The sequence below is a fragment of the Chrysochloris asiatica genome, unplaced genomic scaffold, assembly GCF_000296735.1.
Source record: "Chrysochloris asiatica unplaced genomic scaffold, ChrAsi1.0 scaffold00108, whole genome shotgun sequence".
Classification (NCBI taxonomy): domain Eukaryota; kingdom Metazoa; phylum Chordata; class Mammalia; order Afrosoricida; family Chrysochloridae; genus Chrysochloris; species Chrysochloris asiatica.
In genome coordinates this window covers 1736645-1808733 of record NW_006408626.1, presented here as the reverse complement: position 1 = coordinate 1808733, position 72089 = coordinate 1736645, and the positions used below count along the sequence as shown (strand labels likewise).

Genomic DNA, 72089 nt, shown 5'->3' with positions numbered 1-72089 from the left:
TTGTGGCAAACTGCCACAGACCAGACAGCACTCATGCTGGAGTTTTATCCCATAGTCAGCACTACCTCGCAATCCAGTAAGACACACCTTCCCTGGGGAACATTTTCGGTCACTCTGCTCCCCCTTGCAGTTAGCACTGAGGACTGTTGACTAAGGCTGCTGTGTGCTAGCAAGCAAACATTGAATGGAAACCACCCACAGCCAAGATACTACAGGGTGGGCTCTGATAGCAACAAGGTCAACCTCCCTATAGATCTGGAGTATGACTGACTACTTCTCCCCCAACCAGTAACTGTTGGCTGCTGAACTGATTATGAAGGTTCCCTATAGTGGAGTCAAGGAAGTTCACCTAAGTAGAGACTGCTTCCCCAATCCTCAGGGTCAGCGGGCTCTGAAACCAACAAGAGATCTTTCATAGACCCTTCTGAGGAATGCCAGCCCTTCTTCCTATTGAAATGGTGGAAAGTTTGCCTATGCCTCCCCTATATTCCAGCTCGGATATAAGCAGCGCCCTCACAGAGTAGGGAAGGAAGCCTTGGGCAAAACCCTCCATCCCCAAAGGGAGCTTTTTAACTTTCCAACTAAAAACGTGATTTAAAAAACAAGAGCAGGAAGTAATAACCAGAGGTGGGGGACTGCGGCTCCTGTCAGACTGCGCCCTCTGGTGGACTGATTGATTAATACACTATCTCACCTGAATGTCAGTGCCCACTGATGGACAAACTGACCACGGCATGTTCTCTGGTGTGCTTGGAAGAGACTGAAAGAAAAGTTAAAAACATTGACCTAAAACTCTAATCCTAATTAAACCAGGGAAAGAGAAGCAGTTATCACAGGAAGAGGAAATAGCAAGCAAAGGCTGAAGGCTCTGGCCATCTAAGAATTTATTACAGAAAGTAATGTAGGCAAACACCCCCAGTACTGAGTGTCTTAGTTATTTAGTGGTGCTATAAAAGAAAGTGGATGACTTTAACAAATTGATCTTTCCACAGTTTAGGTTAGAAGTCCAAATTCAGGGTCCTGGCTCTAGGGGAAGGCTTTCTCTCTCTGCTGTCTCTGAAGAAAGGTCGGAGCTTCTGCTCTTGGGCAGTAGTCACATGCTGGGTATCTCCTCCACTGTCTCTACTTGCATAATCTGATTTTTTTAATTTGTTATGAAATTAACTCAAAAAATGTTGTTGTCAAGTGCTGTCGAGTCGGTTGCAACTCAGAGTGACCCTATAAGGTTTCCGAGGAGCAGCTGCTGAATTTGAACCACCAACCTTGCAGTTCAAATAGACTTTGCAGTGGAGTGTTTGTCCTACCAGGACTCCAGAATACCTGCACTAATCCTGCCATAACAGAAAGCTCATTCCCAAAAGGGAGTACCACCACAGGCATGAAAATCAGGGTTTATAGCACAGATTTGGGGAGACAATTCAATCCATAACATTGAGAAATTAACACTCTCTAGAATTCCAGCACCTCAACAACAACAAAAATCATAAGGTACACAAAGAACAGAGAAGCAATAGTCTATCGGAAAGAATGGCAGAAAGTGAAAGTATATCTAGAGATGACCAGATAATTTAGAAAACCGAATAGAATACAAACAATATCAAACATAATTAAAGAATTGAGGGAAAACATAGAGAGGTAAAAGGAATAATTCAAGAACAAAATGAGAATTCAAAAAAAGTGATATTGTAACTGAAAGGAATAATAAGTGAGAAATGCAGAAGGATTTACCAACAAATTTTATCAGAAGCAAGAATTAGTGAGTTTGAAGATGTTATTGTTAAGTGTCATCAAGTCTATTCCAACTCACAGCAAACCTGTATAGGGTTTCCAAGGAGCAGCTGGTGAATTTGAACTGCCCACCTTGTGGTTTGTACTCCAGTGTTGATCCTACAATGACACAGTGTGAGGATAAGATAGTTAAAATTACATGTGCCGAAGAGCAACAAGAAAGCTGAGCACATTTTAATGAAATTAAAGGACAAAAAGAGATATACTATACACATAGTAATTCCAGAAGGAGATGAGAGAAAATGGCAGAAAGAATATTTGAAGAAATAATGACAGAAAATTCCCCAAATCAAATGGAGGACATGAACCTACAAATCCAAAAAGCTCAAAGAACCCCAAGAAAAATAAACCCAAATAGATCTATACCAAGATACATTACAGGTTGTTGTTGTGTTGTTGTGAAGTGTCATCGAGTCAGTTGCGACCCATAGTGAAACTGTATAGGGTTTCCGAGGAGCAGCTGGTGAGCTTGAACCACCAACTTTGCAGTTCAAATGACTTTGTAGTCTGGTGCATTAACCCACAGCGCCACACTAGGACTCCATATTACAGGTAGGCTCTCAAAAAGTAAAAATAAAGAGAAAATCCTGAAAGTTGTGAGAGAGAAGGAAACAGTTATGCACAAAAGATTCCCAATATGATTAAATGCTGATTTATCCTTAGAAACATTAAAGATCAAAAAGCAATGGAATTATGTATTTAAAGTGCTAGACATTAAGTCTGTCAACCAAGAACATAAGAATAATAAACCCAGCCAAACTATTCATCAAGAATGAAGGTGAAGTTAAAGCTTTTCCAGAAAAACAAAAACAGAGAGTTCATATCCACCTAACAAGCCATACAAAAAAGGCTAATGGGAGTTCAGCAAATGGAAGAAAAAGACTTAGAAAGTAATTTGGAGCCATATGTAAAAGAAAAATAATCAATAAAGGAAGATGTGTGGACAAGTATAAGAGCTAGCAATAAGATCATTTTAAATGTTTGGTCCTTCATGTTTTTAATAAATATATAAAAAGCAAGGATAAAATTTTTTACAGGACACATGAAATATAGATGTAATCAGTGATAACAAAAGGGGAGATAACTGACACAGATGTAAAATTTCTTGTATGTTAATGATGTTAAGTTGGTACCAACTTACCCAAGAATGCTGTAAATACAGGCTGTTAAATGCAATATTCATGGTAACCATTTGTATGTTAAATTTTTTAAAAAGTATGCAAAAAAGGAAAAAAGAAGAGATCCAAAAAGTTCACTACAATAAGCCTTGTTGTTAAGTGCCTTTGAGTTGTTTCCAACTCATAGTGGCCCTGTATGAGCTTTCCAAGGAGCAGCTGGTGGGTTTGAAACACTTACCGTGTGGTTAACAATTCAGTGCTTATCTTACAGCACAACACCAGGTCCTGCAAAACACAAAAGCAAACAGTAGTAAAGAACAAAGTAAAAGGCTTAAGAGAGACACACACCAAAAGAACAAAATGGCAACAGTCAGTCATTTATCAAAAATCATAGTAAATGTAAAGGGACTAAATGTTCTAATCAGAAGGAAGAGAGTGGCAGAATGGATTTTTAAAAAGCAAGAACATGATCCAGCTATATGCTGTTTACAAGAGATACATTTTTAACACAGACACACAGATAAGTAGAAAGTGAAAGGATGAAAACAAATGTTCCATGCAAATAGTAACCAAAAGAGAGCTGGAATGACAATCTTAATATCAGACAAAATAGACTTCAAGATAAAATTTGTTAAGAGACAAAGATGGACATTATATAGTAATAAAAGAGTTAATTGATCAAGACGATATAATCATTATAAACACTCATATGTATGCACCCAGTGTCAGTGCACCTAAACATATAGAGCAAACATGGATAGAATTGAAGGGAGAAAAATATACTACTACAATAATGAGACTTCAATATACCACTGTCAGTACTGGATAGAACATGCACCAGAAGATCAACAAGGACACAGAAGACTTGAATGACACTATAAACCAACCAGACTAAACAGACATGCATGAGACACTCCACCAAAAAACAGGACACAGTATACATTCTGCTCAATGTATATTGACCCAATGACATGATGACATGGGTCATTCTCCAAGATAGACCACCTGTTAGATGACAAAACAAGTCTTGATAAATCTGAAAAGGCTGAAATCATACATACATTTTCTGTGATCATAATGGAGTAAAGCTAGAAATCATTAAAAAAAAAACCAACAACCTAGAAAGGGTACAAATATAGGGGAATTAAATAACATACTATTAAAACTACCCATGGATCAAGGGTAGAAATCACAAATCTCCTAGAGTCAAATGAAAATGAAAGCACAACATACAAAAACTTATGGAAAGCAGCAAAGGCAGTGCATTAAGAAAGATCTCAGATCAACAGCCTAGTTTGACAACTCCCGGAACTAGAAAAAGAAAAGCAAATTAAGCTTAAATATACCAGAAAAAAGAAAATAACGTAGAGAGAAAATAATGAAATTAAAAAAAAAAAAAATAGAATCAATAAAACCAGAAGTTGGTTCTTAGAAAAGATCAATAAAATTGACAAGCACTTACCTAGACTGACAATGAAGAGAAAAAAATGCAAATAACCAAAATTAAAAAAAATAAAAAATTAAAGAGGGAACATTACAACTGATATAATCGAAATTAAATTATGACAGAATATTATGAATAACTATTCAGCAACAAACTGAAATGGACAGATTCTTAGATGTACAAAATCTACCCAAACTGACTCAAGAGAAAAATGTCCCAACAGAGCCATAACAAATAAAGATCTAATAAGTGATCAGAAACCTTCCAACAAAAATAAGTCTTGGACCAGATGACTTCACTGACGGATCTACCTAACATTTAAAGAATTGGCACAATACTGTTTAAACTTTTCCAAATGATGGAGAAGGAAAGAATCTTGCCTACCTGATTTTAGGAAGCAAGCATAACAGTGATACCCAAATAAGACAAAGACACTACAAGAAAAAAAATTACAAGACATAATCTTTTGTAAATATTAATGCAAAAATCTTAATAAAATAATAGTGAACAGAAGCCAACAGCACATTAAAAAAGTCAGACATGACCAAGTGGGATTTACTCCAGGAATGCAAGAATTATTCAACACTAGAAAATCAATCAATGTAAATCACTACATAGATATAACAAAGGAAAAGAACCACATGAACATTTCTATGGAAGCAGAAATCCAACACTCTTTCCTGACCAAAACCCTAAAGAAGTTTGGAACAGAGGGAAAATTCCTCAATAGGACTCAGGGCATATATGAAAAGCCAACAGCCAATACTATTCCTACTGGGAGAAAGACTGAAAGCTTTCCTCTTGATAGGGAAAAAAAGGACACTTGCTCTCAACACTTCTATTCAATATTATACTAGAAGCCCTAGTCAAAGCAGTAAGATACAAAAAAAGAAATAAAATGTACCCAAATTGGAAAAGGAGTAAAATTATCTCCGTTTGTTGCTAAGCGCCTTCGGGTTGGTTCCTATTCATTGTGTCCCTGTATAGGGTTTCCAAGAGTAGCTGGTGAGTTTGAACTGCTGACCTTGCAGTTTAAACTGACCTTGCATTCCACTGCTTAACCTACAGCACCACACTGGGACTCCTATATGATCCTCTATATGGAAAATCCCAAAAGGCCCACAAGAAAACTTCTAGAGCTCATTAATAGAGGAATTTAGAAAAATTGCATAGCACAAGGTCAACAAACAAAAATCAGATTTTTATTTACCAGCATTAAGAAATCTGAAAGGGAAATTAGGGGGGGAAATCCATTTACAATAGCATCTAAAAAAATAAAATACACAGGAATAAATGCAGAGATGTGAAGGATTATTTTTTTTTCTGGTTAGTTTCCTGAGAGTAAACAGCAATGTGGAATGGAGACATCCTTAATCACTGACCAAGAAAAAGTTAAAAAGTCAACAAGTCAACCATCAGCTGGAAAACTGATACTTACAGTTTTTGGGGATTCTTAAGGGCTGGTATTGGAACAGTATCAGAAAAAACGTTCTACAATATACAGTGCTTGTTACAGTATGAGGGAGCTGGAGAGCTGAAGCCTTAACTTTAGATAAAATGCAGAGGACTGCTATTCAAGGGTATTATGATCTTGCATGACAATGCGCACCAACCACCTCTGCCCATACTGTTGACATTCTGCAACAACTTCCTTTTAAGGTACTAAAGCATCCTCCCTATAGTCCTGATCTTGCCCCATCGGGCGGGCTTTCACCTATTTGGTCCCCTGAAAGCAGCCCTTCGAGACCGCAGATTCATCTCTAATGAAGAGTGAAGACAGCGGTGCATTCATGGCTCGCAGCTCAGCCTAAAACTTTTTTTAATGAGGGAATATGAAAGCTTGTTGACAGATGGACAAAGTGTATTGAAAAGCAAGGAGATTGCGTCAAAAAAAATGATGTGTTTGTCTTTTCTAAAAGTTCGATTAAAATAAATTCTACAGGCAGAGTGTGGATACTTTTTACTCACCCTCGTACATTCATTCACATATCTGTATGCAACTTATTTTTGACAAGAGTCCTAGTTCCATTTGATGGGGAAAGAAGAGTCTATTCAATAAACGGTTCTGGGAAAATTGGATTTCTACATACAGAAAAACGAAAAAGGATTCATGCCTCATACCATACACAAAAACAAATTCAAAATGGAGTATGAACCTAAATGTGGAAACGAAAACCATAAAGTTCTTCAAAAAACAGAAGTAATGCTGTCAGGACAAGATTTTAACAATATGCAGCACTAGCCATTCCTCCCACAACCTTCTCTATTCCTCAGTTGGGTTCAATAATCCATTGTAATGGCCACAGAGGACTCAGAGACAGTACTCAGATTTATGGGGTTTATTAGGGAAGTAAAAGTTTACAACTCAGATTCAGAAATGTCAAGGCACAGTTGTTCCAGTCAGCTGCAGATAAATGCCCACAGGACACACCATTGTACTATAAGCCTCAGTCTGAAGGCTCTTGGCTCTAGCTCTGTGGGTCAGCAAATCTAGCTGCTCTACTTATGGGCCTGAAGGCATTCCACTCTACAAGCAAGCTTCCTGCCCAAAGTTACTCAGCTTTACTTTCTCCAAGGGCTGGGAAATCAATTGCTCTGTTTCATGCTCTGTCTCAAGGTCCTGCTGCTGGTGCTGCTCTGCCACTTCTCTGGTGTCACAGCTTTCTGTCCGTGGGTCAAGGAGGTTCCCTGTGCAGGGATCTCAGGGTCCAAAGGACACGCTCCATTCCTGGATCTTCTTTGATGGTAGTGAGATCCCCCCTCCTCTTTCTGAGATAGTTCATATTAAACCCATGCTAGAGTTTCAAGTTTTGATGGTTACAATTAACTGTACTAACATCCATAGCTGAATCATGTCATCCTGTCAGTATCTTCTCCTACCTTCTCTTACCCAGACCCAACAGGGCAGAAACACTTTTTGATGGGAGTTTGAAAGGAGCTCTGGTAGCGTAGTGGTTATGAATCGGGCTGCGAACCTTAAGGTCAGGGGTTCGAAACTACCAGCCGCTCCGCGGGAGAAAGATGAGGCTTTCTACTCCCGTAAAGATTTACACCCTCGGAAACCCTGTACAGGGTCGCTATGGGTCAGAACCAACTCGACGGCACTTAACAACAACAACAACAAACTATGGTTAGATGAGACAGTAGATAGTTCAGTACACCACTGTTATCTAACAAAAGCACAAAAAATTGTACCTCATAGCAATGTTTGCTCATCACATAATTTACAAAAGAAGTGAAAAGACATGTTATCAACAGGGAGAACGTCTTCATAAACCATATACTCAACAAGAATCTAATCACTAATATATATGTAAAAGTTAACAGCAAAAAATGACAAATATCCCAATCTTAAAATCGTCAAAAGACTTGAATAGACATTTCACCAAAGACGATATTTGAATGGTCACCAAACATATGAAAAGACACTCAGCATCATTAAGCATCAGAAAGATGCAAATCACAACCGCCACGATCCATTTTAATTCTCACTATGACGAATAAGGACAGTGAATAAGGAAGCTCATAGAAGAATTGATGCCTTTGAGTTGTGGTGTTGGAGGAGAATACTAAAAGTGCCATGGACTGCCAAAAGAACCAATAGATCTGTTTTGGAAGAAGTGCAGCCAGAGTGCTCCTTAGAAGCCAAGATGGCTAAACTTCATCTCTCATATTTTGGACATACTGTCAGGAGGGAACAGTTTCTGGAGAAGGATGTCATGCTGGGTAAGATGGAGGGTCAGAGAAAGAGAGGAAGACCTCCAACAAGATGGATCAGCCAGGTGGCATCATTGAGGGCATCAAGTGTGGCAGCGGTAGTGAGGTTGGCCCAGGATCAGACATTGTTTTGTTCTGCGTGCATGGGATCGCTATGAGTCGGTTCCAACTCGATGGCACCTGACAACAACAACATGATGATTAAGATTAAAATAATAATAATGACAGAAAATAACAAATGTTGCTGAGAATGTGGGAGCAATTTGACCTCTAACATGTTACTGGTGGGAATTCAAAATGGTGATAAAACATTGTGGCAATTTCTCAAAAAATTGAAAATAGAACTACTATGTGACCTTGCAACTCTACCCCTAAGTGTATACCTCAAAATACTTGAAAGCAGAGAATTGTACACCAACATACATTGCAGCACTACTATTCACATTATCCAAAAGGTGGAAACAGCCTAAATGCCCATTGACAGAGGAACGGATAAATAAAATGTGGTACATATTTACAATGTTATAGTACTCAGCCAGTAGGAGATGGGAAGTTTTGCAACCTGCTATGACCTGCTATAATATGGCTGCAGCGCCTAGTGTGGCACTGTGGGTTAATGCGCTGGACTGCAAAGTTGTTTGAGCTGCAAGATCGGCCATTCAATCTCACCAGCCACTCCTTACAAACTCTATACAGGATTGCTATGGGTCAGAACCAACTCAACAGCATTTAACAACAACAGCACGATATGGATGGAGCTGTAGGACATTATGTTGGGTGAAACAAGTCAAGCACAGGGGGCAGATATTGTATAACCTCACTTAGAGGAAAAGGCAGGAATGGGCAAATGTACAGAAAACAATGTTTCTATCAGTTCCCTGTCAATATACTGCTGCAACCGTTTTAAAATTATCTTCAGCAAAATTTTGCTTGTGTGTGATAATAATGATGTTCAAAATTTCTGCTTTCTGTTGAATCACCTTTCTTTGGAATGGGCACAAATGTGGCTACCCTCCAGTCAATTGGCCAGATAGCTCTCTTCCAAATTTCTTGGCATAGTCAAATGTGCACTTCCAATATTACATATATTTGTTGAAACTTCTCAATTGATATCCTGTCCATTTCTGGAAACTTAAAGTCTTCATGCAACTTGGATTTTGTTCTTCAGTACTAATAGTTTGTTTGTTTTAACTTTTTATGTGAACTGAGTGAAAGTTTACAGAACAGATCATCAATTTTACATTCGACAAGCCATAACTTTCATTTTATTTCAATGATTGCAGTCCCCTCCATATAACATCAGCTATCCCACTTCCTCCATATGATTCTTGTCTTCATTCAATCTTCATTCCCAACCCTTCTGAATTTTGTCTTTAGGTAAATGCTGCCCTCCTCACCCTGACTGTTTGACCATTCCCTGGTGTTCATACGTCATCAGTGTTGTTGGCTCCCCCAACCCAACCCCATTCCATATACTCACCTACCTCTTGGCTGGAAACTGAACCCTGATGGTGAGTTCAGTTCCAGATCTGAAGAGTGACCAAGGGCTATGGTCTCAGGTTCTTCCAGTCTCTTACTGATCAGTAAACTTGATGTTCTTTCTAAGTTTGAGCTTTCTTCTACCTTTTGTTCCACTCTATCCAGGTCTTTCTAATGTGATCCCGATCAGAAAAGTTGGTAGTTGTAGCTGGGCACCATCAAATTCTTCTGATCTCAGGGCTGTGTTCACGTGTTCCATTAGTCCAATGGACTAATGAATTCGAAGCATATTCAATATTCATCACTCTTCTTTCCTCCATGCTGGGAGAGACCAATAGTTGCTTCTTAAATGGCCTGTGAGCCTTTAAGATCCCAGTCTCTACACACAAAACTAGGCTGTAGAACATTGTCTCTGTGGACTATGCTATGCTAATTGACTATGGTGTCCTCCAAGCCTGTGTTTCTGAGCCCCCAGGCCCAGCAACTTGTTTCCTCAAGGTGTTTGGTAATGCAAATCTGTTTGAATGGCAAGGCTGCAAGGTAGGTAGTTCAAGGTCACCAGTCACTCCTTGGAAACCCTGTATAGGGTCGCTATGGGTCAGAACTGACTCAATGGCACTTGACAACAACAAGAAGGTTTTTGAGGTTTTTAAAAAAACTTTTTATTGTGAATTTAGTGAAGGTTTATAGACAAGATCACCAGTTTTACATAAAGCAAATCATACACTTTGCTTCATCTGAATGATTGCAATCCCCTCCCCTTCATGCTACAACAGTTGTCCTGCTTCCTCCTTGTGGCTACCCATGTACAAATATCCTCTTTCTGACTCTTATATTTGTGGGATATAGATATATATAGTTTTTGTTGTTAGGTGCTGTTGAGTCAAATCTGACTCATAGTGACTCTGTATAGTGTTTCTGAGGAGCGGCTGGTGAGCTTGAACCGCCGACCTTGCAATTCAAACTGACTTTGCAGTCCAGCATATTAAACTACAGAACCACACCAGGAATCGCACAGAACCACACCAGACCCATACCCATTCAGTCTGTGTCTATATCCATGTAGCTACAAACAGAGTACTGTTGTTCCAAGGTTGTATATATATCACTATTTACCTCTATTCCTTTTAGCCCTTGCATACCTCCCTGTATCTTCACCTATCTTCATTATTTTTCTGCCAACCTCCTTCTTTTTGTGTATTGTTCTTCCCTTTCTTGTATATTGCTGTTCCAGTCACCCAAGGTAACATGTGTCAGTTCATTACTTTCCCTTCCTTCCCACCCCTGGTAGCCATCAAATAATGAATGTTTCTTTCAGTAAGAAAACCTTTTCTTGAGTTTTTACAATAGTGGTCTTATGCAATCTTTGTCCTTTTGTTACTGACTTATTTCACTCAGCATAATGTCCTTCAGGTTCATAAATGTTATGAGGTGTTTGGCAGATTCACCGTTGTTCTTCAGTGCTGCATAGTATTCTATTGTGTGTATGTACCAAAGTTTGTTTATCCATCCTTCCACTGATGGGCATCTTTTTGCTACTGTGAATAGTGTGCTATGACGAACATCACTATGCATGTATCTACTCATGTCCTGGCTCATATTTCTTGAGGATATATGTCAAGTAGAGGGATTGCTGGGTCATAGAAGTTTTCATAGTTTGTCCCTTGTGTGTTCCATCACATTCATGAATATCTTTTCAGCAAAGATAAATATCCCTGTGCAAATATCAAATAAAACCATGATATATTCGGAAACCATCAGCTTTAAAAAAAAACAAAAACACAAAACTTTTCTATTGTGAATTGAATGATGGTTTACAGAGCAGATTAGTTTTACATTTAAAAAATCAATACTTTGTATCATTATAACGATTGCAATCCCTTCCATGTACTATCAGCTAGCAGTATTTACCTCTATTCATTTTAACTCTTGCATTTCTGTGTCTCCTGCTGCCTTCCTCTCCCAATCTCTTTTTAATTGCATATTGCCTGTCCTCTATCACCCATGTGTCTACACTCTTCTTATTGGTGTTAAGTGCTGTCAAATCAACTCTCTAGCCCATGAAAAATCCCACCCCCACCCATAACCATCATAGAATGCTTCTTTTATCTAGATAATTTTTTCATAACATTTTACAAGAGTGATCTCATACAATATTTGGCACTGTGGGTTAATGTGCTGGACTGCAAGGTTGAATGGAACTGCAAGGTCAGTGGTTCACGCTCACCAGCCACTCTTCGAAAACCATATACAGGACTATGAGTTGGACCACCTTGACTATAGTTAACAACAACAACAATTTCAATCCGCATAATGTCCATGTTGTGAGGTGTTTTGCCATTCCTCATTATTCTTCAATATTTTGTAGTATTCCCTTGTATGTCTGTATCAAAGTTTGTTTACCCATTCTTGTGTTGATGACCATCCAGGCTATCTCCATCTTTTTTGCTATTGTGAATAGTACTGCAATGAATATTGTTGCTGTTGTTAAGTACCGTTAAGTCATTTCTGATTCATAATGACCCAGTTTCCGAGGAATGGCTGGTGAGTTTGAACTGCCGACCTTTAAGGACTCTGCAATGAACATAGGTGTGCATATATCTAGTTGTGTCATCACTCTTGTTTCTTGAGGATGTATAACAAGTAGACGGATTGCTGGTTTATACATTATTTCTCCACCTCTCACCTGTCATTTGGTCACACTGTGGTAGCTTATATGTGGCTGTGATGCTGGAACGTATGCCACTTATATGTTGACCACTGGTAGGATCACTCAAGATGGGCAGATTTCAGCTGAGCTTCTGGATTAAGACAGACTGGGAAGGAGAGGCAGACTACTTTTGAATTGTTAGCCACAGAAAACCTTATGGATAGCAGTGAAACACTGTCAGATAGCACTAGAATATTGAATACTGAAACATGATTCATAGCACCAGAATACAGTCAGATAGCGTGCTGGAAGATGAGCCCTGCAGGGTGGAAGGCACTCAAAATACGACTGGGGAAGAGCGGCCTCTTCAAAGCAGTGTTGACCATGATGATGTGAATGGAGTAAAGCATTCAGGACCTTCATTTGCTGTTGGAGCACAATTCAAAATGAGGAGAAATAGCTGCAAATATCCATTAATAATTGGAGCATGGAATGTATGAAGTATGAATCTAGGAAAATTGGAAGTTGTCAAAAGTGAAATGTACTGCATAAACATCAATATCTTAGACATTAATGAATGAACATGGATTGCTTTTGGCCATGTTGTATCTGACAATCACATGGTTTGCCATGCTGGGAATCACAAAATGAAGAGTAATGGAGTCACATTCATAAAAATGAGAATTTCAAGATCTATCTTGCAGTATAATGCTGTCTGTGATAAGACAACATCAATAAGCCTACAAGGCAGACCAGATAATAATACTACTATTATTTAAATGTATGTGCTAATCAAGAAAGCCAGTGATGATGAAATGGAAGAATTCTGCATCTTCTTCAGTCTGAATTTTTATCAAAATTGCAATCAAGTTGTATTGATAATTACTGGCAATTGGAATGCAAAACTTGGAAACAAAGAGGAAAGATCAGTAGTTGGAAAATATAGCCTTGGTGATAGAAACAATGCTGGTTATCACATGATAGAATTTTGCAATACCAATGACTTAATCATTTCAAAAACCTTTGTTAAACAACATAAAAGACAACTATACACATGAACCTCACCACATAGAACACACAGAAATCAAACTGCCTACATCTGTGGAAAAAAACCATGGAAAACTTCATGTCATCATCCAAAACAAATCCAGCGGTAAACTGTAAAACAGGCCATCATCAATTAATTCATATCCAAGATTAGGCTGAAACTGAAAAAATAAAAACAAGCTCATGAGAGCCAAAATATGACCTTGAACATATCCCACCTGAATTTAGAGATCATCTCAAGACCACCTTTGATGTATTAGACACTAATGACTGAAAGAAGAGTTGTGGAATGACATCAAGAACATCAAACAGGAAGAAAGCAAAAGGCCATTAAGAAGATGAGAAAGAAGGAAACAACCAAATTTATGTAAGAATAGACTCTGCAACTTGCTCTCCAGTGTAGAGATGCTAAAACAAATGCAATAAATGAGGAGGTAAAAGAGCTGAACAGATATTTCAAAGGGCACCTCGAGAAGATAAAGCCAAACATTATAGTGAAATGTGCAAAGATTTCAGAATCAGAAAACCGAAAGGGAAGAATACGCTTAAGTTTCTTAAGCTGAAAACTGAGGAAAAACTTCAAGCCTCTACTTAAAATACTGAAGGATTCTACAGGCAAAATATTGATTGATGCAGAAAGTATCAAAAGAAGATGGAAGGAATACACAGAATCACTGTACCAAAAAGAAATGGCTGATATTCAAACATTTCAAAAGGTAGCACACAATCAAAAACCAATCGTGCTGAAGGAAGAAGTCCAAGGTGCAGTGAAGGCATTGACAAAGAACAAGGCTCTGGGAATTGATGGAATACATATTGAAATCTTTCAAAAAACTGATGTGGCACTGGAGGCACTCACTCACCTATGCCAAGAAAATTGGGAAATAGCTACCTGGCCAGCTGACTGGACGAGATCCTGTTTGTACCTGTTCCAAAGAGAGGTGAGCCAATGGAACACAGAAGTCATTGAACAATATCACTAATATCACATGCTAGTAAAGTTAATTTTTAAATAGCTGCAGCAATGTATTGACAAGGAACTACAAGAGGTTCAATCTGGATTCAGATGAGGATGTGGAATGAGGAATATTATTGCTGATGTTAGATGGATCTTGGCTGAAAGCAGAGAATACTAGAAAGATGTTTGTTTACCTGTGCTTTATTGACTACACAAAGGCTTTTGACTGTGTGGATCATGACAAACTATGGACTACGTTGTGAAGAATGAATATTCCAGAACACTTAATTGTGCTCGTGAAGAACCTGTACATAGACCAAGAGGTAGTTGTTGGAACAGAACAAGAGGACAATAAATGGCTTAAAATCAGGAAAGATGTGCACCAGAGTTGTATTCTTTTGCCATACTTATTCATTCTGTATGCTGAGCAAAATAATTCCAGAAACTGGATTATATTAAGAGGAACCTGGCATCAGGATTGGAGGTAGATTCATTAACAATCTGCGATATGTAGTTGATACACCCTTGCTTTTTGAAAACTTGTTAAGCATCGTCGAGTTGTTTGATTCATAGCAACCCTGTATATGTTTTCCGAGGAGCAGCTGGTGAGCTTGAACTCCAGACCTTGCAGTTCAAACCAACTTTGCAGTCCAGTGTATTAACCCACAGCGGTACATCAGGGACTCATGCTAAAAACTAAGAGGACTTATAATATTTACTGATGAAGATGAAAGACCACAGCCTTCAGTATGGGTTGCATCTCAATGGAAAGCAAACAAAAATCCTCACCACTGGACCAATAAATAACATGATAAATGGAGAAAAGATTGAAGTTGTTAAAGACTGCATTTTCCTGTGATCTACTAACACTCATGGAAGCAGCAGTCCAGAAGTCAAAAGATGTACCTCATTAGGCAAATTTGCTGCACAAGACCTCTTTAAAGTATTCAAGAGTAAAAATGTCAGCTTAAGACATGTTATTTTCAATAGGCTCATAAGCATGTAAAAATTAGACAATGATAAAGGAATACCATAGAAGAATTAGTGTATTTAAGTTATAGCATTGGAGAAGAATATTAAAAGTACCATGGACTGCCAGAAGAACAAACAAATCTGTGTTGGAAGAAGTGCAACCAGAATGCTCCTTAGCAGCCAAGTTGATCAGATTGTGTCTCTCATACTTTGGACATATCAAGGAGACACCAGTCCCTGGAGAAGGACATCATGCTTGGTAAAGTCGAGGGTCAGCAAAAAAAGTGGTAGATCCCCAATGAGATGGAGTTCATAGTGGCAACAGCAATGGGGTCAAGTGTAACAACAATTGTAAGAATGGTGCAGGACTGGACAGTGTTTTGTTCTGTTTTGCGTAAGGTTGTTATGAGTCAAAACATTCTCAAAGGCACCTAACATGTGCAAGAGCAAGTTTTAGAATCTCTTCTGCCTTTCATTTTGATCTGTTCTTTTTGATCTTTTTAGTGACCTTTTGCCCTCTTCATGTATGATATCCTTGATGTCATTTCATAACTTGTCTGTTCTTTGGATATTAATGTTTAGCACATTATTTCTATCCTTGATAAGGTCACTTAATTTATGTGGGATATGCTCAATGTGGTAATTTGGCTCTCTTGGACTTGTTTTAATTTTCTTCTACTTCAACTTAAATTTCCACATAAGCAAGTGATTTTTTGTTCCCTTTGGCCTTTGGCCTTGTTCTGACTGAGCTTCTCCATTGTCTCTGTCAGAGTTAATTTGATTCCTGTGTATTCCATCTTGTGCGATTCACATGTAATCTTATCGAGAATGTTGTAAAAAGAGTATTTGTGATGAATAAGTTATTGTGTTTGCAAAATTCTATCATGTGGTCTTAGGCAGCATTTCTATTACCAAATACATATTTTCCACTACTAATCAATGTTCTTTGTTTCCATGTTTAGTGTTCCAATAACCAGTAATTATCAATGCATCTTGATTGCATGTTTGATCAATTTCCGATTGTACAAGCTGGTAAAAATATTCAATTTCTTCAACTTTGGCATTAGTGGCTGGTGCTTAGATTTGAGCTATTAGGTTATTTCACAACTCCCACCCTCTTTTAGCGCTACCACTGCCTAAAACAAGCACTGCCAACTAGCTCTTCCTAGGTTGGACAATGCTGTGGAAACTTTGAAGCGTGTAGAAGGGGCAGGGAGAAGTTGGAGGGTGGAACGGAAAACCACTCTTCTCGTGACGTCCTCTGCCCAGTCATTCTTGCCTTCTGCCCTTAAAAATAATGGCGCCGGGTATAGACGCAATTCCTGCTACGGCGCCAACCAGAAAAGGGGTGGGCAAAGGAACGGAAGTAGCCGCTCTCTTACCACTCTTTTCTCCTCTCGGCGTCCCAGCCGGTTTTGAGAGGATGAGGCGGCTGGAAGGTTGTGGCCCAGTTGCTGTTGCCTGGTGACAAGTGGGAGCCGGCACAGCGTGAGTGAGCGCTGCCTCGGCCGCCGGCCCGTTCGTGACGCTCGGGGTGACCTTCGTGCTGCCGGGGACAGGGGGTGGAGAGTCGTGCGCGAGGCGCTCTGTGACGAGGCACCCCTGGCGCGATCTTGCGGGGAAGGAGCGAGCGTACCTGGTTGAAAGCGGAGCCGGCGGCCGTGTCAGGCCCTCGAGGCCGACGCCGGGGGTGGGGGACCCGGAACGGCGCGCGTAGGGCGGCGGCGGGGCTCTGACTCCCGCGCCGGGGGTGTAAAGTAAGGATTGGAAGACCTTTCCCCGAGGTAGGTGTTCTTGCCCTGCTTTCCCCACGGAGCTCCTCGCGCAGTCACTTCATGACCCGCGGTCGAAGGATCAGCCTTAATTATGGCCATTGGCCCGCAGTCCAGGCACAACAGGAATAGACGCGTTGTGAGCAGTTGTCTTTGCTGACATTGTTTAATGAGAAGCCTCCAGAAAACAAAAACAAAAAGCAAACACAGTTAATAATAAAAGAAGGAAAAAATCTCATATCTCCTGAAGTTCTTTGACTGGAAGCTTGATGCCCACTTTAATTCCTTGCCTCCTTATTTTGTATGATGAGAGCTCCTTTTTTTTTGTAAACATCAATATTGCTTTGTGATCTTGTTGGAATTTTGTTTCCTAATCCTGCAGCTCCACCTCCACCCACCTAGAGCTTCGAATTGAGAAATTTAATATCTTAGTTATTGTTTGTGAACTAGGCTTCCTTCCTGGGACTGACCCAGTTAGTTCCCTGATGTACTTTAAGAATCACATGCAGTCATAACTTAGCCATAGTTAGTTTCATCTTCACCAAAGGAAAATAAAAGAAATTGCAAGCAAGACTTTGGCCAATAGATTTCACTTAATTTAGTGAAAGTACGCCCTTCAAAGTAGTTTTTAGTTGCCTAGTTGCCCGATTAAAATACTTGGCCCCTAAAACCAATTATGTAAAAGTATTTTGGCAGTTTAAGGGAGGAGTGAAGGACACCAGTAGATTCCTTAGTTTGCATGTCTGTCATCCACTTTTTTTTTTTCTAACCCTTTTTTTTTTTTCCCTCTCTAGCATAATGGCAGAAAGTGCTTCTCCCCTGAAGCACTTTGTGCTGGCTAAGAAGGCAATTACTACAATCTTTGGTCAGTTGTTACAGTTTGTTACTGAAGGATCACATTTTGTTGAAGGTTAGTTTCTCCAATTCTTAAAGAGATTATTATAACGAAATAAAGGTGCTTTATTTTTTCTATGATAGGCTTATTTTCTGTTTCTTTTTTCTTGTTGTAAATATATATATATATGATTGAACATTTCAATAAACTTCACATGATCAACCTTAGTGATTGAACACATTAAGTGCATTGTGCTTTATACTTCAAGGGATTCTATAATGCATAAAAAGTTAGTACTAATATGCAGTGTGGTGTCTTGGTGTGGTGCTGTAGGATAAGCACTGGACTGTTAACCTCAAGGTCGAATGTTCAAACCCTGCCAGCCACTTCTGGCATGGTTCAAACCCAACCAGCTGTTCTAATATGTAGTGTAACCTTCTAACTGCTGTGTTGTTGGCCAGATGCCATCGAGTCGTTTCCGAGTGTATAGCCACCCTGTGCAGAGTTTCCGAGGAGTGGCTGGTTGGGTTTGAACTGTTGACCTTGTGGTTAGCAGTCCAGTGCTTACCACGACTATATTAATAATTAACTCTCACCTTAACATTGTGCAGATTCTAGTATAGTCATTTGAAAGTTGAAAAAATTAAGGCAGCGAGAAGTTAAGCAACTTTCCAAAAATCACACAGTAGATACCCAGACTACAAATCAGGCAGCCACATTTAACAAGTATACTTATCTCCTCCGGCAACTCAGCAGCTAAGCCAAAAAAAACCTCAGATCCATCTCTTCCTCCCAGATGATGCTGGGATTCTGTGAGAGGAAAGGAAAAACTTTTTTAAACAAATGGATATAATTATTTAAACAAGGTTGGTAGTGGTTGAGTGCCATCGAGTTAATTTCGACCCATAGCGATACTGTACGATAGAATTCCATAGGGTTTTCTTGGCTGTAATTTTTATGGAAGCATATTGCCATATCTTTTTCCTGTAGAGCCACTAAGTGGGTTTAAACTGCCAGCCTTCCAGTTAGCATCCCAGTGGATAATCATTGCACCACCAGCACTTTTAAAAACAAAGTGAGAAATATCTTAGTAGATTATACTTCTCTCAAGAGAACTGCTAAAATTTCTCTTGATTCTTATTATATGATTCTCAGTTATGTATGAAGGAACTTCACAAAGTTCATGGTAAAATGGAATGAAAGGATCATGGAATTTTTGCACAACTTTTTGAAGCCCCCTTGTACAATAAAAGTAAACTTCTTTGATGGAACATTTGGTAGGTTGGTAGAATCAGATTTTCCTTTTTTTCTTCCAAAACTTGACCAGATTTTGAGTTCCTTGAAGGTAATGACCGTGCTTTATTATTGTGTCCCTAACACCAAACCTGGTGCAATTCAAGCTTTGTTGAATGTAAAAAGTGGTGGTGGTGGTCATGTGTGCCACCAAAGTTGGGTCCAGGTCATAGCAACCCTGAACAGGGTTTCCGAAGATGTCAATCTTCGCGGGAGCAGGAAGCCTCATCTTTCTGGTAGATTTGAACTGCTGACTTTGCGGTTACCAGCCCAGTTTGTCATGCTACCAAGGCTCCTTATATAAAAAGTAGTGCTATCAAAAAGTTGATTTTTTAAAAAACCCACTGTCACTGAGTGGATTCCAACTCATAGCAACCCTGTATAGTGTTTCTGAGATTGTAGGTCTTTATGGGAGCAGAAAGCCACACCTTCCAAGGGGTGTCTGGTTAGGCTTGAACTGCCGACCTTGCAGTTAGCTACCCAGTGTTTATAGGACAGCACCATCAGGGATCCTAAAAAGTTGCTAAGAGAAAAAGTTAAACATAATAGCATCTGTGTGCTGATACTCTTACAGATTGCTAAAAGCTAGTAAATATCAGCTTTAGAAACTGAATTAAATTTAACTAAAATTTAAAATTTAACTATTTCCACCCTTGAAGGGGTATTAGGGCTAAGGTGGGTAGTTAATCTCAAGTCTGACTGGAGTGGGATGTTGTTGTTGTTGTTAGGTGCCATCGAGTCGGTACCTACTCATAGCAACCCTATACACAACAGAACAAAACACTGCCGGGTCCTGGGCCAACCTCACAATTGTTGCTGCGCTTGAGCCTATTGATGCTGCGACCTCTCCACTTTTTCATGGTAAATGAGCTGTAATGTGCCAACCCTTTGGGAAGCAGTTAGGAAGTCTTTTCTAGCCCGGCCTCCTCTTTGATTCCATTTCTGGAGGTTGCTAATCAGATCGCTTTCTTAGTGTGTGGGTCCTCCTCAAAATCTGATGATCCAGTTAAAGTGGAATAGTAGGTGGGTATTGGGTCCTACTTTCTGCATTGAGAAATACAGATTTATCTCAGGTGAGTATTTTGTATTTTTCAGACTTAGATGAATAGTAAATACTGTCAACAGAGTCCCTGCCCTATGCCCCCTTGGGAGGTTCCTTCTTGGAGGCTAACAAATTTTTGATAATTTAGAAATTCTTTTGATAAGGTTCTAAATGGGCCATTTGTTGACAGAGTAGGCAACTTTTACAGGATATTCAGATTTCTAACTATGGGTCTTTTTATTGTTCAAATCATTTTTTAATATTTGAAACAAAGCCAAAACAAATAAATATGTACAAAGATTGGTATGAATACTCCATTTTAAAATTAACTTATTATTCATTTGTCACTGTTTCTAATACCATTTTAATTTTGCAGCAACATATAAGAATCCAGAACTTGATCGAATAGCCACTGAGGATGATGTGATAGAAATACAGGGTTATAAAAACAAGCTTTCTGTCATCGGTGAGGTGCTTTCTCGAAGACACATGAAAGTGGCATTTTTTGGCAGGTAATCAATCCCTTATTCTTCCTTCTCATGGTTTCTTAAAATAAGTGTCTCTTGGTTGTGATGTTGTTAAATGCCATTAAGTTTGTTCCAACATATAGCAAGCAGCCCTGTATGGGGCTTCTGCAGAGCTGCTGATGAGTTTGAACTGCCAGCCTTGTGGCTCACAGTCAAGCACTGATCCTACAGCGCCACACTGGGAGTCCTTCTTGGACATATCCCCAGCTTTGTTTCTCATGTTCAGTAGTGATATTCAACCCACTCCCCCACCACAGTTTCTACCAGTGCAAAATGTTAAAAGTAGTTAGCGTATAAAAAAATTGTTCATCTAGGTTCCCTTATGTAAAATCAAGGTTTATGAAGATTAGTCATTTTTATCTTTTATGGATTCTCATCTCTACCAACTGGATCTTAACCAGTTTTAAGAATAGAAATAGAGATGTTGTTGTTGTTGTGTGCTGTCAAGTCAGTTCTGACTCATAGCGACCTTGACTCAAGGCTGTAAATCTTTACAGGAGCAGAAAGCCTCATCTTTATTCCACGGAGCAGCTGGTAGTTTCTAACTGCTGACCTTGCAGTTCGCAGCCCGATTCATAATCACTATGCTACCAGAGCTCCTAGAAATAGAGATAAGTGGTATAAATAATTTGTGACTTGACTTTTTTTTTTAATAAGCTTTTATTGTGAATTGAGTGATAGTTACATAGGAGAACATTGGTTTTGCACTCAATCAATCATAATTTTGTTTCAATGCAGTGATTACAATCACCTCCACACACCATTGGTTAACAGTATTTGCCTCTCTCCTCCCTCCCCTTTTTTTTTGATGTACACAAAAACACGCAAGGATATATAATTGTTTAAACAACCAACGGACACATTTTGAAAGCCCACCTTCTGCCCGCCAGCACACAGCCTCTCTCTTTCTATGAGTCTGGAGTCCTCAGCTGCTTTCTCTCTCCCTGCCATTACCTCTGCCTTCATCTCTGGTATCGCTGCTTCTCTGGTTGGTGGATATGTGCTGCGGAGTTGGTTCTGACTCATAGCGACCCTGTACAGGGTTTCTGAGGCTGTAAATCCTTACGGGAGCAGAAAGCCTCATCTTTCTCCTGAGGAACAGCTCGTAGTTTCGAACTGCTAACCTTGTGGTTTGTACTCCAATTCGTAACCACTACACTACCAGAGCTCCTTCTGGTTAGGATCACACAATCCACTCATGCTCTTCTTTCTGGATGATCCTAGGGTCCTCTGTTCCTAGAATGTAGGATTAGCTACACCCCCTTTTTGTTACACAACTTCTGTCTTTACAATTGTGACAATCATAGTTAGTCATGATAAGTTATTCACTGTTGAATCAAAAGAATCCTATCCCCATCTCCTTTCATCAGACCCATCTACACAAGAGGAGAATTATTCAGTGAGGATTCTACCTTCCCCTGCACAGCCTGAAACTAAACTCCCTCCTGAAAACTTGCAAGCAAGCCACTTTGTGCCTTTATGGCCTCTTCCCCTCCCCCCCCCCGCCGCCCCATTTTAGGTAGCTAATGTCTGAGTTGCCCATCCCAATCAACCCTGTGTACTGAGGGGATAGACTTGATCCTTGATGTGAAGAGTCCTTCTCGGTTGGTATATTGTGCTACTACATCTATAAGTAAAGGTCAGGTTCATCAAATTGTAGCAATTTATACTTGCTTCCTGTATCAAACTTCTTTATCTTCCTCTAGTACAGTTCTGATCATCAAGCCATCCAAGCAAGGTCAAATGGGTACTCTGTGCAAGTTTGGGTGTTCTTGTGCATTACCCCCAGTTCATATCAGCTGGATACGCCACTCTCAGCTCTATTACGTTGTGGCTATGTCAGTGTCCATGGGCTCAGGAGTTCCCAAGTCTCTTCCATCTTCCTCTTCTCTCTCTCATCTCAAGGTTGACAGGAGTTTATGGAACATGGTTGAACTCAGCTTGTATCTTCATTACTGACTTTCCCCCACTTCCACTCACAAGTAAACCAACACAGTCAACAGAGAGCTTATATGCCTGCTCACGTGTTCCCTTTGAGTTTCAGTCTTGGAGGGGGGTTTGTCCTGAAAGGACTTGATTGATGACCTAACTTTTTTTTTTTTTTTAAATGTTTTATTGTGAGTTATGTGATCGTTTACATGGGAGAACATTAGCTGTACAGTCATCTTATCAACGACTTAACTTTTTAAGCTTGACTTTAAAGTATATCTTTCAAAAGGCCACTCAACCCCATGACTTGCAGAGGAAAGCTGTGTGGTCTCATGGAGTCATCCCTGCTGTAGTGCATGCATTCCTTTAGTAGTTACTTGTTACTTCTCTACCCTACACTGTTAAGCATTACTGATTTAAAGACAAATGACTAGCCCCAAATTTGGTTGCGTAATATGATGTGGTATCCCCCATGTTGTTTTGTTAAGTGCTGTCGAATCAAATTGGACTTAATAGCGACCCTGTATTGGGTTTCCAAGGAGCAGCTGGTGGGTGTGAACCACCAACCTTGCAAATAACAATCTACTGCTTATACACACCAGGACCCTTGTATGTCCCATAGAGGAGACATTCATTTACTCACTCCACTAAGAGGCCTTCTATGCTATTTCTCATCTCAGAACTTTGTACTTGCAATTTTGAGCCCTGGTATGGTGCTATAGGATAAGCACTAGATTGGTAATTCCAAGATTGGCAGTTCAAACCTACCAGCCACTCTTGGAAACCCCATACAGGGTCCCTATGTGTTAAAACTGACCTAGGAAACACAACAAACAGCAACATGCCTAGAATTCTGTGCCTTGTTCTGCCTGTCTGCTTAACCTTCAGGAGCTCAGCCTAAATGTTACTGCCTCAGATGCTTTCCCTGAACACTATCTAAAGTGTTCAATCATTCTCCATTAAAGTTTGTGTTCTTTAAAATTTTTCACAAAGCTTTATTGTTTTGTTTCTTTTGTTATGTCTCACATACACATATCATGAACATACTACCCTCAGGACCTTATAGAGTCTGGAATGAAGTTGGTCTATAAAAGGGACTAGTAACTCAGTTTAGGGTGGAGTAGAAGTAGGAGGGAACGGGCCTCTTGGAGAGGTGGTGACTCAGTTGTTTTATTTGAAAAGGAGAAATAGGCACTCACTTTGGAAAGCCTATGAGTTGAAGTTGACTCAATGGCAGTGAGGATGTGAAAAGGTACAAAAGGCCAACTCCTTGAACAACTACAAATGAAAAGGGAGAGAGAAAAGACCATCGTGTGTTTGGAGCACTATAAGTTCAATTGGATTTAGGGTATTGGGAAGCAATGTTAAAACAAGGGTGGAGAAGTCAGTAAGCAAGGGCCAAATCATGAAAAACCTTATAGTAAGAAGTTCTATAGTCTTCTATTGTGAAAAATAGCATTGAGAGGATCTGGATTGGGTGTTAAAACTGTTACTTTGGACATATTATAAAGAATGGATTGAATGAGGGTAGCAAGCATTTTGAATAATTTAGGAAAGAAATTCTAAGATCCTAGCTGTGAGTTACAGTATTAGAGGAGAATATTGAAAGTACCATGGACCACCAAAAGAACAAACAAATCTGTTTTGGAAAAAGTATAGCCAAATGCTCCTTAGAAGCCAGAATGGCCAGACTTCATCTCTCATATTTCAGACATGCTATCAGGAGGAAATAGTCCCTGGAGATGGGCATCATGTTTGGTAAAGTGGAGGGTCAGTGAAAAGCAGGAAAAACACCAATGAGATGGATTGGCACAGCGGCAGCAGCAGTGGGCTCAAGGTAGCAGTGATTGTGAGGTTGGAGCAGGACTGAGCAGTGTTCCGTACTGTTGTACCTAAGGTCGTTATGAGTCAGTACTGACATCATGGCATCTAACAACAACAACAGCTGTGAAATTGGGGAGAAGAGAGATTGGCAAGTCGATGAGGCTGACCTGGTGATTTTCTTGGGAAAGTAAGAGAAGAGTCCAAGCTCATTTAGTTGAATGAATGCCATTCGTTGGGATGGATTTGGTGAAAGAAAATGAGATATTTGGGTTTGGAGATACTGTATTTGGATGTGCGTCTGTGGTACCCAGTAAGTACTCAAGTGGAGTTACCCAAATGGCAGTTAAATATGTAGGATTGCACTGAGATTAATTCTAGTCTGGGGATAGAAATTTAGAGATCATGGGCTTACGTTGTTGATTGAGAGCAGAGGAGTTAATTAAATGATCCAGGGGGAGAGTATAATAAGAAAAAACAATGACAGGATTAGGGAGAAAGAAGTCCCTTGGATGGAAACAAGATGCAAGACCCTTAAAAGGAAAATTAGTAGTTATTGTTATATAATGTTTTGGGAAGTCAGGGTGACAAGGTCTGTGTAATTGAAGTGTATATAAGAACCACTGAAAGTTCCTCCAGAGAATCTGATTCTGTAGCTTCAAGGGAAGCCTGAGAAGTGTGCATGGTGTTTCAGAAACTACGCTTTAGGATCACTGAGTGCCGGCATGGCTTTGTGCAATGATAGGATTTATTTTAAGGAAGAGAGCCTAAATTCATCTCAGAAGAAATACCTAGGAGCAGAGTGGGGTGGGGGTGGGTGTAAGTGACCTTGCAGTGTATGGACTAGTGGAGATAACCACGGACATTGAGATAATTGAGCCAAGCTGGCTCCCTTTGCAGGTAGTAGGGACTGATCTCCAGACATAAGTAAAGTAACAACTCTTACCTTCAGAGAAAGAGGTGAAGCATATCACAGAAATAAGAAGCTGTTCTTGCAATGAAGTAAAAGTACTAACTTTAGACCCTGGGAAGTCAGGGCCTTGTGCCTGGTTTACAGAGTTCCCTGTATTATAAGCAGACACACAGAACTCTGACTCTGCGTTCCCGGTGAGGTTTGAGTAGATATATTTGAAAGTCAGTTCCCCATGTAGATTTAAGTGCCATCAGAACTGTTCTGATTACTAGGTGTAACAAATGCTCAAAAGTTAACAGCTTACAAGTAGTCATGTTGTTATGCTCACAGATCTTGTGGATCAAGAATTCAGACGGCACAACAGAAATTCCTTGCCTTTGCGTCACAATTTCTTGAGCTTTGAGTAGGAAGACTTTAAGGTTCAAGGTGACTCAGCAACTAGGGGCAAGAATGATGAGAAGGCTTCTTCATTCGCATATTCTGGGTTGAAATGACTTGACTAGGACAGCCTACTATAGCACCTACCCAGACTTCTTCACTTGGCTTGCATTTTTCACAGTGTGGTGAACTTGGAATCTTACATGGCAAGACTCCAAGTACACATGTTCCCGTGAACAAGACAAACTTCATTGTCTTTTATGGTCAAGTCTTGGAAGTTACCCAGTGTCCCCTCTGACAGAAATTTGGAAGCAGTCACACATCAGCCTTTATTTAAGGGACAGAAACATTAGACCATATCTTGTGATAAGGGGAGTGTCAAGGAAATTTAGAACTATATTTTCAAATTGCCATAAGAAGCAAGAAGTTACGTAAGTTAGAAACATCGAGGATAGCTTTATGGAAAAGTTGGGGTTTATTTTCCTTTTATTTCTCTGACATTTACATTGTTGTTATTTGTGTCAAGTTGCAAATTATTTTATAAAGAAATCTGATAAAATTTCAACAAAATTTGAAGTCTAAAAAAATTAAGAACTAGGCTCGTGCAAAACACATTTTTTTAAAGCTATTATTGTGAATTCAGTGATAGTTTACATTGGAGAACTTGGATTTGCATTCAACCAATCATAATTTGTTTCATTGCAATGATTACAATCCCCTCCATACACCATCAGTTAACGGTATTTGCCTGTATTCCCTCTTTTTTAATTTTTTATTTTTTTGATGTGCCCAAAATCACGCAGGAAGAAATAATTGTTTAAAAAAGCAAAGGACACATTTGGCAAGCCAGCTTCCTGCCTGCCAGCACACAGCCTTTCTCTTTCCATGAATCTAGAGTCCTCAGCTGTCTATCTCTCCATGCCATCACCTCTGCCTCCATCTCTGGTGTCGCTGCTTCTCTGATTAGCATCCCCTGTTCTGCTCATGCTCTTCTCTCTTGATGGTCCTAGGGTCCTCTGTTCCTGGAATGTAAAATGAACTACTCCCCCCTTTTTGTTACACAACTGCTACCTTTACAGTTATAACAATCGCCATTAGTCATGATAACAATTATTATTGAATCAGAAGAATCCTATCCCCCATCTCCTTTCAACAGACCCATTTAGACAAGATGAGAGCTGTTCAGTGGGGATTCTACCTTCTCCTACACACCCTGAAACTAAACTCCCTCCTGAAAACTTGCAAGTCAGCCACTTTGTGTGTTTATAGGCCTGTCTACTAAGGCTCTGGTAGCGTAGTGGTTACAAATCGGGCTGCGAACCTCAGGTTCAGCAGTTTGAAACTACCAGCTGTTCTGTGGGAGAAAGATGAGTCTTTCTGCTCCTGTAAAGATTTACAGCCTCGGAAACCCTATACAGGGTCACTATGAGTCAGAACCGACTCCACGGCACATAACAACAACAACAACTAAGGCCATATAGAAATGGACACTGACATATCCAAAATGTAATAAAGCTGAGAGTGGAGCGTCCAGCTGATATGAACTGGGGGTAATGCACAAGAAAGCCCAAACTTGCACAGAGTACCCATTTGACCTTGCTTGGATGGCTTGATGATCAGAGCTTTACTAGAGGAAGATAAAGAAGTTTGATACAGGAAGCAAGAATAAATTGCTGCAATTTGACAAACTTGACCTTTACTTAAGGATGTAGTAGCTCAAAATACCAACCAAGAAGGAGTCTTCACATCAAGGGTCAAGCCTATCCCCTCAGTACACAGGGTTGATTGGAATGGGCAACTCAGACATTGGCTACCTAAAATGAGCCTGTACCAACTCGATGGCACCTAACAACATGTCAATGTCCATGGACTCAGGAGTTCCAAAATCTCCCCAAACTTTGCACTAGCCAGCCGTTCCTTTTTCTGTCTCATCTCAAGGTCTACAGGAGTCTATGAAACATGGTTGAACTCAGCCCAAGTCTTCATTCCTGCCATTCCCCCTCTAACAAGTGGACCCACTTTGTCACCAGCAAGCGGACATGCTAGCAGCTCATATGTTCCCTTTGAGTTTTAGTCTTGGAAGGGGTTTTGTCCTGAAAGAACCACACTTTTTCCTCTTTAGTTTTTCTTGCTCGTTTGTTTTCTTTCTTCAGGACAAGCAGTGGGAAAAGCTCTGTTATCAATGCAATGTTATGGGATAAAGTCCTCCCAAGTGGCATTGGCCATACAACCAACTGCTTCCTGAGTGTTGAAGGAACTGATGGAGATAGAGCCTATCTTATGACAGATGGATCAGATGAAAAACGGAGTGTGAAGGTATGATATTTGCATTTTAGTCTCCTCAAGGTACCTAAAAAAAATCTTTAAATTGTTCTTAAAAAAAATTAAATATCTGCATTGCTGGAGGATAAAGGACCATTAATATTTCTATTCATAACAGTTAAAGCCATCACTAATATTTAGAATTTTTTAAAATTATTTTTTAAAAATATTTAAAATTATTTGCATTAGAACCAAACTATTGGAAGAACAAAAGTAAATTTGGGTTAAAAACTTAGTAGATTTTTAAAAACACAGAAGAAAAACACACACACAGAAGAATGTTACTGACAATATGTTGTTATTTCTGTTTAAAATCTTGCCTGTAAAGTTTTTTGTTGTTTGTTTAAGAAATTGGATTCTAGAATATGATTTTGATACATGTCTGTTGTTGGGAATATTTTACTCTTAGTATTTCATAATCACATTTGTAAATAAATGTTACATTTTATCTGGTAAGAGCTATGGCAATTCTCTACATTTCATAAATTTCTTAAAACAACCGCAGTGCCACTGAACTCCTTCCTGAAGTCCTTGTGACACAATGGTTAATCACTTCAGCTGCTAACCACAGCTGGCAGTTTGAACCCACCTAGCAGCACTGCAGAAGAAAGACCTGGCAATCAGCTTCCATAAAAGATTAAAGCCAAGAAAAGTTTATAGGTCAATTCTGTTCTCACATAGGGTTGTTGTGAGGGGTAATCAACCTGATGTCAACAACAGCCTCTTTTATCAAAAACAAAAAGAAAACAAGCAAAAACTTAATGTGCAAGGTGTTGAATCTGGATAGCCCCCATACACTGAGCCAGTAGAATTATTCAAAAAAGAGACTGTTTCTCACATTGCTACTTTGTCCAAAGATCTCGCCTATGAAGGCAGATGTCAGTGTTTAAAGACCCATGCTATCTTAGTATTTCCTACTCTATAGGTGAAGTCATGGGTTTTAGTTCTGACTCTGAATTTGATGTGCTTGACCTCAATGAGATGACTTGAGTCTGTTTATCTCTTCAGAAGGAGCATACTCTTCATATTAGCTGTGAGAAACAAATGAAATAATATTAAACTTTCTGTGGCTTTAAATTTCAAAAGGAGAAAATACAGTGCTATTTTAAAGTAATCTCTAATTTTTCCTTATTTGTGCGATTCGCTCTCATTTCGCTTCTTTCATGCTCTCTTCCTTTCCCTTTGCTGTTCCCAAACTAAATGTTTGTCTCAGTAGTGAGCTACTTTAAGTTTCAGGTTGACTTTGAGTTTTATGCTGCGATAATTTTGTTAGTAAAAGACACCCAACAATAGCTAATACTTTGTTGAACGTACCAGGCACTATTCTAAATACTTTCAGTAACTTTAACTAACCCTGTCAGATAGGTGCTTTCATTGTAATTTTATAGGTTAGGCACCAAGATTTTATCGAAAAATTGTGAAAGCAAGCAAAAAAAACAAAAACACAAAATCCTTCCTAACTTCGTCACTTCAGAAATTAACTTAAAACTTAGTTCAGCCCTGATTAGGACAGTTCTGCTTATTTGAAAATAGATATTTCTCTTTAAAATTTGACATGAGCACAAACAGATTTTGCTGATGCTTTTACTTTGATTCATTTGCTCATTTTATTTTGAATGTTTTACATTAAGCATGAGTTTAATACTTATATATTAAGTATGTTAGGTTAACCCATTAATAACTACGTATCAGAAGTCATCTTGAGAACTAGAAATATTACAGTGATGACTGTAAATGAAAAGAGAAGGCAGTCATTGTTCTTAAAGTAGGATTGCTTGTAAAATAACTGCCTGCTGGGAAAAATCCTTTATCAAAAGGAAAATGTATATCTTTTCCTGTATTGGCTTGGCTGGTCCTTATTCCTAGTAATGCCTATTTTAATAAGTTTATTTTATTTTTCTTTCTTACTATTGTTGTTGTTAAGTGTCGTCGAATTGATTCTGACTCTTGCGACCCTGTATAGAGTTTTCAAGGAGTGACTGGTAAGCTTGAACTGCCAACCTTGTAGTTCAAACCGACCTTGCAGTCCAATGCATTAATCCATAGCACCACACCAGGACTCCCTCTTATTATTAAGTGGTATATATTCATTTCCAGGAGGCATGGTTTGGTGCTTCGGATTAATGTGCTAGACTGTAAAGTTGGCTTAAACTGCAGGGTCAGTGATTCAAGCTCACAAGCTGCTCCTCAGAAACTGTATACAGGGTCATCATGAGTGAGAACTGACTCAACGGCACTGAACAACAACAACATTCATTTTAGAGCAATCAGAAAATATAAATAGGCAAAAGCAACAAACTCCAAAATTCACATGCCTTCCAAAACTAATGGTAACTCTTTGGTATAGACTTAAATTAGTGTTTGTGTGTATTTTTTAAAACTAAATGGTTTCATATTGTATGTCCTATTTTGTGATTTTATTATCTCAATGTATTATATACATTTCATTTCAAACCAATAAGTTTCTTGACTGTCAATGTAGAAGTTACATACACTTTGATTACCAGAGTTTCATTATTGGACATTTAGAATGTTTCCAACTTTTAATTATTTTTGCAAGGTTGTGTGAGTAAACAGTTTTAAGGAAACAATTTTTATTTTTTCCTAATTGGCAATTTTGAAAGACTTTCCAAGATTGCTTAAATGGTTTTGTTTCAGATTATTGAAAATTCTCCCATTTTGTACCTGTTGTGTAAAATAGGTGTTGTATGATTGATAGTATGTTTGTTTTTTATTGAATTTTATTATGAGTTTTTTTCCCTTTTCCTCTTTAGACAGTTAATCAGCTGGCTCATGCCCTTCATATGGACAAGGACTTGAAAGCTGGCTGTCTCGTCCATGTGTTTTGGCCAAAGGCAAAATGTGCACTCTTACGAGATGATCTAGTTTTAGTAGACAGGTAAGGTTATATATGAACTACTTTTTATTCTGGTGGAGGCTTAATAGAATAATGCTGCTTCCTTTAGGTTGTAATACGTAAGATTTAAATGTTCAATGGCTGCTTTGTTCTCCTTTGCTAGATTGTTACGGAACAGATAGGTGTTAGGTTCTGATTTTTAGCAGTTATATAAAAATGCTAAGGAGCTCTGGTAGCATAGTGGTTACGAATCGGGCTGAGAACCGCAAGGTCAGCAGTTCGAAACTACCAGCTGTTCTGCAGGAGAAAGATGAGCCTTTCTGCTCAAGTAAAGATTTACAGCCTCGGAAACCCTGTACAGGGTCACTATGAGTTGAAACCGACTCCACGGCACATAATAACAACATAAAGATGCTAATTGTCATTCTGATTCTCTTACAAGAAATTTCGAGGATATTTGGTTTTTCTAGACTAATTTTGTAGTTTGAATGAGTCATCAGGTCTTAGAAACTATGTAACTTTGTTGTTGTTAAGTGCTATCCAGTTGGTTCTAACCTATAGTGACCCTGTATAGGGTTTTCAAGTAACAGCTGTGTGAGCTTGAACTGCCAACCTTGCAGTTGGTACCAACTTTGCAGTGCAGCATATTAACCCACAGGGCCACACCAGGACTCTAGACATTTATTTTCTTAAACCAGCAGTGAATTTCTTCCTGGGACCAAGTTTTCCGAAATAATTTACTAAACAGCTTATGTAGCTTTTTAGTGTTCAAGAATTATAGAATGCTTTTGGATTTTTTCAGTTCTTCTGAGACTCAAGTTCTTAACCTGTATTCATTATGTGTTTAAAATGAGACAACTACACTGATGCTTAATGAAATGATTATGATTTAATTGTTAAGTAATATCAGTAATCAAAAAGATTTTAAGTGATTTAAAATTTTTGGTGTGTTCTTTTGATTTCTTCAGTTACTATTTCGGTGTTATATGTAAACCATTTTGTTTTGGTGATGGGCTTTCCTTTTCATTGCAGTAGTATTTCATATAATCAATAGAAATGCTTCAGATGAAAGAGAAGATACTTGTGAACTCAAAATTTGGTTTAAACGTACAATATTTACTAATTAACTTTGCTTTGTTTCATGGCCAGACTGCATTCATGACCCCAGGCAATCATCTTGTTAATTTGTCATGTGACACACAAAGCTAAAGTATAGATGTGGTTTTGTTGTTGTTATGTACTGTTGAGTTGGTTTTGACTCATGTGACCCTTATAGGGTTTCTGAGGAGCGGCTGGTGGTTACGAACTGCCAGCTTTGCAGTTAGGAGTTCTGTGTTTATCCCATAGCACCATGTCAGGACTGAATTGCAAATAGTTTACTTTAGCTTTGTAGATAAAGGATGGCATGTTGAACTTCATTTAATAGGGTTTTTGTTATCATGTATGTCAATATTTAAATCTCTGAGTCTTCCACAGCATAAAGATTTAACAGATTTAATTATGGACCATGCCATTTGCTTTGTCAAAAATTAGTGGGCTTATTTGTCTTTGGTAAATACATTTTGGTTTTAGCATTTGTTATATTGTCTACTGTACAGGCTCCATTAACAGTTCCTTGCCAGTAGAATAAACATACAAAAGTATAAAGGACGCTTCAAAAAGTTTGTGTGAAATTTAAAATACAATAGAATTTTTCCAAGAATTTTTTGAAACCACATCATATAAAGCACAGATAAGCAAACTGCTTCAATTGCTGTCTTACAAGTGAGAGAGGAATTTAGAACTTACCATTCACACAGATTACTGATATAAATCCTGTCCTTAGGAATACAAAATCTACCAAAAACAAAACAACAAAACTTGATTTTTTTTAATTTCTGATTTCCTTTTTTAAAAATATTACATACTACACTTTCTATTTTCCTCCTGTAGTCCAGGCACAGATGTCACTACAGAGCTGGATAGCTGGATTGACAAGTTTTGCTTAGATGCTGATGTCTTCGTTTTGGTTGCAAACTCTGAATCAACACTAATGAACACGGTAAGATTTTATCATAGTGCTACGTTTGGGTAGAAAATTACCATAAATTATGGCTGTTTTACTTTAGGAAAATGAGAGAAATCCATATCCTCTTCTAGGGAAAAACTTCTGTTTCTAGGAATTTATATTTTCATGGAATTAGGAGGGCTAACTCCGGTCTAGAACGTGTCTTGTAAAGTGTGTTCAGTAGTAATCTAGGACTCCATGGCTCTGGCGTCTGAGTTCAAGGTGACAAGTGTGAGGTGTTGACGTTCACTGATTATTTACCAGTCTCAAATGAAATGGACACCGGTGTTGTTAGGATTTTACATAAGTCTCTTAACGAATAAGCAGTCCTGTGGTAGCACTGTAGAGTAAGCACTTGACTGCTTACACTAGGGTTGGTGTTTTAAACCCACCATACACTCCTCATAGCTCCTACACAGGGATGCTGTAAGTCAGAAGTGACTCAGCAGCACACACAACAATAACAACTTGAAGTGTAAAGTTTCCCTATCCCAATAGATAAAGCCTTTCTTGTTTGACTTTTTCAGCCTTTTCTAGCTATAACCTAGGTAGGTTCCATCTTTACTTGTGTGTACTCTGTGCCTGTCAAATCTTAGTATACAGGATGTCTGGACCTAGACTTACCCCAGATACACTGTGTTTATCTAATGGAGCCCTGGTGTGGTCCCGTAGGCCACTGGACCTTAAGGTTGGTGTGGTTCAAACTCACCAGCTGCTCCTCGGAAACCCCATACAGGTTCATTATGAGTTAGAACCGACTCAACAGCACACAACAATAGCACAATAACAAGCTATTTGATCATCTCAAATTCTAGTATTTTAATTCATCAAAGCAAATAAATGACTAAGATTATAACTTGTTACCATTAAGACCTCTGCATGATTGTGTTGGCAGTGATTGTACAGCCCAGTCAGTATCACATGAGCCACACTGCCACTGACAACACTGACAGTCCCTTATAACCTGGTGATGGAGAAAAATGGGTTAATATTTTAAACCCATGTTAGAATAACTCCATTATTTGGGTGCTGGATTATAAACTTCTCTACATTTGGGTTTTACAACCTTCACTTATGCCATTCTTTGGTTAAAATTCTTTTACCTCTCTGTTTTCATCATTCAAAGGCCCTCTCTTAACCAGTATTTTCAAGCCCATCTCTATTACCACTTTCTTTATGGAACTTTTCCTAATTTCATCTAGATGTAATGTATCCTTTTCAGTAGTCATGACAATGCATTTATATTATTTATGGCACATACATTTCTCTGTTATTTTCAGTTGTACAGGTGTCTTGCATTGCTATTTATTTACTTACCCTAATTCTAATAAGGATTTGAGTTAGCTCTGTGAGAATGTGGGCTGTTTTATCCAGGAATATCTCTTAGATACCTGCACATAGTGGTGGTGGTGGTATGCCATGGAATCAGTTCCAACTCATAATGCAACCCTGTATAGGGTTTCTGAGGCTATAAATCTTTTGGGGAGCAGAAAGCCTCATCTTTCTCCTTCGGAAAGGCTGGTAGTTTGGAACTCCTGATCTTGAGATTAGCAGTCCAAGTCATAACCACTACGCTACCAGAGCTCCTTACCTGCACATAGTAGAGACTGGTAAATAATTGTTAAATTGAATTTCAAAACCATCATGGCAGGAGCAAAGAATCTAAACTTACAAGTTTTGGGTTGTAAATATTAAGATGAGCTAGCTTTAAAAGTGAACATAGTGTGGATTTTTTGTTTTTTGTTTTTTGTCTTTTAGGAGAAACATTTTTTTCACAAAGTAAATGAGCGACTTTCCAAGCCTAATATTTTTATTTTGAATAATCGTTGGGATGCTTCTGCATCAGAACCAGAATATATGGAAGATGTAAGTTATTTTATTCCTCTTAACTTTTGAAATATAATCACATACATTATTATCTGAGGAAACGATATATGTTATAGAATGTTGTTGTTATGGAATAGAACATTATAAAAATACTCTCTTCAAAAAGAATATAATTACAGAAAACCTGAAGAAGTGGGCATGTGCATTAAGCTACTATGAGAGTATTAAGCTAGTTTGGGGAGAAAAAATGTTGTGAAAGTACTAAGTATTTTAGAACCTGGAACTTCCTTTTTGTTTTATTTTTTATTGAAGTGTATTATAACATAAAAGTGTACAGATGATGAGCTTCTGCTGAGTTAATTTTTATAGATTTAGCCTATCTGTGGTAGGGTCCAGATCGCGAAGAATATTCTTAGCACCTCTTATATCATCTGCCCACTCTTTATCTTCTCTCCCAAGGATAATCCCTTATCGTAACTTCTAATAAATAAATTTTTCAATTCAACTTTTTATGTGAATGAATCATAGTATTTAATTTTCTGTCTATTGTTTTTTTCTCTCTCAGCATAACGTCTGATGCTCATCCATATTGCTCTGTGTAGTTGTGGCACATTCTTGTTGCTGTCTAGTATCCCATTGTGTGCATGCATATGCCGTACTGTATGCATTCATTCTGTTAGTGATGATCATTTGGATAAATTTCCTGTTTTAACTATGATGAACAATGCTACTTTGTACATTATTGCTATGTCTTCAGTACACATATGTGTGCTTTTCTTTTAGGTCTGTATGAGTGGTTTTTGACAGCATTCAGTTTTGACTTTCAGGGGATACAAGGGGGCTTCAAAAAAATTGTGGGAAAATTCCCTGACCTTTTCATTCCATTTTCTATGAACTTTTTGAAGCCTCCTTGTATTTAGTGATGTCTGGAGACATTTTCAGTTGTCAAGTCTAGGTAAGTGTGCTTTTGGCATCTAGACAGTAGGAACCAGGGATGCTGCTTCCTATCCTACAGTGCATACAGTATGGCACCTTAAGGAAAAGCTATCTGGTCTAAAATGCAAAGGTCAGTAAACCATAGATAATGTATGTTTGTTTTAGCCACACTGTTGTAGAAATTCTGTCTTAAGAATTTCTGTCTGTCATGTGGTCTCACTGTAATAGTGTTGTTGGTGTTAAGTGCCATCAAGTCTGTTCTAACTCATAGCAATCCTGTATAGGGTTTCCTAGGAGGAACTGGTAGGTTTGAACTGCCAACCTTGTGGTTTGCAGTTCAGTGCTTATCCTACTGTGCCACACCAGGGCTTTAATAGCAGTATGTGTGGTGCTATAGGATAAGCACTGGACCACAAGATTGGTTTGAACCATATGGTTGGTGGTTCAAACCCACCAGCCCCTTCTTGGAAACCCATACATCATCACTATGAGTTGGAACTGACTCAGTGGCACTTAACAACAACAACATGTGTTTGTTGAGAAGTCCTGGTGTGGTGCTGTGGGGTAAGCTCTGGACTGCTAATGACCAAAGACCAGAAGAGTTATGGGATGACATCAAGAATATACAGGAAGAAAGCAAAATGTCATTAAGAAGACAAGCTAGTAGGAAAGGACCAAAATGGTTGTCAAAAGAGTCTCTGAAACTTGCTCTCCAGCATAGAGATGCTACAGCAAATGGTAGAAATGAGGAAGTAAAAGAGCTTGAACAGAAATTTTCAAAGAGTAGCTCAAGAAGACAATGTCAAGTATTATAATGTACAAAGACTTGGAGTTAGAAAACCAAAAGGGAAGAACATGCTCAGCGTTTCTCAAGCTGGAAGAACTGAGGAAAAAAATTCAAGCCTCAACTTGCAGTATTTAAGGATTCTGTGGACAAAATATTGAATGATGCAGAAAGCATCAAAAGAAGAAGGAAGGAATACACTGTGCCCCCACCCCCCCAAAAAAGGACGATGTTCAACCATTTTAACTAGTAGCATATGATCAAAAGCCAGTGGTACTGAAAAGTCCAAGGTGCACTGAAGGCATCAGCAAAGAACAAGGCTCCATATATTGATGGAATACAAATTAGAATCTTTCCACAAACTGATGTAGCACTGGAGGCACTCACTCATCTATATGAATAAACTTGGAAGACAATTACCTGGCCAAGTAATTGGAAGAGATTCATATTTGTGCCCATTCCAAAGAGAGATGACCCAAAGAAATGTGGAAATCATCAGACAACATGATTAATATCACATGCAAGTAAGATTTTGCTAAAGATAATTTAAAAGCTACTGCAACAGTACATTAGCAGGGAGCTGCCAGAGGTTCAAACTGGATTCAGACAAGGACGTGGAACAAGGAATATCATTGCTGACATCAGATGGATCTTGAGTGAAAGCAGAGAGTATCTGAAAGCTGTTTATCTGTGCTTTATTTACTATGCAAAGGCTTTTAACTAAGTGAATCATGACAAGCAATGAACATTATGGAGCATGAGTATTCCGGAATACTTCATTTTGCTCAGGAGGAACCTGTACATAGGCCAAGAGGCAGTCATTTGAACAGATCAAGGAGACCGAATTGTTTAAAATTAGGAAAGATATGCACCAGGGTTGTCTTCTTTGACCATACTTTGAGTCTGTACACTGAGCAAATAATGTGAGAAGCTGAATTATATGAAGAACATGGCATCAAGATTGGAGGAAGACTCATTAGCAGCCTGTGATATGCAGATGATACAACCTTGCTTGGTGAAAGCAAAGAGAACATAAAATACTTAATGATGAAGGTGAAAGACCACAGCCTTCAATATGGGTTGTACCTCAGTGTAAAGAAGTACCACGGACTGCTAGAAGAACAAGCAAGTCTGTCTTGGAAGAAGTATAGCCAGAATACCCCTAAGAGGAAGGGTGATGAGGCTTCATCTCAAGTGCTTTGAACATGTTATCAGGAGAGACCAGTCCCTGGAGAAGGACATCTTGCTTGGTACAGCAAAAAAGTGGAAGACCCCCGAGAAGTGGATTGGCACAGTGGTAGCAGCAATAGGCTCAAACTCAATCATTGTAAGGATGGCACTGAAGTGGGCAGTATTTTGTTGTGTTGTGCTTAAGGTCACTATGAGTTGGAACCAACTTGGATGGCACCTAACAGCAACAAGCTAACTGCAAAGTCGGTGGCTTAATTAAACCCACAAACCACTTCCTGGAAACCCTATTCAGGGTTGCTATGAGTCGAAACTGGTTCATCAGCACTTAACAATAACATCATGTGTTTATTGTAAAAAAAAAAAAAAAAATTTAAAGAAAATAAAAATCTACATTATCTCACCTCTGCATGTTAGATCATTTGCTTTCTGTAATATTTCCCCTGAAATAGGAATTTTACTTACATAAAATTTTTTATCCTATTTTTGTCTCCTGTTTTGTGTTCATAGCATTTTCAAATAGAAGGTTTATGTGATCATTAAGGAATTAGGAAATACCATCTACAGATTGTTCTTCCCCAAATGGTTCATCATTCTATTTAGCTTTATTTCCATATAGCTTTACGGGCAGGTAGCTTATAATAGCCGTAATGCTAAAGGCTAATATTAAAACCTTAGTGCTAATTTTGCAACTTTGATCCCTAATTAGTGGAATATGGTAGCTCCATATGATAAGCACTCGACTGAGCTACAGGGTCTGCAGTCTAGCCCACTAGTCCCTCCTCAGGAAAAAGATGAGGCTTTCAGCTCCCGTGAAGATTTAAAGCCTTGGGAACCATATACAGAGTTGCTATGAGTCAGAACTGACTCAGCAGTACAGAACAACAACAAATGCCTGATTAATGCAATCTTCCCAGCCTTATTTTTAAAGAATAAGCCAATGTTTTAAGAAAAAGTCACCATTTTTATTCTGATTTTAAAAATTAAAATAGCTTCATTATGGCACACTTACTAAAGCACTTATTTAAAGGTCATAGTAAGTTCATTGTAGAAAATTTGGAAAATAAGAACATAAGAGAAATAAAAATGCCACCACTTACTACCTGCAGCACTGTTAATTTATATACATATTATATACTACTTTTTTAGTGTAATCATATACATCCTTATACAGAATTGGGAACTTTTCCCCATGCCACTAAGAAGTAATATTTGTTTATAATATGTTTTTTAGTGAATGTATAATATTTCGGAACCGACTCCAAGGCACACAACAACAACAACAACAACAAAATAATATTTGTACATCAAAGTAATTTAAAGTAAATATTCAAAGGAAAAAGATCTTTGGTTTAGGTTAATGCAGATAATAAGTATCAAACTTCATTTATTAGAATTTCTTGGATTAGTTAAGTATTTGGGAACTATAGTATTCGTGTCCTGGTGTGGCGCTGTGGGTTAATGCCCGGTACTGCAAAGTCAATTTGAATCACAAGGTCAGTGGTTCAGGCTCACCAGCTGCTCCTTGGAAACCCTATACAGAGTCGCTGTGGGTCAGAACTGACTCTGTGGCATTTAACAACAACTATAGTATTACTACAATTGGTGCTTTGTATAGAGCTGTGTTATTAAGTTCCATCAAGTTCATTCTGACTCACAGAGACCCTGTATAGGATTTCTGAGGAGCGGCTGGTGGATTTAAACTGACAAACTTAATAGTTAGTGGTCCACTGCTTATTCTACAGCACTACGCCAGAACTCCTATAGCTGGCCATAACTCTCGTGTTTGTTTAAATTACTAGAATTCTTTTAAAGCTCAGATTTTCTTTATAGGTACGCAGACAGCACATGGAAAGATGCCTCAATTTCTTGGTGGAGGAGCTCAAAGTTGTGGATTATTTAGAAGCAAAGAATCGTATCTTCTTTGTTTCAGCAAAGGAAGTTCTTAGTGCTAGAAAGCACAAAGCGCAGGGGATGCCGGAAGGTGGTATGTATTAATTATAGGTTTCCCTCATAGACAGAAGCATTTTGATAGCATTCAGCAGCAGTAGGCTAGAAAAAGCAGCAACATGCTAGAAATCTTATTTTGCTACAAAAGGTTTTAAAATCCTTGCCTCTGTACATTGCAGGTGGAGCACTTGCTGAAGGATTTCAGGCAAGATTACAGGAGTTTCAGAATTTTGAACAAACCTTTGAGGTAGGAATATTGAATGTATTGGTTCATGTAAAATTCTATGATTAGTTGAAAACTAATTGTAAACTTCCATTCTGTTTTCATGACCATTGTCTTTTGTTATCTTTGTTAATAACTTTGGCAATTATTTAGTGTAGTTACTGACACATGCTACAAGTGCAACAAAGCTTGAAGAAATGAAGTCCCTGCAAAATGGATAATCTGTAAGAATTGAAAATTAAGATTTAAATTTTTTGTTTACTTTCCTTATGTATTTATACTTAAATGAGGAACTATATCCCAATATTGCTTATGTTGTCCAACAATGAGTGAAGTTCTCTGTATCCAATAATTTTAAACAAGAGCAAACAAATATGATTGCTGCTGGGATAAATAATAAGGCAAAGTGAAGTCCATCCCTTTTTTCTTTTGTATCATATTATTTATAGCATATATAGAACATAGCTAATGTCATTTGATAAAAGTTTATTCGATTCTAAACTGAGTCAGGACATGCTCATTCTCCACACTTTGTGCCATATGTTCTGAATATATGAATAAATAAAAATATAGTTAGCATATAGTTCCTGTACTTTAGGCATCTTGAAGAAAACTACTGAAGCCCACGAAAGGCTCAGTGTGTGCAGTATTGTGTCAGTAGGTGCTATACAGTCATTTCCAACTCATAGCTGCCCATGTACAACTGAATGAAGCACTGCACAGTTCTGTGCCAACCTTGTAATTGTTGCTATGTTTGAGCTCATTGTTGCATTCACTGTGTCAATCCATTTCAATTGAAGTTCTTCCTCTCTTTCACCAAGCATGATGTCCTTCTCCAGGGACTGATCACTTCTGATAACATGTCCAAAGCACATGAGATAAAGTCTGTTCATCCTCAGTTCTAAGGTACATTCTGACTGTACTTCTTTTAAGACAGATCTGTTTGATGTTCTGTCAATCCATGGTATAGTCACTATTCTTGCCAACACCATAATTCAAATACATCTGTTTTTCTACTGCCTTTCTTATTCATTGTATAGCTTTCATATGCATATTCGGCAATTTGAAATTACCACAGTTTGGCTCAGGTGCACCTTAGTCCTCAAACTGGCATATTTGCTCTTGAACATTTTAAAGAGGTCAGTTCAGCAGATTTGCCCAGTGCAATATGCCATTTGATTTCTTGACTTGTGTATCCATACATATTGATTGTGGATCCAAGTGAAATGAAATCCTTGACAACTTCTATCTTCTCTGTTTATCATGATGTGCTTTCTGTTGGACCACCTTTCTTTGGAATAGGTACACATAGGGTTTTCTTCTAATTGGTTGGCCAGGTTTTCTAAAAATGAGTATGGAGAATGATTTCATATGTTGCAGCATAGGTGCTTTATCCAGAAACATTAGAGCATGTCCTACCTTTGTCTGAAAAGTTCTTCAGTTGTTAACCTTCTATACTCTTATTTTTAATCTTATTTAATCTAGTTCTGTTTCTATTCCATGTCCCTACCCCTGTCACAAATAAAACACAAAAGACTTCAAAGGTGAAGAAACTGCCATCTGTAATTATTCCTCTTTCTCTATAGTAACTGCCTTGATAGGAGGGACATGAATGTTGAGTATATTTCTCAGGATTTAAAACTATGTATGTGTGTGTACACTATTCCTCATATTGAATTTGGCAGAGGGGAGCGTGACCATTAAGCAGACCAAGACAGATATTAAGAGAGAGAAAGATCATTAAGCAGGCAAAGAAAAAGTATTTGTGGAGGAAAGAAAACCCACAGCAGCAATGTTGGTAAAATCACTGTAATAATTTAGTGGGATATCTATCAGTAGATGTCAGTTGTCCATTGTTGTCTGTTTGTTTTCTTGCCCTTTTGTTTTACAAGAGAAATGATTCTCTCTTCTGTCTTAGCATCCATGGAGAAAAATATGTGGAGAGAATTTATTGTTCTATTTTTCTTATTTATTGAGTTTATCTTTAATTTTGTTCATGAGTGATTTTCATTGATTGCACCTATCAAATCTATATGATTTTGTTATACATTTATACCTTTCATATTGGTTCATGATATATGTTTTGCTCTTTACGGTAACTCTTCAGAGAAGTAGGAATGAAAATTATAAAAGATGGGCTGGTTTCCAAACCTGACTGTTGAATAGACTCACAGGAGGTGCTTCAGAGAACTGCACCATACTACCTGTCCCTAAGCTATAACCCAGTAGGACACAGGTAGGGCCTAGCAATATGTATCTATTAAAAGCTCCCCCAAGTGATAGCAATAATCAAACAGACTTTGCAACTACCTTTAAAAACATTTTTTAAAAAGATTTTGCAATTAGGAATTTTTTTGTAAACGTTGATTTGGGTATCTAAAAATCATATATTGGAAAAAATGGCTTATGAGCAGTTGTTAAATGCCATTGATTCTCTTCTGACTCATAGCAACCTTGTATAGGGTTTCTGAGAAGTAGCTGGTGAGCTTGAGCCTCCGACCTGTAGTTCAGACGGCCTTGCAATCCAGCGCATTAACCCATATGAGCACTATCTTTACATAAGTCATGGAGCTTATCAGGCTTTAGAGTTTGGTGTTTTTACTTCAATAAAACTGTATCTAAAATAGGAATTAGCTAGGATTATTAAAATATGTAAGGAAATAATCGGGTGGGCAAAAATTTCTATGTATGGAAGTATTTTTGATGATTATTTGACTATTTGACATCTTTTTTCTAAAACATTTATCTGAGCTTTTCTAACTCTCCAATTTTGATAATTTACGATATTCTAGAAACTAGGACATTTCTAAGAACTTATAATTTAGCAGCATGAAATTGTGTTCATTAAAAAAGTCACAGTCCTTCTCATTCCTATATTTACATTGTTTAAGCATGAATTTGAATTTGCCAGTAGTTTATAATTGCTTTGTTTATTCTACAAAGATGCAGCCCTTGGTTAATTTATGAATTGAAAAATACCTCTTTTACTTTTACTCAGTTTCTACAATATTCTTTAACATAGTTTGTCTAAATTCTTTGACTCCTTTCTTTAATTTTTTGAAGTAAAATTCTTTGCTTTTTGTTCTTTATGAGAGAATTTTTAAGAGCTGTTAATTTTTAGTGCATCTTTGGGTGTGACCTCTGGATTTGGGTTTTCACTGTTTTTTTATTAGTTTAATTTTTACCTTTAAAATTCAAATCTTTAGATTATTTGAATCATACTTTTCATTAATATTTTGGTTTCACTGCATTATGATCATGGAATAATGGCCTTTACATACATTTTCTCATTGTTTTGAGCATTCATTTATTGACTCAAAGCAACCTGCATGTTTATGGTGTAGTACTAGGTTAGATGTTAAATTGGGCAGAATCAATCAAATAAAAGCAGTGTTACTCTATTGATGCTTTTTCTTACTCTTTTCATCCTGCAATTGGGCAGGCATATATTCTAAAAGCAAGTTAGAAGTCCAAATATCTTAGCCCAGATTTTTTTATGTTAATTGTTCTTGATAGTTTTTTTTTAATGGGTGATAGAATAGAGGTATAAGATATAATTCTTTTCTCTGAAATACGAATGTATTCTAAAGTATATTCCTGGGCACAGTGAAATTTGAAATATGTACTGTGTCAGGTAGTAATGTTGTCTCAATGATAAATGTGCTGAATTATGATCATCATATCCTGGATGTATAGGAAAATATCCCTGTGTATAGTAGACAAGTGCTAATATATTTAGTGGTAAGATTATATTGGCTGCCTTGAATGCTCAACTTACTCAGAAATTTGAAAAAAATAGAAATTCATAAACATATTAGTATATTTATATCTATTAAAGACGATAAAATAGCTCAGTAATGAAACTGTTTTAACTTGGTATTTCTCATACTTCATTTGAGAGAATTTTTTTTGCCGAGTATCTACTAATATTCTTCAGATCAGTGAGAACATTGGTTCGGATTACCTTTTAGTTAAAAGAAGATTGTCTGTTTTTTTATAATTATGAATTTTTAAATAAAAAAGTAGCTTTGATATTTCCTAATAACTTTTGGAAGTCTTTTTCTTTTCCTGTTTAGTCTAGCTCTAATATTGTGCTGTTAACTATGAATTTGGATCTTCATTGCTGATATCTAGATCTGCTTCATCGAGGAATATAGAATCTCTTTCAACCATTTTTTTTTTCCTTTGGAAATATTTAATTTATATATATTTTTAAGGATATTAATTTGTCACATTTGTGAAGTACAGTTATTTTAAATAGAATCAAAGCTTTGTATTGGTCATTAAGCATATGCAGATTATACTTTAAATATCTAACTTAGGGTTATTGATATTTTTAAAGAAGGAAGCATCATTGAATGTTTTGTTTTTGCTTTAGGCATGTACAGAATAGGAATGGTGTCACTTCCTACAACTCATCTCTCTAGTATTAGTGAGCATAAGTGAATTATAAATGAACCTCACCATGGGCATAAGTGGGCTAAGTAATGATTGTTTAGGGATAACAAATACTTAAGAGAACATTGTGAATGTTTTTTTAAAGTGAAGGTATTCACTTTCACAATGGAAGTACAGTACCTTCAGGAAGTAATTGCCACAGTATGTACTTGCTGAACATTCAAAGAAGTTCAAGAAGATGAATTTATTGTCTGATTTAGGGCTTACATAGGGTTGGAGTACAGCTTTAATTTAAAAAATTATAACAGAAAAAAAAAACCTCAAAAAGGTGGCCCACCTGACTATTTTTTATGTTGTCCAAAGACCAGGTAGCATTTTTCTGTAAGTATTTGTAGTTGCTAGAGAATCGGACTTTCTATAAAGTAAATATGAAATGAAACTAAATTAGCAAACAAACTTTTGATAGCTGTTGTTGTGTGCCATTAAGTTGATTCTGATTCTGAGGCTGTAAAGCTTTGCAGGAGCAGAAAGCCTCATCTTTCTCCCATGAAGCGGCTTGTGGACTTGAACTGTCAGCCTTGTGATTAACAGTCCAGTGATTATCCTTAAACTGTTAAATTTGGATATTAAAAACCCAAACAAAAATTTCATAAACTAAATGTATCCATTACTATATTTGACATAGTCTTATGTCTTATATTAAAAAAAAAAAAAAAAGTTATGAAGCAATACATTGATTTTTATAACCCATTATGCAGGTGGAGTCCTGGTGTGGCTCTGTAGGATCAACACTGCACTGCTAACTGCAAGGTCTGTGGTTCAAACCCATCAGCCACTCCTTGGAAATCCTAAACAGGGTCACTCTGAGTCGAATGCACTAAACAACAACAGAGGCAGGTAGCTTAAAGGTGAAAAAAAAAGAGCTAGGGCATCAGACCTGTGTGTACACATGGTTAATCTAATAACAGTAATGGGATTATCTTTGAAATAAGTTTAGACACTTCTATAAATGATTTAAAATATTACTTAGGTTGTTTTTTAAAGATTATTTTTCAAATTACTCAAGTTTGAATCCATAGAGGTCCTTTTTAGTAACTGTATATGAAAACTTAACAATTATTCAACTTTTTAAATTAAATGATCTATTCCAAGTATAAGAAAAATCCAAACGGATAGATTAAAGATGATCCAGATAAAATTAATAATTCTAGTGGAAAAAACTTTTTTAACCTTGAAAGTAGTACCTTGGTTTTGGTTTTGTTTTGTTTTTGTTTGTTTTAATTTTAAGAGTCATGAAAACCATTGCACATTACTGTGTAAAAATACACAAAGCTATGAACTTGCTGTGAAAGCTTTTGTTACTTTTGAATCCTTATACATTTATTTAACTTTTGTTATTTTAAATTGTGCTTGTGCATTTGTTTTGCATCCTTATTTCTGTGTTTGCAAAGTTACAAACAGCAAGTTTTTGTGTTTAAATTCCTGAAAATGTTGGGATGGAATTACAGTAATGTGTTATGGCTTGGGCCCCTCGCAGGAGTGTATCTCGCAGTCAGCAGTGAAAACAAAGTTTGAGCAGCACACTATCAGAGCTAAACAGATACTAGATACTGTGAAAAACATAATGGATTCAATAAACGTGGCAGCAGCAGAGAAAAGGTATGAGTTCACTTGGTTGCAACATAAAAATGTTCCTTTTTGTGTGTGTGTGACAGTGTGAATTCCTCTAACTAAGGTTTTACATTGTATTGTAAATACTTTCTGTACTAAAGTCAACTTTGTGGATTTACCTGATGCTTGTTGACATATTTTAAAAATGTTTGAAATGGTAAGTATTTATTAACTTGTATATTTTTAAAAATTAAATATTTGAAGCTATAAATACTTATTCTGTTACCTTGAACAAATCATTTATAGTTCCTGGATGTCAGTATACCCATGCATGAATTGTGATTTTAATATTTTAGTGAATTTGAAATTTTTTAAAGCAGTGGAAAAATCATTTTTTTAAAGCAGAATTGTTTGCCGAAGTCCAATACAGTGATCGTCTTCTTTGTTACATTGAGCTTAATCGTCCATTCTTTCATTTATTCATACATTGATACTCTGAAATCATTTTGCTTTGCCCATTGTAATTTTTTGCTTATTGAATGGTGAACAAACAAGGTGACACTGCCTGCTAGCTGGAAAGTCAATTTGGTAAGCATTACCCTGCTTGTCATATTGCAACTGTATTGTTCCATTTAAATGCATGAAATAGTCAATATCACCAGTGAAAAATGTAGTTCTCACAAATTTGGTAAACTTACAATAAAGATCAGGGTGCTACAACATGCAATAAAAGTGATAGTAAGCCTCCACTGAACCATCCTCCAATGGATTTAAGCCAGTTCAGGTAAAGATAGAAAGCATCCAAGACTGAGTCCAGGGTGAGGTATAATTGGGATTTTAAAACTTAACTTCATTTACCTTGAAACATATCCTTTTTGTATCTTGTTTCATTTTTGCAACTTTCTCAGCAATGAATTATGTACAAAAGTAGAAAACTGGAAGACGGGTGAGAACTCAGAGACTAATCTCTCAGCCCATGTGGTACCTTTGTATATCAAACCAAACCCACTGCCATCAATGTGATTTCAACTCATATTGATCCTCTAGGACAGAACAGAACTGCCTCTTAGTATTTTCCAAGGCTGTAAATCTTTATGGAAGCCAACTGCCACATCTTTCTTCTGCTGAGTGGCTGGTGGGTTTGTAACTGCCAACCTAATGGTTAGCAGCCTAGCACTAAACACCATGCTACTAGGGTTCCTTTACCTTTGTAAATATATGAGATATTGCCATTGAAAATCTTTCCAGCTCATTTTTAGTACTATAGTAGCCCAAACAAATATTTGGTCTATGATATTGATCTTAATACTTGGAATTGAAAGAAAAATAGAGGGCATTGAACTAAATAATGAATGGCACAAAGCAAATTATAACTGAGGATCGTTTTTATATTTTTATATAATACCTTGGGAACTCTTCACTAAGTATCTTTTTTAAAGGATCCTCAGGCTTTTGTTTTCCTCTGTTACTCCAGGGGTTACTTTCTGTAAAGTGCCAGATAGTAAATACTTTCAAATTGTTGGCTATAGTATCTCCTTTGTAACTACTCTCCTCTGCAATTGTAGACCAAAAGTAGCTGTTACAAATAAATGGATGGGTGTGTTATATTCCAGAAAACTTTAGAGGAAATCAGCAGTTGGCTGGATTTGCTTGTTGTTAAGTGCCATTGAATGTTTAGGGTTACTAAGGAGTGGTTGGTGGATTTGAACCGCCAACCTGGCATTTTAATAGTCCAGTGATTATCTTACAATGCCACATCAGGACTCCCTTGAAGGCTGCCATATGTTGATTGCCTATTTAAGACGGTAGTTCTGTTTTGATTATGGGTTCTGTGAAGTGTGTTTGGAGACTTAGAATCTTTATTAATCTCTTGTGATGATTAGCTACACTGGTAGACTTTATGGATGATTGAGTATAAATAAAGATAGCTTATACCTGATCATCTATGAAGTATTTTTTTATTTAAGTATTTTTATAAAACAAATATTTATATCCTTTAGATGTTGAAATATGAAATTTCTTTTTTCTTGTGTCATGCTAAGGGGTGATACAATACAGAAATGAATGCCCTTGCTTAATTGCTTTGAGACTTGAATATTAATTACTCTTCATACTATAATAGAGTATATTCACTGGAAGAGCGGGAAGACCAAATTGATAGATTGGACTTTATTCGAAACCAGATGAACCTTTTAACACTCGATGTTAAGAAAAAAATCAGGGAGGTTACAGAGGAGGTGGCAAACAAGGTAGGTGACAGTATTTCATTTAAATATATGGAAATAAAAAGTTGTTTTTTGTCGGGGACTGTCCTCAACATAGGAACTTGGTTCACGAGTGTTTGGTTCACGAGGAGGGGATATCCGGCGGCGATAGTGATAGCAAAAGAATACACAGACAGACAGAAGGAGGGGGACAAAGAGGCACCCCGAAACCAGGGTGGTACATCACTGGTGGGCAGACTTGGGAGTACAGGCATCGTGGCCTCTGCAGGCAGCAACTCACTGCCCTGCAATCTTTACTGCATGCCCTCCAACCCGTAATGTACACCTAGGCAGGCCTGGGCCTCTATTTTATTTAGGGGAGGAGCTTCACACCAAGCTGGGAGGGACTGAAACAGGATACAGCTAACATCAGTAATTTTCCAGACATTCAGGTAACTTTACATCATACTTCGCTGGTTCGAATCCCAGGCCGGCAACTTAGTTTCTCAGGCTCAATTAACAGCACATGAGCTCAGTTGGGGGAAGGTGAAAGGTAAGGACAAAAGCTTGGGCGGAGTCCCGCTGTTTCGGCTTCCTGAGCCAGGTTTTCAGGAGGACGCCAAACGCCCAGGTGAATGCGCTGTACCTGGAAAAGGGATTAGGGAGGATGGCTTTTTTGTCTATAGAACAAAGAACCGAGAAGTAGCTAAGATATTTTCAGTTAATCCTTTGGAGGAAGGCTTGACCTTGCAACTTTTACAGTCTTCGGCTTTAGGAAAATATCACATTTATCTGTGGACATCAAGGGCTCATGTTTGGAATTAAATAAATATAACTGACCACTAAGATGAAAAACAATTTGCTATTGACTGCCAGTGGCCTCATTTGTTCCTCAGAGCCTTCGGCCTGTATAGTCTACACACAGTCTGCAACCGTTTTTATTATGTTAAAAAATCTATACCTGTTATACTATAAAAGAGTACTTTTATTTTTATTTTCAGTATTTGGCAATCTTGTTTATTTACAATCTCTGATTTTTTTATATTTGCAGGTTTCATGTGCAATGACAGATGAAATTTGCCGACTGTCTGTTTTGGTTGATGAATTTTATTCCGAGTTTCATCCTACTCCAAGTGTATTGAAAGTATATAAAAGTGTAAGTTAAAGTTTACCTGACAATTATCCAGAAATAGTTTCCTTACCTTACCCTACAGTCATATTTAGTGGTTTGTGGTTTTTAGTGTCTTCATGACAACCATTACAGAATTAAACTGTTAAACATCTTTTGTGCATCTTATAAGAAAGGTAAATTATCTTGTATATAAAAGTACATAGAACAGTTATCCTTTCATGAATGAGACTAAGATCATTTTAACATTTGCTAGCTTATAAATCTATACAATTTGTAATACTTTCTGGAGAAAAATAATGTGGGCTTTTACCATTATTAACAGGAGTTAAATAAGCACATAGAAGATGGCATGGGAAGAAATCTGGCCGATCGGTGCACTAATGAAGTCAATGCTTCAATGCTTCAGTCCCAGCAGGAAATTATTGGTAATGTTATATCTACAAGGTCATGTATAATTTCATAGTAGTCCCCATCCCTTTTATTTGATAGAGGATTTGTTTTTCTTTGGATATTTTATAAAGGTAAAATACCTTTTATCACAGTTTTTAAATATAAATACCATATTTTTGTTTTTTCTAGAAAATTTGAAGCCGTTGCTCCCAACTGGTGTACAGAATAAACTCCATACATTAATTCCTTACAAGAAATTTGATCTCAGCTATGACCTAAATTGCCACAAGTTATGTTCAGATTTTCAAGAAGATATTGTATTTCGTTTTTCGCTGGGCTGGTCTTCCCTTGTCCATCGTTTCATAGGCTCTACAGATGCTCAAAGGGTGCTTTTGGGATTATCAGAGCCTATGTTTCAGGTGTGTATCTTTGCTTTTACCAATACACTCCTTTCTTATTTTGTGTGTCATATGGTTTTCTCTAATAGAATAGCTTTGCCTAATCTGCTGGTTTATGGAATAATGCCTAGCTCATAAAGCCATTTCTGAGTTAGGCATGCTATACATAAAGGAAAGCCAATCTTAAGGTTTTCATCCAGTACTGTTATAAGTAGAGGAGCTCTGGTAGTGTAGTGGTTACGAATCAGGCTGCTAGTCTCACCGTCAGCCGTTTGAAACTACCAGCTATTCCATGGGAGAAAGATGAGGCTTTCTGCTCCCGTAAAGCTTTATAGCCTTGGAAACCCTGTGCAGGCAGGGTCGCTATGAGTTGGAACCAACTCCATGGCACGTAACAACAACTCTTATAAGTAGTTCTGCATTAATTTTTGAAACTCTGATTTTATTTTTTATCTTAGCCATTTTTGTTTCAGACTTCAAAGAGACTGGAATAAATGCAAGTCTAAAATTAAAAAAATAAAATAACTGTATTGGGTTTATAGAGAGCCTGGTGACTCTGTAGGATAAGCACTGGGCTGCAGACTACAAGGTCATAGCAGTTTGAACCCACCAGTGACTCTCTGGGAGAAAGCTGAAGCTTTTTCTCCTAAAAAGATTTACAGCCTCAGAAGGCCGATAAAGGATCATATAAGTGAGTTGAAATTGATGGCACTTAATAAAAAAATCAAATTAATTTTAAAAATTCAGTAATTTTCAGAAAATATTTGGGATTGTAAAATGATCACTACAATCCAGTTTTACAACATTTCTGTCACCCCTTAATAGGACCATTATCACATACTCTTTTGAGGTTGTTTACACTGCCAAACCAAGCCACTAATTTGCATCAGCTACTGTCCTGTTTGCCCTTTCTCAATATTTTATATAAATGAAATCATGTACTATGTAACCATTTGTGACTGGCTTCTTTCACTTGACATAATGTTCAGTAATTCGTTCCTTTTTATGGCTAAATGATAGTCCAGTGCTTGGATTTATCTACCATTTAATGAGCACCAGATTGTTTTCATTTTTTGACTGTTATGAATAATGCTACTATGAACTACCATATTTTTGATGTATGCTTTCATTTATCTTTGTTATGTGCCTAGGAATGTAAGTACTGATTCATATGGTAACTCCATGTTTAGTTTTCTGTGGAACTGCCAAACTGTATTCCAAAGTGTCTATGCCATTTTACATTTCGACCAACAATGTATGAAGGGTCCAAAACGTTTTGTTATTTTCTGTCTTGATTCTAGTGTATGTGGAATGTTATTCCATTATGATTTTGATTTGTGTTTTCTCTTGGGCTACTAACTAGAAAGTTAGGGGTTCACACTCAGTAGCCACTGATTTCCATACTTATCGCATATATGATTTTGCAAGTATTTTCTCATGTGTATGTATTTTGGCTTAACTTTTCTGTTTTTTAAAACATAGTAACTGTATTTTCAATTAATGTTCACACAGCAAATTAGGTTCTCATTTAGCAATTACTGAATAAATTGCTCAGTGACATCAGTTAAAATTGTCACAATGTGTCAACATTCTTTTTGTGTTCTAGGGTTTCCTTTTCTTGTACTTGTGCTTTAATGTAATTGCTGACTTATTTGGTCTCATATATGTTTTTTAAATGGATAGTATCTTCAATGTGGTGCGCTTTGTATGTATGTATGTACGTTGTTGTTAAGTGCCGTTGAGTCGGTTCCAACCCATAGTGACCCTGTATATTATTCTTGAGGATCAGCTGTGGGGAGCTCCAACCTTGTGGTTCAAACATTGACTTTGCAGTCCAATGTAGTTACCCACAGCGCCACACCAGGACTCCTTGTATGTATGTTAGATGCTGTCTAGTCCATTCCGATTCATAGTGACCCTGTATACAGTAGTTTGAAACACTGCCTGGTCCTGTACCATTCCCAAAATCATTACTGTGTTTGAGCCCATTATTGCAGCTTCAGCTGTGTCAGCTCATCTTTATGATGGTCTTCTTTTTCACTGGCTTTACCAAGCATGAATGGGAGAAAGATGAGACTGTGTATTCTCGTAGAGATGTACCATCTCAGAAGCTCTATATAGGGTTGCTATGAGCTGGAATCGGCTCAATAGCAGTGGATTTAGGTTTTTTTGGTTTGCCAAGCTTTATGTCCTACCCTAGGAACTGATCCCTGCTGTCCAAAGTACAAAAGCATCAGTTCTTCCATCTTCCTTATTTATTATCCAGCTTTTACATGCTTATGAGGTTTAAAATACCATGACTTGGGTCAAGTACGTCTGTGTACCAATCTGTTATTTTGCTAAAATGTGATGTCTGGATAGTTTTGGTTCGAGGTTCAAAGAGTATCTTAGGGTCGCAGTCTCAGGGAGTCATCTGGTCCAGCAAGTCTAGACTTTAGTGACTAGTGAGCTCATACAATCACAGCCCTTCTGTGACTGATTTATTTCACTTAGCATTATGTTCTCCAGGTCCATCCATGTTATAATATGTTTTATAGACTCATCATTGTTATTTATAATTGCATAAAGTATACCCATTATATGTGTGTACCACATTTTGATTATTCATTCTTCCACTGGTAGACACTTAGATTGTTTCCATTTTTTTTGCTATTGTGAATAATGATATAATGACAGTAGGTATGCATGTATCTGTGTCATTTCTAGGTCTCTAGGGTATGTACTTAGAAGTGGGAGTGCTGGATCACAGGTAGCCTATTTATTAGTTTCTTGAGGGAGGGCCATACTATTTTCCATAGGGGGTTGTACCATTATAGTCCCACTGGCAGTGGATAAGGGTTCCAGTAGCCTCACATCCTTGTCAATATTTGTTGTTGTTTTTTGTTTTGTTTTGTTTCCAGTGTCATTTTAACTGGGGTGAGATGGTATCTCATTGAAGTTTTGATTTGTACCTCTGTGTAGGATCAGCATTGGATACCACAAGGGTTGGCAGTTCAAACCAACAGGTGCTCCTTGGAAACCCTACACAGATCATTGAGTTGGAACTTACTCAGCAACACTTAACAACAGCAATGGATAATGCGCTGGACTGTGAACCACAAAGTCTGCAGTTCAAACCCACCAGCTAAATCTTATACATAGTCACTATGAGTCGGAGCTGACTCGAGGGCATTAAACAGCAATAACAATGGATAATGTGGTGCTATATAAGCACTGACTGCAAGGCCAGTTTGAACTGCAAGGTTGGCAGTTCAAACTCACCATTCACTACTCCAAAACCATATACAGGGTCACTATGAGTTGGAACCGGCTCAACAGCACTTAACAACAGTGTATAATGATTTTGACAGTCATGTGGTTTGTTGGCTGCTTGAAAGTCCGCTTTAGTGAAGTGTCTGTTCATGTCCTTAGTCCATTTTTAAATTTGGTTTTTGTATTTTTGTTACTTTTTGTGAAGTTTTCTGTGTATCTTATAAGTACACCCTTACTGGAAATGTCATTTCCAAAGATTTTTATCCCAAGTCTGTAGGTTATCTTTTTACTCTTGGTAAAGTCTTTTAATGAACAGTGTTTAATTTTTATGAGGTATCAATTGTTACGTTAGCCTATTTAAAAAACAAAACCTAAATTCCATGTAATTCTCTTATTCTTAATTAGTAAAAGCTTTTTTAAGCCTAATTTATTCCATTTTTTAAGAGTCCAAGAGTCTATTACAGGTAGACTTCATTGTACTTTAAGAAAATTCATTATTGTATCTTTTGCCCATGTCAGAAAATTTTCAGGCTCATTTTATTTTCCTCACATATTTCCAGTAAAGTCATTATTTGGGGTCATTTCTTACACATTTTGTGTATTTTTATTCAAGCAGCGTAAGCCTTCTAGTTTGTTTGCCAACAGATCCCGTCCTTTCCATTATAAGTATTTTCATAAACATGCTATGCTAATATTTTTACCACAACAAGTAAAAAATTTTACAAAAATACCTTGCTGGGGGCCTTACAGAGGGGAGGGCACAGTTGATAAACATAGAAGATGGGTGTGTGATATTTGCATAAAGTATGGTGTGGCTCTATGGGTTAATGCGCTGGACTGCAGGGTGGCTTGAACTGCATGGTCAGCAGTTCAAGCTCACCAGCTGCACCTTGGAAACCCTATACAGGGTTTCTATGGGTCGGAACCGACTCAATGGCACTTAACAACAACAACCATAATTTCAACAGAAATGCAATCGAGTTTCATAGATGTTTCTAGTTGTTCAGCAGTCATATTTATTTTTCCCCAACCTTATCAGCTTCCCAGATCTTTAGCTTCGACTCCCACTGCTCCTGTCAATCCAGCAATGCCAGATACTGCATCACAGGAAGAGCTCATGGTTACCTTAGTGACTGGATTAGCTTCTCTCACATCTAGAACGTCTATGGGCATCATTGTTGTTGGAGGAGTGGTAAGAAATACTAATTTCTAGTATAACTAAAATTGAAACTTTTGCAGTGCTCTCTCTGAGATCATGAAAGACAGGTATTTTTACTTCTGTTTATAGTATCTGTGAAGGTTATGAAAATTTATAGGTTAAATAGTGAAATGTCACAAGTCTAATCATTTACTTTAAAATAAATATATCATTAGGAAAGAAACGCTGTGAACTAGCTGGCCCTTAAAACTATGTTTTCTAACACTTTTCACATCACAGCACACAAAGAAAGTGTATGTATGTATACATTAGAGTAACAAGGGACTCAAATTTTTAAGTCCATATTAGGGAGAAACTCTGCTACTCAAAAATTATCTTTGATTATTTTTTAATAATCTTTAGTAAAATATTAAAGATTTTTTTTATAGTAGTGATTCTCTACATTAAGGTTATTTCATATCATTAACAGCATAGATTTGCTTGTTTTGCTTTTTAAAATTTCTTCCCTTATATAAGCAAACATCTATAAGTAGGCCTTTACCCATTTTGAGGTACACTGAATCAACCTACCAAGTGTCTAACAGGTTATCAAATTTCTTGCATAATATTTATGCCTAAATCAGTCAGGCATAAATTAATCTGATTGATTTCCAATAACTTCAGATTTTCTCATAGAGAAGGAATATACATTTTTAGAGCATCAGTCTGACTCAAAGATCTGTAGGGAACCTAATTCATTTCCTAAAACCCCTTTTAGTGTCTCCCATGGAGTACCTGGCTCCACAGTTAAAGCACTTGACTACTAGTCCAAAGGCTATTGACTCAGAGGTGCTTTGGAAGACAGGCCTAGTGATCTGCTTCTGACAAGCAGGTTTACTCCATATCCATGGTGTCTCCATGAATCAAAGTCAAAATGAACTCAGTGGCAGCTAACAAACAGCCACAGCCTAATTTCCCAAGTGGCATTTTTCTTAAAGTAACTAGTAACTTTATTTACAGATTTGGAAAACTATAGGCTGGAAACTCATATCTGTTTCATTAAGTATGTATGGAGCTTTGTATCTTTATGAGAGGCTGACCTGGACTACTCGTGCCAAGGAGAGAGCCTTTAAACAGCAGTTTGTGAACTATGCAACTGAGAAACTGCAGATGATCGTTAGCTTCACAAGTGCAAACTGCAGCCATCAAGTGCAACAGTAAGTTGAAAGAGGAACCTTTTTTTTTAAGTTTCACTGGAGCGGAATATACATGCACAAAATGTAAAAATAAGTGTCTACCTAAAAAATTAACATAAAATGAAACACTTTGAAACTATTACCTAAGTGAAGAAATATAATACCTCTCTCTTTCCTAATCACTATTCTTCCTGCTGTCCTGTTAGATTAGATTGGAACATTTGCAAATTGGTGAATAAGACTTCCCAAGAACTCCAGAGAATTTTCAGAAGATAGTTCTTCAGCAGATGTATTCTAAATTCAGATTCCTACCCCTAAGATAATTGCAGTTTCTAAGTTGCTGAATTCTTAGCAGTTAGCCAGTGGGCTCCAAGCACATGACAGTGGGCAGGCTCCTGATTTATGGTAACTAATTTATTCTCTGTTGAAAGCAGAGAATACCAGAAAGATATTTAACTATGCTTTATTGACTACATAAAGGCTTTTAATTGTGTGGCTCATGACAAGCTATGGACAGCATTGCGAAGTATTCCAGAACACTTAATTGTGCTCATGAGGAATCTGTACATGGACCAAGAGGCAGTTGTTTGAACAGAACATGGGAACACTGACTGGTTTAAAATTAGAAAAGGTGTGCAACAAGGTTGTATTCTTTCACCATACTTATTCAATCTGCTGACCGAATAATCCAAAAAGCTAGATAAAATGGGAAAAACATGGCATCATGTTTAGAAGATTCATTAACAACCTGTGATACACAGACAATACAACCTTCCTTGCTGAAAGTGAAAAGGACTTAAAATACTTACTGATCAAAGACCACAGCTTCGTGGTGGGTTGCATCTCAATGTAAAGAAAACAACATCCACATAAAAGGAGAAAAGATCGGAGTTGTCAAAGACATCATTTTGCTCGGGTTAACCATCAACACTCATGAAAGCAGTATTCAGGAAATCAAATGACATATTGCATTAGGCAAATGTGCTGCAAAAGATCTTTTTAAAGTGTTGACGAGCAAAAATGTCAGTTTGAGGACTAAGGTGTGCCTGACTCAACCCATGGTATTTTCAGTAACCTCATATGCAAGTGAAAGTTGGACAATGAGTAAGGAAGACCATAGAAAAATGATGCATTTGAGTTATCGTGTTGAAGGAGAATATTGAAAATACCCATGGACTGCCAAAAGAACAAAGAGATATATGATGGAAGAAGTACAGCTAGAGTGCTCCTTGGAAACCAGGACGACCAGACTTCACCTCTCATACTAAAAGACACATTATCAGAAAGGATCAGTCCCTAGAGAAGGATTTCATGTTGTTAAGGCAGGTCGGAGAAAAAGATCCCCAGCAAGGTGGATTGGCACAGTGACGGCAGAGATGGGCTCAGGTGTAGCAGCGATTGTGAGGTTGCCCAGGACCAGGCATTGTTTCACTCTGTTGTGCATAGGGTCACTGTGAGTCGGTGCCAACTCAATGGCAACTAACAACAACAATTTATTTTTTCCATCACATATGAGTTTAAAGGTATGATGTTTTAGAATTCAAGAGGTTTTTATTATTCTAACATAATAAATAGCTGGGTCCATCTAGTTCTTGCTTTTATATATTGTAAATATTGTTTTATTGCTTTAGTAAAAACATAGAACTCCAGTTTCATGTACAGTATTCTGTGTTTGGATGCTACTTAGAATTGAATTAAAGCCTCTGAGCCAAAGATAATTGCAATGATATGTGATTACAATTAAATCTAAGGTTACAAATGATAAGAACTAAAGTAAAACTATAAGATGTTACTTAAATAGATCCAGAGAGGGAGAGCGACTGTGTGCTGAAGACCTAGGAGGGTACGGGGGGGGGGTGGGAGGGGCAGGATTGCAGGGTATACCTTTTGGTTGGTTAATGATGCATGGAGGGGATTGTAACCATAGCAATGAGATGATACACCATAGGATGAATGTAAAATTAATGTTCTCCCATGTAAACGATCACATAATTCACAATAAAATATTTCAGAAAAAAAAAAACAACAAAAAACACTTGCACCCCCCCCCCACATACCCCCCAAAAAAGAAGTTACTTAAAATAATAAGGATAGTGGATCAGTAAAACACCTGAAATTTGAACCAGGGCTTACCTAGAACCAGTGCAGTCATGGCCGATGCTACAAAAATCATAACAAACCAAAATTTGTAAAATGTGGGTTTACCAGACAGGAAAAATCATGGCTGAAACCTTGAAAAGAGATACTCAGAGAGGCTTATTGTGAGCCCTTTCAGGAATCGGATAAGGGAGGGTGATTGAATTCTTGGTAGGACTGTGGAGAGTTGCATACATTCTAAGCGGTGTGGTCAGCCACCATCTTTAAGCTAGGCACTGTTATTTCCTATTATGCTGTTCAAGAAATTTGGGTGCTATGCAGCTTGCACACTGCCCATGTTTTGCCTTTTCTAAAAGGGAATATAAGTTTTTAGCAGATTGTCAACCCATGATTTTCCCCATTCTGTTGATCATTCTGGTACACCCATGTTTCACATATTAGGGTTCATTCCAGTTTCAATTTATTGGCTATGACTGAGCCAGTAAGAACTGATTCGAAGCTCTGACTTAAACACACAATAGGACAATTTAGGAGAGAAACAGCCAAACTAGAAGCAAGAAGGTAGAGGGGACAGGATGTGGTCACAAACATGAGACTAAATTTCAGTTTGACAAATGTGTGTATAATGGGTAAATTTGAGTATAATTAAGTTAGGACCCTGTATTTTGGAATTTGAATTATTAGGAATCTGAGAGTGATTGCATTAACACTTAGCTCTAGAGTAAGTTACTTGGCAGTGGTGTAGCCTTTGGTATAGCTTATATTAAGGAGAGAGGAATGGCAGAGAAACGAGTTAAACTGAGACACAAGATCAGAGTTAGAGCTTAAAGAATGGAAACAGAAGGCCACAGATTTGAAACTGTCAAACTTTATTCATTTACCAAATATTTAATGAGCTCCTATTTTATGACAGTTTCCATATATCACAAGGTGAGTCCTTTTTTGTAATGAAGGTAACTGCATCTCTAAAGAAATCACCTGAGGGTATATAAGTAAAAAAAAAAGTTAATGTACCGCTTCATTTATTTGGTCATCAGACATTTAATTGCTTGCCTTGTGACAACTATGTTAGGTGTTATGAGAAATAAAATGTTTAAGATAACTTAATTGTCTTTCTTAGAAGACTTTACATTCTAATGGAGATAAGCCCAAATATTACTCAGTTAAAATATATTAGCTAAATATTCATTTAATATTTAATAATGAAATAATGGACCATGCTTCATTCATCTTTAATTGGGACGTGGGGAGAGGGTTTAGGGAAGAAAGTAGAGAGGAAGAAGAGCAAGGAAAGATGAAGATTCTAAGGAAAATAGTTACAGAGAAAAGTGAAGAGATCAGTTAGTCATGTCCAGGAGACATGCACACAAAACAGCTTTACTTCTGACTGTGAAAGTACAAACAATATTGCCCAAATGAATGTATTTGGTACCACACAAATATAATCATTATTTTTCCCAGAGCCAAATTTAAATTCTGATTGTTGCAATATTTTTGCTTATGTTCATGGAATTCTTTTATATACTTGGTAATTTCTTATTTTTTTAGGACAGGGAACCAGCCTAAAGTTTGTTGTGCTATTGCATCTTCTGCCTTTTCATAAATAACTCATACAACTGTATAACAGGCAGTATTGTCTCTTGAGTATTTGTCTTAAGACCAGATGACATTTAGCTTATAATCATATTAAGTTTGCAAGTGCTGTACCTTCTTTAATACATTCTTAGCAGTGTTATTTAGCACTGTACATTTTAACTACTTATTAATACTGTGCTTACCTTTTTATATAAGCATTAGATGAAAGCCTACTCATTTTAGAAGGTATTCATGACTGTTGATAGAATTGTTTTTTTTCTTTTAGAGAGATGGCTACCACTTTTGCTCGCCTGTGCCAACAAGTTGATATTACTCAAATACATCTGGAAGAAGAAATTGTTAGATTATCCAAAGAAATAGATCAATTGGAGAAAATACAAAGCAATTCAAAGCTCTTAAGGTATTTGAACAGTTTTTCTAAAAAAACATTAGAATTTAGTGGTCTCTTTACTAAAAATGGAGTGAAATCACTAGTACATACACGAAAGCTTTTTAGCATTCTTTCATGGCTTAAATTAAAAATTTCCAAATCCAGTTTCACATGTTTGCAATTTCATGAAAGTTCATTTCAAAAAAAGAAACAGAAAAATAATCAGCTTTAAAAAGAGAGTGCTACTTACTACATTGACAAGAAGCACTAGTAGTGTCGTGATTATGAATTGGGCTGCTAATCTTAAGGTCAGCAGTTCAAAACTACCAGTGGTTGGTTCCATGGGAGAAAGATGAGGCTTTAAGATTTACAGCCTCGGAAACCCTATACAGAGTCACTAAGAGTAGGAATTGACTAACCACCACTGTCCCTACATTGATAAGGAGTCCTGGTGTGGTGCTGTAGGATAAGCACTGAAACACAAGGTTGGTGGTTCAAATTCACCAGCCGCTCCTCGGCTACCCTGTTCAGGGTTGCTAAGAGTCGGAACCGATTCGATGGTTCCAAACAGCACTACATTGATGGGTTCAAACATAGCAATAATTGTGAGGGTGGTGCAGTGACCAGAGAGTGTTGTTTTCTGTTGGACATCGGGGTGCTATGAGTTGGAACCAGTTTGACAGTACTTGCAACAACAACATATTTTTTGTTTTGACTTCAGTGGGTTTTTAGTGTTGTTATTATAAAACATAAATAATAAAACTGATAACTGGTATTTATAATGTCTTATCTGATTATACCAGAACTGACTTGAGCAATTTTGAATATTTCTGATTTGCTGATTGTTTCTCTAACAGAAAAAAAAATGTTTTTAAATAAATAGGAATATTTGGAATCTCTTGTTACTAGGTTAGGTTCAGCCAGTTAGATAAAACTTAATTAAGTACTTTAGGAGAGCTGAGTGAAGAAATACACAATGGAATTCATTTTTTGTTGCTGTCAAGTTACTTCCAGTTCAGAGAGAACCTATGCTGCCCAGTCTTGTACCGTCCGCAATATTGTTACATTTGAGCTCATGGCTGCTGCCACTGTATGGGATCTTTTTTGCTGACCCAGAATTTTTTCCTTCCTGAAAACATGTCCAAAGCACCCAAGACAAAGCCTAACCATCCTCACTTCAAAGGAGCATTCTGACTGTACTTCTTACCACAGAGTTGTTTGTTCCTTTGGTAGTCCATAATACACTTAATACTCTCCTCCAATACAACACAAATGCGTCAGTTCCCTAGTCGTCTTCATTCATTGTCCAACTTTCACACGAATATGAGACAGTTGAAAATACCATGGCTTGCATCAGGCACACGTTAGTCCTCAGACATTTTTGCTCTTTAAGACTTTAAAGAGATCTTTTGCAGCAGATTTGCATAATGCAGTATGTGTTTTGATTTCTTGACTGCTGCTTCTATGAGTGTTGATGGTTGTTCCAAACAAAATGAAGTCGTCGACAGTTTCAGTTCTTTTTTCTTTTATCATGTATATCTAGTGGAGTCCATGTATGTTTAACTTATATCACCTCAACCATAAGCACGCAGCAAAAATATAAAAATAAATTTGAATCCTCGTGTAGTAGAGAATGGGAGACCGAAATCCATGTTCTGTCTGATTTCATTCCAGCATGTGGACATTTGGTCTGCCGCCTTAATAATGACTTTTGGTCTACCTCGATTGTTCAGTCCAGTGTTCCTCCTACAGTACCACACAGGACCAAAATGATGGGAGCATATGCAATAAATACCCTGAAAAGGGTTGAATCCAAGTTCAGATAAATGTAGCCATCTGCTGGCTAGTGAGTTTTTCCTTTAAAGATAAGATGAAATGCATTTTTCTCGTTGACCTGTAGAATAATTAGATTGGTATTTTATTCATTTTTTTTATTAGAAATAAAGCCGTTCAACTTGAAAATGAGCTGGAAAATTTTGCTAAGCAGTTTCTGCATTCAAGTGAAGAATCTTAACAAGAGAGATTGCTTCAAGTAATCCTCATAGAGGAGAACAGGTGTTGGAAGATTGGAAGAGTTATTTTTTATGAAATGACTAAGTATGAATTATACTAACTTTACCTACATGGCAAAACCCTGTGTAGATTCTGATGATGATCTCCCTCAGGGTATTTGCATTTCTGAAGAGTCTTATATAAAGCATTGGTTGTATTGATGTCGTAAGTTTTGATTTTGGGTAAAGGTCAAATCATTTGCTCTGTTAAAATAATTAGTGAAAAGCAACAGAATCAACCAGTATCCCTGTGGGCAGTGGGGCCTTGAGCTCTTACTTAGGGCTATCTTTGTTTTTGATTCTAATAAACTCTGCTTCCTGGCATCCAGGAGTTAGAGAATGCTCCTTTCATCTTTTTTCTCTAAACTAATTTTTGATGCCTGTTAGTTACTTTTTATTTTGTTTTATAAAATTGCCTTGCTCTAGTCACCAAGGATGAATATGGAATGTTCTAGAGTGTATTATTTATGCAAGTTACAATCACTTTTGCCATCGTGGCATTATGTAAACCACTAATAAATATACTCTTTTTACTCCATCTTTTATTCCCATTAAAACTGATATAAAACAATATAAAAGTTTCTTTTTATAAGTAGCCACTTTATCTGGGTCTAGTTTCTGATCTGTTTCTAAAGAAACATTTTCACAGCTTTGCTTCAACTGAGATTCCACTAAGGAAATGTTTTCTGTTTTCTGTGTAGAGTTTGCAGTAATAAAAATAGCCAAAGATATGGGAGGTTAGAATTTTGAATGATTACAGTTATGTGCAAAAAAAAATCTTCACAAGGCTTTTGCCTCTTATATTGCTCCTTTAGGAGGCTTTACATTAATTGTATGAAATTGCCAGGGCTGGGCTAAAATTTACTAATGGCTTACTTACCTTAGTGAAATGTTAGTGGGTTAAAGTATTGTGTCTGCATCTGTATGAAAAAAACTGTTGTAACTTCTATGGGAATGTGAAAAAAAAGGCATCATTCTTGGGCCTTGTTAAGTAAATGTAGTCTGAGGACCAGTAGATAAATACTTAGAAGCTTGTTGTGTGGCACTGTGGGTTAATGCCCTAGACTGCAAAGTCATTTTGAATGGCAGTGTCAGTTGTTCAAGCTCACCAGCTGCTTCTTGGAAACCTTATACAGGGTCTCTGTGGGTCGGAACTAACTCAATAGCACTTAACAACAACAAAGAAGCTTGTTAGAAATACAGCATTCCAAGGGGCACAGTGTGTTTAGCCATGTATAGTTAATGCTTCTGTTACATGGAAGGGAGGGAATTTCAGACTTTCTCTTTCCTTTTTAAGCAGTTAGTACTTTTGCTTCTATACTTTTTAGGCTCCTGCTGAATGTTCTTCATTCTTTTCAAAGCAAGTACAATTGTTTTCCGAGATATTTTAAGTCAAGATTAACATTATTTAGGCCACAGAAGCCCTGCAAAAAAACTTAACATTTTTTATGCACTTGAAATTAATAGGATGCAGTATTCATATTAAATACCATGTGAATATTATTTTATCGCTTTTGGTGCTGGCTTATAATCCAAAAAATGTATAGACCATAACAAGAAAACCTGAATTGTAGTACTTTGTTGCTAAGTGCTGTCAAGTCGGGTACGACTCTTAATGACGCTGTATAGGGTTTCTGAGGAGTGGCTGGTGTAATACTGGATACTGCTAATTTAGGTCACAAGTTCAAGACCTTGACTTTTATATAGGAAATATGTGAACTTTTGAAACAGCTAATAGTTTGGTGTATTGAAGTTTGGGCCCAAGATCATCACCATCACTTGGGAACTTGTAAGAAATGCAAGATCTACTGAATCAGGAACACTAGGATTGGGGCCCAGCAGTCTCTGTTTTAGCATGCCCTCCAATGATTCTCATGCACGTTAAAGTTTGAGGTCTACTGTTAAGATTCGTTTGGTATAATCTTTCTAATACTTTTTTTAAAATGTGGTTCCTACCTGATAAGATTTGAAAATGAATGTTGGAAATGAAACACTAAAATAATCCCTTATGTTTGAGCAAGCCCATGAATTATATAGAAATGATGTAATTTACAGTTGATGCAGTTCAAAGTAATTGCACATATACTTGATTGTTTACTATGTACGTTTGCTGGATTATTTATATAAACTTTGTATAATCTTAAACTTTTTGCAAAATAGTACCTTTTTTTAAAATGCAAGTATGCTAGTTTGCAAAGTGAAAATAAACTTGTTTTCCTGGTAGTTGATAAATGTATTTATAATGGCACATATAAAAGTAGTGAATTTTAAATCTTTCATCATTTTTACTGTAGGCATATAAGCTATCTTGAGTAGACTTGATTTTTCTTAAAATCACACTAACCATTTAATGTAAGTAAGTTATACATGCCAGTCCTTAGTAGGTCCTAGACCATTTTCAGGGAGTGTTTCTTGAGAGAATTTGAACATTTGTCAGGCAAACAAGAGTACATCTTTAGTAATTTGCACAGTGAATAGAACAAACATCAAAACTTTCACAGGGAAGTTTATTCCTACCTTCCTCAACCTATATTGTTGTGGAATCACAGTATAACATGGGCTTGCATGATACTTAAAAAAACACACACACTAAACTTCATTTTAAGACAAAAGTAGCCAGAAAGCATAATGAACCCCTGGGGTCTATCACTCATTTAAAAAAATAACCCATAGACAAGCTTTTTACCTCTCACATTATTTTGAAGTAAATTTAAAATGTTAATCTATCCCTTCTATTGCCAGAGTTGTGATAACAAGAAAGTAGTAAAACCATTTTCTTTATTTTTAAACTATAAACAGTAGAACTGGTTAAAGTAATACACAAAGGAATTAAATTATGCTAAAGGAGCTACAGAGATAAATTTTATAATTAACAATTAGTCTTTTAGCAGTGACCACTCGTATGTCAGTTTGTCATACTGTGGTGGCTTGTGAGTTGCTGTGATTCTGGAAGCTATGCCACCGGTATTTTAAATACCGGCAGGGTCACCCATGGTGGACAGGTTTCAGATGAGCTTCCAGACAAAGACAGACTAGGAAGGAGGAGTGACGAACTACTTTCAAGTATTTAGTCACTGAAAACCTTATGAATAGCAAAGAAACACTGTCAGATATAGTGCCCAAAAATTAGCGCCTCAGGATAGAAGGCACTCAAAATGTGACTGGGGAAGAGCCGCCTCCTCAAAGTAGAGTTCACTGTGATGATGTGAATGGAGTAAAGCCCTCAGGAACTTCATTTGCTGATGGGGCACAACTCAAAATGAAGAGAAACAGCTGTAAATATCCATTAATAATCAGAACATGGAATGTACAAAGTATGAATCTAGGAAAATTAGAAATTGTCAAAAATGAAATGCGATGCATAAACATAGATATCTTAAGCATTAGTGAGCTAAAATGGACTGGTATTGGCCATTTTGAATCTGACAACCACATGGTTTACTATGCTGGGAATGACAAATTGAAGAGGAATGGTGTTGCATTTGTTGTCAAAAAAAAACATATCCAGATTAGTCAGGAGGTTACATCCATATCCATGGACCTACAGGGAAAACCAATTAATACCACTATTAATCAAATTTATGTACCAAGCACAAAAGATAATGAGGATGAAAGAGAAAATTCTCACCACTGGACCAATAAACAATATTCTTATCAATGGAGAGAAGACTGAAGTTGTCAAGGACTTCATTCGTCTTGGATCAACTATCAACATGGAAGCAGCAGTCAAGAAATCAAAACGACGTTATTTATTGCATTAGGCAAATCTGCACAAGACCTTTTTAAAGTGTTGAAGAACAAAGATGTCAGCTTGAGGACTAAAGTGTGCCTGACCCAAGCCATGGTATTTTCAGTAACCTCATATGCATGTGAAAGCTGCACAGTGAATAATGAAGATAGAATTGATACATTTGAGTCATGGTGTTGGAGGAGAATATTGAAAGTGCCAAGGGCTGCCAAAAGAACCAACCAAATTGTATTGGAAGAAGTGTAGCCAGAGTCCTCCTTGGAGGCCAGGATGGCCAAACTTTGTTTCTCATACTAAGGACATATTGTCAGGAGGGACCAGTCTCTGGAGAAGGATATCATGTTTGGTAAGGTGGAGAGTCAGAAAAAGGGGAAGACCCCCAGCGAGATGGATTGGCAAAGTGGCATCATGAGTTGGCTCAAGCGTGGCAATGATAGTGAGGTTGGCCCAGCATCGGGCAGTTTTTCGTTCTGCTGTACATAAGGTCGCTATGAGTCGGTATTGACTCGTTGGCACCTAACAGCAATAACAAAAGTTTATAGTACCAAACTGTGGGTTAGTATCAGTCCAGCCTCTTTATCCCCTATTTCATACAGCTCATTCATTTTTCATGAAGAAAAGAATTACCTATATTTAGACAGTCATATTGGAGTAGAACATAAAATATGTGCTTGAAGTTCTAAGACTTGGTATTCTATGAAAAATGGACTTAAAACATGCCACAGTGAAGTCTGGTTAAAAACAATTTATTGAATACAATATCAATTCATAGCAAGATTTCACTGAGCTGTACAAAGTTAATCATTGTGCAAGAAAAGATCCAAGAACACTACTGGGTCCTGGCACAAATCTGTAATTGGCTTGGTTGAGTGCTTACATCTAGTATGTCTATCTCTTCCATAACTAGCAATGCTACTGAATTCCATTGTCAACCAGTTATAAGTTTGTAGAAACCATTCTAGGTGCAGAAAACCATTTTCAGAATGCTCTAACAGGAAAATTTAATCAACTCTTAAAATCCGCTTAGATGTGGGTTCTTCTGAATAAGGATATGCAAACATGAGTTTAATTGATGCTGTGAGAAGAGAAAACCATAGGATAGAGCACAACTGTAGGCTTGAAATATCCTCCAAGTATACCACTGAAATTGTATTAAAAAAGAAAATGTCATATGATGTAAGATTATGTTAACATCACTTGTAACATTTTTATCAAAATGCATTTAATTGTATTTTACAAAATCAGTAATTAACAACTTTTTGGAAATTTTACCAACATGCATACAGATTTGCTAAATAAGAGATATATCATCAACTGTGATTAATAATATTACTATTATAATAGTAACTATAATATAAAAGTTACTATTTTAAATATGAACTGCTACCTTACACATCCTATTACAAAGCAACTTAATGAGTACCTGTTACTGCAGCCAATTATTTTTAATATAAGGTGGTTTCAAAAAGTTATGGAAAAATTCCATTATCTTTTCATTCCATTTTTCCATGAGTTTTTGTGTTGAAGGCCTCTCATATAGTACTTTGAGGCAACTCAAAATTATTAGAAAAATAACTAGTAAATCTGAAATGTTCATTCTACTGAATCTAATTTCGAAATACCAATTTTATTCATTATATTGTAAACTTAACTTCATTTCTTCTAAGAAGGTGGTATAAACTGTTAATCAAATTGATAGGTCAGGTAGAAGGCTGCTAGTTGATGAGGTTTGTGGGAACTGATGAATCCCCATATCTACAGGTCAGGTTCTGGCTCACGTTCCCAGAACTAGAGACCAGAGGATGACGAGTTGAATGCAAGGTTGAGAACTAGCAAGCGTTGCCAAAATACCTATATTGGATCCAGGCCACACCCCAAGTAAACTCCACTTGCATCAGATCACAAAATAGAGGATAATTACATAATACTAGGAATCATGGCCAAGACATTAGCCACAATCCACCCCTTGTCAAATTCAAATTAGCACCTGGACACATCTCCTTAAACCTTATATAATTAAAAGAGAATTATACTTGAGCATAACATGTATACAATCTGAAAATGCTAGCCCTATTTACATCTTATATTTAGCAAGAAAGGAAGGTCAATCTCTTGGTGGACGCAGGCCAGGTAGGGCAGTACCACCAAAGTCTTCATGTATGCAACTGTGCAATTGTCCAAGGGGCCAAAATTGAGGATGTATTTGACTCCACAACCATCTGGGATGAGGCACTTCTCAGCCACCATGTCTTTAAACTCTTCAGTATTGAACTTGGCAAATGTGGATCTTCTGGTGTCCAACGAACTTGAACTTGGCCCTGCGTAGGACCTCGATCACATACTCCTTGTTCTAAAGAGTAATGCAGATGGGCATGATGACTTGGTCCATGTGGACCCTGGCTACTGTACCCTGGGGCTTTCCAAAGGCACTTTTACATACCTATCTGAACCTAGATTAGGTACAGCAGAGATCAGCAAGGTCAGAGATATTAAAGAATAGAAAAGGGCTGTCTTCAGTGTCTCAGAGTAACCCATACATGCAAGCAGGCTGCATACACTACTGAGGAGGCTGCAGTTTACAATCCGCAAACACCAGCCAATGCAAGAAAGGAGGATAATTGACTGCAGTACTCTTATATTGTATAATAGGATAAGGGAGGGAAAAAAAATAATTTTGACAGGTATATGTATATATTGTTAAATGCTGTCAAATCAGTTCTGATTCATAGCGACCCTGTATACGGTTTCTCAAGCGGCTGGTGCGCTTGAGCCACCAATGTTGTGGTTCACCCCAACCATGCAGTCCAGTGCATTAACCCACAGCACCACACCAAAGATACATGATATGTGTCAGGTGCACCTTAAGTCTTCAAAGTGACATTTTTTCAACACTTTAAGAGGTCTTTTACAGGAGATCTGCTCAATACATCATTTGATTTCTTGACTGTTTCCATGGTTGTTGACTGGATCCAAGTCAAATGAAACCCTTGACAACTGTTGTCTTTTCTCCACCATGTTGTTTATTGACCCAGTTGTGAAGATTGTTTTGTTTCAAGGCTGTAGTCTTTGATCTTCATCAGTACATGTTTCATCTTCAGCAACAAAGATGTACCATCTGCATATTAATATATTATAGTAACAGTAAGTCTTCCTCCAATTCTGTTGTTATATCCTTTTTCATATAGTCCAACTTCTTGGAACAATTTGCACAGCATACAGATTAAATACCTATGGTAAAAGGTTACAACCCTGACTCACCTCTGATTTTAAAAACACACAGTCTCTTTGTTCAATTCGAAGGACTACCTCTTGGCCTACTAATGGGCCCCACACAAGTCCATGTTTTGGAATTCCCATTCTTCACAATGTTATCCATAATTTGTTATGATCCACATAGTCATGTCTTTGCCTAATCAATAAAACATAAGTAAAACTCTTTATAGTATTTTTTGCTTCCAACCAAGATCCGACATCAACAATGATATCCCTCATTCCAAGTCTTCAGAATCTGACAGGATTATCTAGTGGGGTGACCCAAACCTTCATTCCTAAAGGATATGTGCCATTAGTAGTGATGTTGGAATTGGGTTGTTGTAGTTTTCAATTGACTTTTTAGTGCTAAGAGACACCCTAAGTATCTCTTGTATGTCAGACTCATCTTTACCTCCACTATGTGGTATCAATCTTTTCATGTTGGTAATCTGGGTCAATTTTATCAGCCAATATAGTAAAGCCCTCCCTTGCCTGTTGATCCAGAGGTATGAGGAACCCAAAGTGACAAGGTGGCATTCTTAACTTCCAGTTCAATGGTATCAGTGTTGTATCCAGGTGGTAGTTCCTTTGGAACTAAGACCTCCAGACATGCAGAACATAGGATCACAAGGATGTTGTTGAGTGCCATTGAGTCAGTTCTGAATCATAGCGAACCTACATAGAGTTACTGAGGAGGTGGTGGGTCTGAACCATAAACCTTGTGATTAACAGTAGGTGCATGATTATCATATTGCACCACATCGAGTCGCTCCTGACTCAGAGCAACCCTGTATTGGGTTTCTGAGGCTGTAAATCTTTACAGGAGCAGAAAGCCTCATCTTGCTCCTGTGGAACAGCTGGTAGATTTCAAACTACTGACCTGTCACTTGGGATCATAGTCATTACCGTTTCCAGTCCTTGATACTTGGATGCTGGTTTAGAGTATATACAGCCTCTTGGAGACATTCCTCAACCTTACAAAGTATTGTCCTGTAGCTGGCACCATATCGTGTCTTTAATTCAAATCTCAAATAAAATAGCAATCACAGGACGCTGGGAATCCTTTCACAAACTCTTCCTCACTATTGTGGTGAAAGCAGTCCTGGTGTCATTGTAGGATAAGCACCAGACTGTTAACCACAGGATCAGCTGTCAAACCCACCAGTGGCTCCTTGGAAACCCTATGCAGGGTTGCTAAGAGTCAGAACCAACTCTATAGTGTTTAACAACACTATTGTGGTGAAGTAAGTGCTGGTGGCTCTGTAGTATAAGCATTACACTGCTAATCACAAGGTCGGCAGTTCAAACCCATTAGCCACTTTGTGGAAAAAAGATGAAGCTTTACAATCTTGGAAACCCTACAGAGTTGTTAAGAGTCAGAGCCAACTCATCAGCACCTAATAATAACATTGCGGTGAAAGGTATGTCCGCTGGACACTTCATGGGCCATGTGTTTTCTCCTTGCCACTAGTAATAAAATGGAAGAGGAAAGAGATAAAGACTTAAAAATGAAACCAGAACTTAAAAGATTTTGAGAAGTCTGTAGTACAAACTAAGGAAACATGTCTTAGAATGTTCACCAAAATTACGGCCGCACAATCTTGGTTAAAGAGATTAAGCCTGTAACTGATGGACCTAATCAACTACCACAGCAAAAAAACCCATCAGTTTATAGAGTGAAGGGGAAAAGAGAACAAACAAAAGACAAGAATACTGCCTGCTTCTTGGAATTCTGCAGGCAGTAAGCACACCAAAGAAACCACATCTGTGGTCCTCCAAAAAAGAAAAGAACAGTGGAACAGCTTGGAGATCAGCAGAACTGTTGGAAGGAGCATAGGAAGCAGGACCTTCTTTGTTTCAAAAGGTGGGTTCAGTCTCAAAGGTTTCAGTCAAATCTTCAGCAACTCAGGTTCAGCTATGTGGGGCTGCCTTTATAGTGTACCAAAGAAATAGGGCCACCTGATGAGGAAGCAGAGTTGCCATCCCAGTGGGTCTGCAAGGTAGAGTTGAAGTCCAAGGCCAAGGGGACCTTCACCCTGAATCCAGAAGCTGTGGCCAATACCAAGCATCTAGAGTGCGGGGTCATTGCCCAATAGTCTCAGAGTACCGAGAATTCTTTTCAAGCCTTGCCATTTTCTCTAGACATGGTTGATGCCTTTTCTCTCCCAAATTTTTCCCATTTGTAATAATGTCAGTCTTGTGCCTTTTTCATCATTGTATTTTGGAAGCAGAATAGTCTAGATTTCATACAACCTCAGATGAAGAATTTTGCCCTAGGATGGAAAATGTTTACAGTCTCACCCATATTTAATTTAGAGATTCAGACAAGAATTTGGACTTGTTGATTTAAGATATTAGGATGGTGTGATGGTATCAATGTGTTCTGTACATGGTATGAATTTTTGGTAGCCAATGAGTGGAATGTTATAAACTGTATCCCACAGAATATCTTAACTTCAATGTCTGTGGTTGCAAGTTCGATGGCTCTGTAGGATAAGCAGTGGAGTTTGAACCATAAGGTCTGTGGTTCGAACCCACCAGTCGCTCCTCAGGAGAAAGATGAGGCTTTCTGCCTCAGTAAAGATTTACAGCCTAGTAAACCCTATAACAAGAGTGCTGTGCCTTGGAACCAACTCAAGGACAAGAAGTCTGGTTAAATGGGTTGTCTTTGTTATGCTAATGAGACAAGATTAATGTAGTTGTTGTTGTTGTTGTTGAGACAAGATTAATGTAGTTGTTGTTGTTGTTGTTAAGTGCCATAATGTAGAGTGTGTTTTAAAGTCAATCTCTTTAGGATATAAAAGAGATCAACAAGTAAGTGAATGAAACAGAGATGGGGGAAGATTGATGTCAAGTTACATGGAGATCTATTTCCCAGGACTTGAAAAGGAGCCTTCCTCCTGAGCCAACAGGTTACCTGAAGTCAGGCTTCTGGCCTCCTAAACTATGAGAAAATTAATTTGTTTGTTAAAGCCATCCCTTGTGGTTTTTCTGTTATAGCAGCACTAGATAACTAAGACATCATGAGATTACTCTATTACCATTTTGTCATATGTGTATGTATATTTAGCCACAAGTGTTCAATATTGGTTTTCTGTTTCCTAGGACATAATCAATTGAGGGAATTGCTATCAACACCTCTGTATACAAACTGATAACATACGGTATGTGCCTCTCTGACTGTAATACCTTGTTACTAGAATAGCATTAAAAGTAGATACTATATATAACATAATTTTTGCTCACAGTGGAAGTGCTTTTCTGAGAGATTTTGAAATGATTTGCTGACCCACATGGCAAATTTGCCCCCTCCCGTGCTATTGGCAGTGTCTTTAAAATTTTGCCTTATCTCAAAGAGCTGCAATTTATGAAAATATAGAAATTGTTTACAAATAAATATTAATAGCACAAAGTTCACAAAAACCTAACAAAAATATAA

General features: G+C 37.5%; 1 protein-coding gene across 1 annotated transcript; it reads left to right on the top strand.

The window, feature by feature from the left end:
- Positions 1-17685: 17685 nt before the first annotated feature.
- Positions 17686-61613, top strand: MFN1 (mitofusin 1). The gene is made up of 17 exons (XM_006867702.1): positions 17686-17855; positions 20492-20627; positions 27837-27999; positions 30780-30904; positions 32795-32903; positions 34668-34775; positions 39478-39631; positions 39774-39841; positions 45753-45874; positions 47949-48075; positions 49082-49186; positions 49485-49587; positions 49742-49971; positions 54242-54394; positions 55361-55557; positions 59495-59629; positions 61538-61613. The coding sequence occupies exons 1-17, from the start codon at positions 17744-17746 to the stop codon at positions 61611-61613; spliced, it is 2223 nt and encodes a 740-aa protein (XP_006867764.1). The 5' UTR covers positions 17686-17743.
- The last annotated feature ends 10476 nt before the right edge of the window (positions 61614-72089 follow it).

Coding starts and splice junctions, on each gene's coding strand:
- MFN1 (XM_006867702.1), top strand. CDS start 17,744: ATGGCAGAAAGTGCTTCTCCCCTGAAGCACTTTGTGCTGGCTAAGAAG. Junction 32,904..34,667: donor AATCAACACTAATGAACACG/GTAAGATTTTAT, acceptor TTTGTCTTTTAG/GAGAAACATTTTTTTCACAA. Junction 49,187..49,484: donor TATTGAAAGTATATAAAAGT/GTAAGTTAAAGT, acceptor CATTATTAACAG/GAGTTAAATAAGCACATAGA.